Genomic DNA, 63,173 nt, shown 5'->3' with positions numbered 1-63,173 from the left:
CTGCGGGGTCAGTGGCGGCCGCCGAGAGGCCGGTCCGCGCGGCCCTGCTTCGGGGAGGGCATTTCTCGCCAGGTGCTGCCGGGGGCGGCACTGCCCCTGCTCCTTCTCAAGCTTCTTTCTCTTCCATCGGTGTCACCTCGGCTTTCCTGCCAGTCCGCGCGGGGCGGCGGCAGCCAGGCGGCGGCGTTGTGCCAGCTGCTAGCGGATGGCCAGGCTCCTGCCCCTTTGACGTGGCCCTGGCGCTTTGCGACCCAGTTTTTGCCCACATCGTATCAGGTTTTGGCCAGGCCTAGAAGCAACAGGGCGTGGGGAGGGGTCATTGGGACAAGTGACGATCTTGCCTCCATTCAGTTTTCAGGCCTTTCAAAGTTAAAAAAAAAAAAAAAAACCCACACAAGGATAAACCTGCTCTTCTATTTGTTGATAAGGACACTGTATCAATATTAACATTAAATGTCGAAGCCAGAGGGAAAGCATTTTCACTCATGTTTAAGTTAGCCCAACGTAAAATGTGAAAATTAATTGTTAATTTATTCGCCCATGATACGCAATTATTCCAAACAGGATTTGATTTGGCTTATTGAACCCAGTAGTTGGGGTGGGGGGGTTAATGGAAATTGAACCCAGGGGTGCCCCACTTCGGAGCCATATACTCAGTCTTTTTTATTTGTATTTATTTTATTTAAAAAAAAAGATTTATTTTTTAGTTGTAGTTGGACACAATACCTTTATTTTATTTATTTATTTATATGTGGTGCTGAGGATCGAACCCAGGGCCTTGCCCGGGCTAAGCAAGCGCTCTACTGCTGAGCCACAACCCCAACCCCTTATTTTTTTTATTTTTTAGAGCTGCTCGCTTAGTTGCCCAGACTGGCCTTAAATTTGACATTCTCCTTTCTCGGCCTTCTGAGTAGTTGGGATTACAGACAGGCCTGTACCCACTGGACTGGGCTTCTCCCTTCCTTTATCATTCTCCTTTTATGCAACTACAGTTTTATAAAGCTATAATTAGCCTTAAGCTTACTAAATATGATAAATTTATATAGTAATAAATTGTTAGGCCTACTTTTAATGTTTTAACCCATTAAAATGACATCAGGTGTCACATATTGTATAATTTTCAGTTTTCTCCTGTGAGAATATTAGGAATTCCAAATCTCTAGTCATGTGAGAAATTTAGGTCACCAAAATTACATCTAATTAGAGTCCTGGGGAAATCTACTTAGGGTGATTGCTGTTTTTCTTTTCCTAATTCTCACCTAACACAATTTTGGAGCCAAGATCTGTAGAGAAGTTCTAGGTTTTTGTTTATAAAATGCATGTCTTTGTAAATTATGTACAGATTTCAGTAATGTTGGGGCAAAGAACTGGGAGAAGAGACTGAAATGATGAAATAAAGGCAAAAGTAGGATTAAATAACATGAAGATTCTTTTTTTTTTCCTGTAAATGTTAAAAGTGCTCAAAGAAAACATGCAGAGCTATGACCAGAATGGGACAAGAGATTGTCTGGGATTTGCTGAAAGCAGTGTGTGGTTGCTTTTTCCAGTATTATTGTTTTGCAAGCAGTTTTAGCTTGTGTATATGGCATATTTAAGACCATCACTTCCTTTTTTGAAGCAGTTTGTATTTTAAGAGCGAGAATATAACTGAACTCTAAAGTGGGTAATGCTTAGAAAGATTCTCCCTTTAGAGCTTAATTAGCTTCTCTATCTGAATTTTCCTGGGGAGATTTAAAGTTATGACAACCTTCTTTTTGAAAATGAAAAAAATATATATATTTTACGATTAGTTGTATGCTTTTTCGCAAACTGACAAGAATTACAAAATTTTTAAATTTTGTAATTTCTTGGGCTTGGTAAAGTTTAACTTTTATTCATTTTTATAGTGGTGTATACTTTTGTAATAATAGCAATAAAAGTGCTTTTTATAAATTCAGACTTAAAAATCCCTTCTCATATGGAAGGAAAATTGAAGTAATCCTTTTAAACTTGAGAAAGTTTACTAAAGAAATGATGAAGTGAGAAAACTTAATTGGGAATAGCTTGATCTATTCACTTTGGACTTGCCTTGGTGTAGAATTATTTAAATATATGCAGAGTTAAGATCAGAACTGATCATTTCCAGTTGCCCAAAAGTTGCCACCATTGTCAGCTCCCTCTTCAGTTAACCAGAATTTTGATTATGGCTGCCAATACATGTGGGCTGTTCATTTTTCTCAGATCCTTGAGGGTATTCAAATGGTATGGGAATAGGCAAGGTACCTAACTGCCATATCACTTAATGAAGCAACTGAGATGCTGGTTTAGAACCCTGACTGGCAGATTTTTCACTAGTCTTCTAGGAGGTAAACAGCACTGTGAGTACTATGTGCCAGATGCATTACATTATTATCACTAATCTTCCTGTATTCATACCTACAAGGTAAGTCATATAAGCCTCATTTTGTTGAAGAAAACAGATTATGGCTTTGCTCAAGGTCACTTACTAGTAACTAAAAGCTTGAATTTGAACTCAAGTGTGTCTCCAAAACTTGGACATTGGACATTTCTCAGCAGTTGCTATACTTGGTGGGTCTGATATCAATGAGCCATGCTTTAAAGTCTACCCAGTTCTGTGAAAGGAATCTTAAGAGCAATATGATTTATGATAAGTTTAGTTGTATGGATTTTAAAATTACTTTTTATTTTCAGAGATGGGTGTTATGCCTGAGATTGCACAAGCTGTGGAAGAGATGGATTGGCTGTAAGTACATAGAATCTAAATGCATGGTAACAAGGGTGTTTTATCATTTAAACATTTAGTGACTTTATCAAATATTTTTTTATTCTAGTTGTAAAGTGATACATGATTTTTCTGATGATTCTTTCAATTATGTCTCCTTTTTAACTTGGGCATATTTCTAGCTGAAAAAATTGGTAGCATTTACCAATAAAATGATTTAGTTAGCTTAGGTATGTGATGTTCTTTTTTTTTTTAACTAAATTTCTTCACTTGTGATTCTTTTAGCCTCCCAACTGATATCCAAGCTGAATCCATCCCATTGATCCTAGGAGGAGGTGATGTACTTATGGTATGTTTAAATATGATTGTAAAGGGGTGTATTTGTATTGTTTGTGTAGCCCGATTTAAGAATTCCATAGGCTTAAGAATGATTAATTAATTTTATTTATTTACCAACACTTATGATACATATGCCATCAAAGTATTGAGTAGAAGCTGTAGGGGTACAAGGGAAGAAAGATACAATCTTTGTTCTTGAAAAGTTTAAACCAAGTAGGGTTAGGAAGACGTGCAGAAGTAAATGTCATATGAGAGAGTGGGACACCTACTTAGGAGATGCATAGTACTACAGGGTTCAAGTGGAAGTCAATTTATCCTTTGGCTTGAGGGATCACAAGGGACTGTTTGGAGGAAGGGAAGATTGAAGAGAAAAGCTCCAAGAAAAACAGTAGGTGGGAGAAGGGAGGATGTGATCCTGGAGTAGTTCAGGTAGATGGGAGCATAAAATATATATTCCTGAGTGGGAGATGTAGCTTGGTAAAACAGGAAATAATATTGTGGGTTGGATTTTTTTGGACTTTTGCTCCAGTGTCTTGTTAAAGAATTTGGACATTTTTTGAAAGTGGAAAGTGTGTTAAATAGGTGTGGTACATTGTCAGAATTAGGTTTTTGAGAAGCCTGCTTTGGACGCAGATTATAGTATTGCTCTGTGGGGTTAGATACTATTAGGACATTGTCATAATAAGCAGATTAGAACAATGAGGGCTTCAGTTGGATTGGTGGCAATGGAAAGGAAAGGAAGAACAGATTCTTAAGGAATTGAATTAGCAATAGTTAAAGTTGTCTGGGGAAGTCTGGGTAATCTTGAAGTACTATGAAAATAAAGGCAGCTAGTTAAGTGTTAAAGAGTTCTACATGGTTTCATTTTAATTTCATCTATGTAATTGACAGTTTTACTGTAAATCAATTTTTTTCCCCCAATTCAGGCTGCAGAAACAGGAAGTGGAAAAACTGGTGTAAGTAATACATTTAAATTAACATTTCAGTTTAATTAAGAGCTGAATTTTAAAGTGTCTTTGAACCATAGTGTTATTTTGAAATATTTACTAAAACAACCACCTCCAAGGCTGGGATTGTGGCTCAGTGGTAGACTGCTTGCCTACCATGTATGATGCACTGGGTTTGATTCTCAGATAAATAAGTAAAATAAAGGTCCATCAGCAACTGAAAAAATATTAAACAAACCCCCAAACAACCATTTTCAAACTGTAAGCAATTGATGGCTTTCCATTGAGTAATGTCTTTGTTGTCAACAAACTGAACATCTACAAGAGTATGGCTTTAAGAATATAGATTTAAGCTTGTCTTGAGAAGAATTGTGGTATGTTTAGTGTTTACACTCATTTCAGAATTTTAATGCAGTGGCTTAGTGATAAAGAAATGATCTACAGTTGGCCTCCTCTACAGAAACTATTTGTCAGACTAGATGATACTTCTTAGTTTAGGTTTGTTCTGAAGGGCCTTACTGTTTATGTTTTGGGTTATCAGTTGCCTTCTGTTTTGTTCATTCAATAATTCCCTGTTATCTTACTGGTGTTTTGGGTTTGGGCAAATGAAATTAGAGCAGCAACCTGGAATGCATGTAATTATTCAATGTGTATGTATAACCTTTGTCATTCATATTGATTATTAACTTATTAATACCTGACACTAATAAAAAAAACTTTGTTTCTTTGATAGGCTTTCAGTATTCCAGTTATACAGATAGTTTATGAAACTCTGAAAGACCAACAAGAAGGGAAAAAAGGAAAAACAACAATTAAAACTGGTGCTTCGGGTAATTATTATAGATGGATGTTTTCTTTTGTGTAAATCATTAATTCTCAATCTGACATTTAGAAGTGCGAGGTTTGGTATGCCTTTTTATTACCAATACCTGCAGTGTGATATTGGAATTTGGTGCCCTGGAAAACAGGGATGCTAAGTGCCATTTAGAACCCACATAGTGAAATATTGTCCCTTCTAAAATAAGAACAGTGTTTTCTTTGAGAAAACACTGGAAGTTTGGAAATTACATTTAGTTATCGTCATGTCTTTTTTCTTTAACCTTTTAATTTTTTATGTCTAATATTAAAGATAAATTTTGCAAAGGAAATATTGAAGAAGGATTTTACAGATAATATATAAAGTAGAAACCCATGATGGTGGGAAAAGAAGTGTGCTTTTTTTTTTTTGAGGTTGGAAGGAAGGAACCCAGAGAGTTAAAATGTAAAGTATAAATTTTATAGTCAATTTTTTTCAGTTCTATTTCAGTTGGTTCTTTTAGAAAGTTTATGATTCTTTCTGTGCCATGAACAATCTTACTTTTATTTTACATTATGTTGCTTTTGTTAAATACTTTTTAAATTCTGTTTTATTTTAGTTAATCTGTGGTTTTGTTATAATTTAACAAAACTTATATTTCAAAGTCATTTGTGTCATATTACAAAATAGGATTGTGACAAAATAGCAAGCTTAAGTAGAGTGAATGGGCATATCACATTTTCTTTTTGCTTGTTTGAAAATAACAATGTTATATAGTTCATAGAATTCATTTATAATTGAATTGTGAAATAGAAAATGGGTATAACTATTTAGACTATTGGTTTATTATAAAATAGTTTCAGAATTTGTCATAACTGTATGTCATCTCTTATGTGAGATGATTATAAAAGAGAATTCTTCTAAAGCAGGACAATTAGAATGGTGATGGTTTGAAAAAAATCATGTCCTCTGAGAAATAAAAAAGATATCGAAACATGGAAAAGTACAAAAGGAGATGGGATAATTGTCAACTTGTGGAGGAGATCTGCAGAGAAAATAATTCTAGAAAGCAGGACCAGGACCAGTTAAAAATAATCTGTTTAACTTAAATACTTCCCAATACCTAGATTGAGCCAATGATGGGGGAGAGAACCTCCAGAAAGATAGTTCTCCATTATTCCAAGTATTTAAGCCAATGATGGAAATCTTTTTTTTAAGCTCTTGATGGACACAATATCTTTATTTTTATTTATTTTTATGTGGTGCTGAGTATAAACCGAGTGCCTCATGCATGCAAAGCAAGCGCCTCTACCACCGAACTACAACCCCAGCCCCATGATGGATATCTTTTAATCAGAAATGATCTAGAAAGGATTTCTACCTTGGGCAGGAAGTTGGACTAGAAAATAGGGTTCTCCTTAGCTATTATAATTCTTTATTCATAGACTATTAAAATATTTTAGAAAAGGAAAATTTCAATCACAAAAAACAAAAAATGTGTAACTTTTTAATATGATTGAATTAAGATAAAGGTCTTGCTTTTCCTTTAATAATAATAGAAGAATAATTATTAGACTCTAAAATACAGGCCAGTTATTGGTAATTATGATTGAAATCAGCATGCTTATTTACCTAAACTTCATTTTACCAACCATCTAAGTAGGAGTGAGGACAAAGGTCAAAGTCACCTAATAAAAAGTGCACTGAATCAAGTAAGAAAATAAGAATTTAATTCTAGATAAGCCAGAGATTACTATCTTTGACATGTTTTGATTTTCAACAAAAAAGCTCTAGCTTTAAATATATATTCTAAATAATGTGTGTGACCTTGAATCTAGAGGAATTAAGATATCATGTAAAATATAAAATATGTGCTTTGTTGTTTTTTTTTTTAATAGAGTATTTTTAATGTCATACATTTCTGGGTAACTTTTCTTATTGTTATTGGTTTAGTGCTCAACAAATGGCAAATGAATCCATATGACAGAGGATCTGCTTTTGGTAAGTAGACAGATTTTACCTGCTCCTCTGTAATTCAGAAACTTTCTTTTGAAATATATGTGGACTATTAAGAAAATTATGAAAAAGTCTAATAAATGATCTAATTTACCAGATATTGGAAAACAGTTACAATAATTAAGCAGTATAATACTGAAATAGGACTAGACAGCAGAATGTAATGGAAATAAATCTCAGTTAATATGCAAGGAAAAAATAGTGTTTCATTTCAGTGAGAAAAAAGGATTGATTCAGTGAAGCCTGCTGGCACAATTGATGATCCATCTGGAACAAGATAAAATTGACTTCAATTTATATCAGAATTAGAAATAAATTTCATATGTATTTAAGATTTAAATTGTGTGTGTGTGTGTGTGTGTAATCATATATAAGTGTAGAAAAATCACATACATAATTTACTGGTGAAACATTATTAACCCAAATAGGAATCTCAGAAATTATAAAAGAAAACATAGGTGTAGTTGTATAGTTTTTTTTTTAATGTGAAGAAGATATCATAAAAAGATAGTAGACAAGTAATAGATACAGAATACATGGAATATTGATGAAAAATGAGGAGTCATTATAAATTAATAAAGGTTCATTGTGTAGCTAGCAGATAAAGCTTTATCAATTTTGGTAAGAAAGACACAAGCAATAAGAAAAATCTGCCGAGGGATATAAAATTAACATCCATAAATCAATTACGTTCCTATACATTAGTAATGAATCAACTGAAAGAGAAATTAGGAAAACTATCCCATTCATAATAGTCTGAAATTGAATAAAATATTTGGGAATCTGTCTAACAAAAGAGGTGAAAGACCTCTACAATGAAAACTATAGAATACTCAAGAAGGAAATTGAAGAAGACTTGAGAAGATGGAAGGATCTCCCATGTTCTTGAGTAGGCAGATTTAATATTGTTAAAATGTCTATACTACCAAAAGCACTCTACAGATTTAATGCAGTTTCTATTAAAATTCCAATGACATTCTTCATAGACATAGAAAAAGCAGTTATGAAATTAATTGGAAAAATGAGGCCCAGAATAACCAAAGCAATCCTCAGCAAGAAAAGTGAAACAGGAGGCATCACAATACCAGAGCTACAGTAAGAAAAACGGCATGGTATTGGCACCAAAACAGACATGAAGACCAGTGCTTCAGAATAGAAAATACAGAGACAAACCCACATAAATACAGTATCTCATACTAGGCAAAGGTGCCGTAAACATACATTGGAGAAAAGATAGCTTCTTCAACAAATGGTGCTAGGAAAACTGGAAATCCATGTGTAGCAAAATGAAATTAAACCCCTATCTCTCACGCTACATAAAACTCAACTCAAAATGGATCAAGGACCTCCACATTAGACCTGCGCTATAAGAAAAAGTGAGTCCAAATCTCCATCATGTCGCATGAGGAACTGAATTCTTCAAAAAGACTCCTAAAGTGCAAGAAGTAAAATCAAGAATCAATAAATGGGATGGTATCAAACTACAAAGCTTTTTCACTGTAAAGGAAACAATTAAGAACATGAAGAGAGAGCCTATAGAATGGGAGAAAACCTTTGACACCTGTACGTAGAGCATTAATTTGCAGGATATATAAAGAACTCAAAAAACTTAACACCAAAACAATAAATAACCCAATCAGTAAGTGGACAAAGGAATTAAAAAGACACAGAAGAAGAAATACAGGCAATCAACAAATATATGAAAAAATGTTCAACATCTCTAGCAATTAGAGGAATGTAAATTAAAACTAAGCACTGAGATTTCATCTCCAGTCAGAATGGCAATCATCAAGAATTTAAGTAACAATGTTGGCAAGGATGTGGGGGAAAAGGCACACTCATACATTGCTGGTGGGACTGCAAATTGGTATCACCACTCTGGAAAGCAATATGGCGATTCCTCGGAAAACTTGGAATGGAACCACCATTTGACCCAGTTATCCCACTTCTTGGTTTATACCCAAAGGGCTTATAATCAGCATCTCACAGTGACATGGCCACATCAATATTTGTACTAGCTCAATTTACAATAGCTAAGTTATGGAACCAATCTAGGTGCCCTTCAACAGATGAATGGATAAAGAAAATGTGAATAAAGGGAGGGAATGGGGATGGATGGAATGGGAATAGGAAAGAGTAGAATGAATCTGACGTTACTTTCCTATGTTTATAACATGAATACACTACCAATGTAAATCCACATCCCATACAACCGAAAGAATGGAAAGTTATAGTTCACATATGTATAATATGTCAAAATACATTCTACTGTCATAACTAAAACCATAAAAAGTTAAAAAAGAAGTCTGCAGAAGATATTAATAGACAGCAAAGCAAAACATTCAAATGGTCAATGAATATTCAAATATCAGACGTTCAGGTAGTAGAGAAATGGAAATAAAATTCAAAAGGATGACTAACCTATGAATTATTGTGTCTGGAAAGCAGTATGGCCTTACCTACAAAAATTAAAGATATATATTTTTTTATTCTCATTAGAATAAAAGTACTGTTATGCAAACATAACTGTATAAAGCGTATAAAGCTGTTTGTTGAATCACTATTTGTAATGGGAAGAAAACTGAAAACCTGTCAACAAAGTAAATGCTATTGCTAGGAGAACAGTTATCAAATATTAGGACTATTGTGCAACCATTACAAAGAATGAGTCAGAATCTCGAGTAGGGGAGTGTTCATCTGCTGTTGATGACCATGAAAAGCAGGATGCAAGAAATATAAGATGGACATGATGAGGAATCATGCCCAAACAGCCCACCCCCAAAACCAAAAACTGCTAATTTTTATCACACACCATTTATATAAAATTTTGTATCTGTATGTTACATAAAAAATTTTAAGGGCTGGGGTTGTGGCTCAGTGGTAGAGCACTTGCCTAGCACGTGTGAGGCACTGGGTACAAGTCTCAGCATCACATAAAAATAAATAAATAAAGGTCCATTGACAACTTAAAAAAAAATTTTTAAATATAAAAATTTTAAGGATATATATATATATATATCATTGCTAGAGAACTTTTTTAAAAGTTTAGAGTTTTGTATAACTCATTATCGTATCATGAGTAAGAATTTGTACTTTGAATAAGTAAGAAATGTGATGAAGTGGTTTCTTAAAAATTTGTTCTCCAGCAGCTGGGCATGGTGGCACATGCCTGTAATCCCATCAGCTTGTGAGGCTGAGGCAGGAGGATTGCAAGTTCAAAGCCAGCCTCAGCAACTTAGCAAGGCCCTGTCTCAAAATTTAAAAAAGAAAAATAAAAAGGTTTGGGGTTGTGGCTCAGTGTTAAGTGCCCTGGGTTCAATCTCTAATACAAAAAGAAAAAAATATATATTTGTTCTACATTCAGGTACTGAATATGAGTTGCTGACAAGAACCAGAGTAGAAGCTAATTTTCTTTCTAGTATAGACAAAAACTAAATTTTTGCTTGACTTCAGTAAGCACTTACTATGTGGACGTCACAGTGACCAACTGTGGTATATAACATAGAGCCTTATCTTTTATTAGATAGATATTTTAGCGTAATATACATGTTTATATGCTATTTCCTACTTTCCCACTATGACTTCTGGGTCCATTATCTTTTAATATAGTGACCACTTAAGTTTAATGTCAGCATAAAATCAGGGCTAGAAATGATGGATGGGTACTGCATGATGCTTGAGTGCCAGTTTCTTTAAAGGACTGTAGAGAATGGTTGCCTAAACACATCTGCTGGTGATGCAAGTCAGGTTAGGGCCTGTCGATTCCTTTCTAGATGTGTTGCTCTGAAATCTTTTCCTCTTTGTAACAGATGACAGTGTAGAATCTAGCCCTCAACATAGCCAAGGATATCTGGGTGATGAGTAAGGGCAGTTAGTTTTAGGGAAAGTCCTGCTATCACCCAGGAATCAGCAAGTCTCAATTTTCTGGAAAATTGTAATAAGTGAAGGAATTATTCGTCAAACTTAAGATATTTATTTCACAATGCATGATTTATAAAGCTTGTACTAATATGTTTTTGTGTTTTTTTCTCAAATCCAGCAATTGGGTCAGATGGTCTTTGTTGTCAAAGTAGAGAAGTGAAGGAATGGCACGGATGCAGAGCTACTAAAGGATTAATGAAAGGTATGCGAATGGCATTTTTACTTGTATAACCCTTTGAAACTCTGTCACTGCATGAATTTCCCTAAAGTTACTTTAAATCAAGGATCTGAGATTTTTAATTGTAAAAAATGACTTTGAATTCTTCATTTGGTACATACACATTATTGTTATGTAGTACATGAGTCATATATGTGATTTACATAAATCTAAAAAGTTTTTTGCCTTTATAGGGAAACATTACTATGAAGTCTCCTGTCATGACCAGGGATTGTGCAGAGTTGGGTGGTCTACCATGCAGGCCTCCCTAGATCTAGGTAAGTGTCCCTAAAGTAAATGAATTGGTTGAGTTATTCATGGATTGTTAACATTTTGTTATTTTGGGGGAACAAAATAATAGACTTAACTATAAAAGGTTTATATTTTAAAGTCCTAGAAATAGAATTTATGTGTACTTCACTCTGTTGCAAGAAAGATTTGAACTAAATAATTCACATAGCAGTACAAAATTAGGGGAAGTAAGATTAAGAATATGATTGGAGTCGGGGTGAAGTTAATATGCATGAATACATCCACACAGTACTGCTTAGATGCTCCACATTCTTGTAAAATTGTGCCTGAATTTCTTAGTGGCCAGAGCGAAGTGGGATGGAATGGTGCATATGTCTGTCATGTCCAGTGGTCTCCACAGGCTAAGAGTGCTTCAGTTGTTCCCCAAATTCGGAAATTTGAGGGAAGAATTTCCTATGGTTTGTTGAAATGAAGATATAAGATTAATTCTTTAACAGGGCTTTTGATTTCCTACTTACTCTTTCTACATACTTAAGCTACTTTTTAAATCTAGGTACAGACAAGTTTGGATTTGGCTTTGGTGGAACAGGAAAGAAATCCCATAACAAACAGTTTGATAATTATGGAGAGGTAAGTAAGCTATGCTGTTATTGATTTAAACATAGTATTAATGAGTTTTGTTGCATGCTTGATCAGTTGTAACTGAGGGTATAAAAATGATTCTCAAACTCAAGTGGATTTTCTATGTATTTTCCACAGAAATTTCAGATGTGGATTTCAATGAAGATATATTATAAAACTAGATAAATATGTAGTAATTATAATTTTTCTTTCATGCCATTTATTAACCCCTCCAAAATATATTACATAATTTCCTCTTTTTACCCATTCTGGTTTTGGCTTTGGCTCTTATATTGTTCCCATTTCTTAGTTTTAGTTACATTGATTCTAAATATAGTTGTTCTGGTGATCTTAATGTTAATGAGCCTAAATATGTTGATTCTAAAAAGGCTGTCAGGTGAGTCTGCCATTATATGTGTGTAATTCTTTAATAGACATTTTTTAATACCTATGTTACCATGTAGAGGTTATTTTGAAACACTAACAGGCTTTTGATACAGCTATATTTGAACTTTTAATGTCATTTAAGATATTGCTTTCTATTAATAACACTTCACTTTCTGGGTTTCTAGGAATTCACTATGCATGACACCATTGGATGTTACCTAGATATAGATAAAGGACATGTCAAATTCTCCAAAAATGGTAAGCTCTCTGTGGATTTTATTAGCAAAAAGTTATAATTCAATATTGTGAGGGTTTTTTTTTTTTTTTTTTTTTTTTTGCCTTAATCTTCTTACCCTGTATTTCAATTCTCTGTCTCTTCCACCCTGTCTTTAATTTGAACAAATATTTATTGAATATGTGCTATGTGTCAGGTCCCCTGGTAAGGGCTGGAGATAACTGGAGAAAATGGAGTAGACAGACAAGGTTATGTCAGTGGAACTTGCATGTTAGTGAGTAGAGGCAGAGATGTAAGTACTAAGTTAGGTGGTAACAATTCTACGAGGGGGACTATAAAATAGGGAAAAGAAGTAGACAGTGGTAGCAGTCTGAAGATGTGTGCTTTTCTACAGGGTTGTCAGAGAAGGTTTTGCTGATGATGTGACATAAGTAGAAGCCAGAGTAGGGTGATGGGCTCTGCAGATAAATTTTTTTTTTCATTTTCTTGAAAATGCATAATTTCATTCTTCTTTTTTTCCCATATTTTTTAGGTTTTAATTTGTTATATATGACAGCAGAATGCATTACAATTCATAGAGCATAATTTTTCATATCTCTGGTTGTACACAAAGAAAAGTCACAGCATTTGTGTCTTTATACATGTACTTAGGGTAATGATGTCCATCTCATTCCACCATCTTTCCTACCCCCATACCCCCCTTCCTTCCTCTCCCTTCCCTTTTCCCTTTTCCCCTTTGCCCTATCTAGAGTTCAGCTAATCCTCCATGTCCTCCTTCCACCACCATGACAATATGTATCAGCAACCTTAAATCAGAGAAAACGTTTGGTATTTGGTTTTTTGGGATCGGCTAACTTCACTTAGAATTATGCTCTCTAGTTCCATCCATTACCTGCAGATGCCATGATTTTATTCTCTCTTAATGCTGAATAATATTCCATTGGGGGGTGTGTGTGTGTGTGTGTGTGTATCAATCACATTTTCTTTATCCATTCATCTACTACAGGGCCTCTAGGTTGGTTTCACAGTTTAGCTATTGTGAATTGTGCTACCATAAACATTTATGTGGCTGTGTCACTGTAGTATGCTGTTTTTAAGTCCTTTGGGTATAAACTGAGGGGATAGCTGGGTCAAATGGTGGTTCTATTCCCAGTTTTCTAAGAATTCTCCATGCTGCTTTTTATATTGGCTGCACCAATTTGCAGTTCCACCCGCAATGTACGAGTGTGCCTTTTTCCCCACATCCTTGCCAACACTTGGTTTTTGTATTCATAATAGCTGCCATTCTTCAGATAATCTTATAAGAGCATTTTAGGTAGAGGAAGCAGACCTGAAGACCTTGAGGTGGAGTGTGCATGAGGGACCTTAGAGTGAGGAGACCAATGTGTCTGAGCTTGCAGGAGGTGGTAGAATAGTGAGGGAGGCTATAATACAAACTTTGCTTTTTATTTTGAGTGAGAACTTTACTATGGTTTTAGGCATAGGAATGGCATCATCTTTCTTTAGTTTAACAGTGTTCTTGCTTCTGTGTTGAAAACAGACTGGGGGATGAGGAGTGGGTTGAGATCACCTAGGGAATAAGGGGAGATAAAGAACAGAAGAGATCTGAGGCCTGGGTTCCTGTGGCTAGAGGTATGTATACTAAGGAGAATCCAGCAGAGAGTGAGGAGAGGAAAACCTGGAGGAGCAGAACCAGGGAACCGAGGGTCTTAGGGTCCAGGTGAAGAAAGTGTTTTAAGGAGGAGGGAGCAGTCAGGGTTGGGTCCAGTGCTGCTCAGGGGTCTTGTCTAGAAAGATATGAGGAGTGAGAATTAACTGCTGGATTTGGCAAGTGGGGCACATCAATGCTCTTGACAGTTGTTTTAGATGAGCAAGAAAATAGGTGATGGAGTAGTTGAGCTGATTGGGAGTCAGATCGATAGAAAATGGAAGAAAAGGAAGTGAATATACTAAAAAAAAAAAAAAAAAAAAAAAAATGGAAACCCGAAAGTTTTACTTCTAAAAAGAGAAGGAAAAAGGAAGATAAATAAAGTGGAAATGGGCTCGAGGGAGATTTGCTTGTGTTCTAATGTGGAGTATGTTTGTATGCTAAGGAATGTCTAGTGGCAGTGGTCTTATGTAGGGGTAGGGAAGAGACAGTTTAGGAGTAAAGGAGAAAAGCGAAGAGGTTGGCCTGAGGCAGCACAATTTATCCAGGGGTTCCAGGGGGGAAGCATTAATGCAGACACATTTGTAGATTTGATGGTGTGAATATGTGGAAGTTCTTTTCTCATTATTTCATTTTCTGTTTTTTTGTTTTTTAATTTTTTTTCTTAAGGGAAAGATCTTGGTCTGGCATTTGAAGTACCACCACATATGAAAAACCAAGCCCTCTTTCCTGCTTGTGTTTTGAAGGTAATTATTTAGGAAAATTTTGGTATAATTATAATCTGCTTGATATTCATTATTTTGTATTAGGTTAATTTTTAAAATTTTGTCCTTTATTCAATGCTAGAATGCTGAACTAAAATTTAACTTTGGTGAAGAAGAATTTAAGTTTCCACCAAAAGATGGTTTTGTTGCTCTTTCCAAGGCACCGGATAGTTACGTTGTCAAATCACAGCACACAGGTATTGCATCTGCGTGGGTAAGATTTTCTAGATTGGGGCATTAGTGAAAACTCCAGTAAGTAGGGTTTCTCATAGTGAGTCCCATATCCCTTTCTTTCTGTTTACTCTTTCTTTTCTATTTACTCTGTAAAATTCAATTTTAAAACCTAATTCATAAACTCTAGTTTCAGTTTAGGCATTTAGGGCATCTCAGTTATGGTGGTAAATGACAGCTAACATGTGTGGGTTGTGCCATGGTAGAATGTTAAGTGCTTTACATGGGCTATTTGATCTTCACAACAATTCTATAATGTAAAAGTTGTTCCATTTTATGGACAAAGAGCCTGAGGAATAGGGACTTCAAGTAACTTGCCCAAGGTGCCAGGGCAAATAAGTAGTAGAACTAAATTCAAATCCAAGCAATCTGGCTTCAAAGCTTATGCTTTTACCCATTGTATTGTAATATGTTTTATTTATTTAAATTAAGAACATTCCCTAGCTAGTTTATCACAAAACAAATAAGTCATTTCACAGACAAATCAATTACCATCATTGCAAGTAGGTTTAATTTAAAGAAGCCTTATTTCATTTTAGGAATTTTAGCCTTATCGTATCTTGTTTTACTTTCACCTATACTTTTTGATAATTATTATTAAAAATTTTGATGCTGGAATGCTCATCCTCATATTTTACAAATAATGGTATTTTTAGGCATGATTTAAAAGTGTTCTAATACTTTTTATTCTCCTAAGGTAATGCGCAGGTGACACAAACAAAGTTTCTCCCCAATGCTCCAAAAGCTCTCATCGTTGAACCCTCTCGTGAATTAGCTGAACAAACTTTGAATAATGTCAAGCAGTTTAAGAAATATGTTGATAATCCTAAATTAAGGTAAGTTTTCCTTTTATACTCAACTGCCTGTTATCTTTAGATTTGAAGTGTTTTGGAAGAAGAGTAAAGTAGAATAAAAAGAGGTATATATACATAGTATACGTGTGAGTATATAAGTATACTTTGACATACAATAACAATGTTTGCATATAAAACTTCATACATTTGGTAAGTAATGGGTTTGATTTTTCGTGGTTAATCAAACAATGTTAGAGTGAAAATTAACTTTTTTAAAGGGAGCATTTCATTTACTGTTAGATTAATTTTATCCCTTCATCTGCATGGAAAGTTACTGCTATGTTTCTAGCATGTTTTTGAACTTCTTTCCCATGGTGGTGACTCATTTCTGTTGGGCATTCAGACACAGAGCTCTTTCTGCCATTGGAAGAAGGCCATAAGCTAAGTGATCTCGTGGAATTTCTCGCTCAGTAGCAATCCCTTTACTCCTAAGAAAGGCATAGCATATAAGTAGATTACTCTCTTATGTTAATTTAACACTTGCTTTTTGTTAATCTTAAGAAAGGCATAGCATATAAGTAGACTACTCTGTATGTTAATTTGACACTTGCTTTTTGTTAATTTTTCTTTTAATTAATTTTTCTTGAAACAATCCATACCATAAAATTCACCATTTAAAAGTGTACAATTTAAGAGTTTTTAGTACTTTCACAGGATTGTACAACCATCACCACTATCTGAAGTCCAGAAACTGAATTTTTTGACATCACAGGGTTCTGACTTTTTAATAGTGGATTTTTTTTTTTTTTTTTTTTTTTAATGGGTGGAGGGCGTTACCAGGGATTGAACTCAGGGGCACTTGGTCATTGAACCACATCCCCAGCCCTATTTTTTATTTTATTTAGAGACAGGGTCTCAATGAGTAGCTTAGTGCTTCGCCATTGCTGGGGCTGGCTTTGAACTTGAGATCCTCCTGTTCAGCCTCCTGAGCCGCTGGGATTTAATAGTGTACTTATTGATGAGTTAAGCAAACTTATTGGGATAAATTACATCTGTAACAATAATTCCTAATTTTGGTTTGAGGATTATTACTCATTTGGGAAATATTCAGATATCTACTTTGTGTGAAGTCTTAGGCTAGGGACTAAGGATACAACAAGGAGAATTAATCTGTGCTTTCAGAGAACTAAGTGTGGAGCTGTGGGGTAGTGTGGAGGGAAAACAAAAAGTGAGTTTGGTAAATGCTTGAGCGTGTGTGAGGGAAAGCCACCCGAGGAGCACACGCGGCCAGGGCGACTGCTCAGTATGAGACTCAGAGACCTCTTCCTGCGAGTATTTTTGTAAGACTATAAAATACCAGTTGACTTGATTTTATGCTGTTGTTATGTATAAGATATTATGCCTGTGAACAAAGGCTGGGAGGGAAGAAGAATAAAAACAATTCACTGGTGAAGTTGTTAAACTTGTGGGTTACCCATTTGGTACTCAACACAAATGAACCTTTTCCTTCTTTTAAAACCCAGCAGAGATCCTGATGTTTCCAGGAAGCCCTCCTGTTATCCCAGCCCAGTCCTCTCTCCCTGCTCCTGTGTGACAGGCAGCGTCTGCCTCGCTTTCCTCCTATGTGCTGTCATGTGTCGGTGTTCCTTGTTTTAAATGTAAAAAACTTTCCTGTTCCTCAGTTTTGCTCTCCTCAAGGCAGTGGTCCTTTTATATTCTTCAACTCTGCAGTGCTGTTCATAAAAGCATACATTGTTGTGTTTGTGTGTATTTAACTTCCGTGAAGTTTATAAGATAAATACATCAGATTATGAAGGAGGACTTACGTATCGTGGGGCAAGAAATGATAGCTTTAGGATAATAGTTGAAAACAGGAACTTGGGGGCTCACATACGAATTTATTGGTTCCATCCCCTGGCAGTAATGAATCAGAATTTCTAGGGACTAGGAATTAGAGCTGTTTTTTTTTTTTTTTTTTTTAAAGAAAAAAGTGCTTCCAGGTGATTTTTAGGTAGCCAGTCTGCTTTTGGGCATTGCTGGGTTTAGGAAGCATAATGGCTCTGGTGTGATAGTGTTTAAGGAATGTGGCAAGATGGGTTAGGAATTATTTATTTTGTAATGCTTTTTTTTTTTACTTTTATTTATTTATTTATTTTTATGTGCTGCTGAGGATTGAACCCAGGGCCTCACATATGCTAGTCAAGTGCTCTACCACTGAGCTACAACCCCAGACCTTGTTCTGCTTTATGGTAGATTTTGTGATCTATGTTGCTTAAAATAAAGGTAGGCATCCATAAAGCTGATTTTAAAAAAAATTTCTTTTTAGTTGTAGATGGACACAATACTTTTATTTTGTTTGTTTTTTGTGGTGCAGAGGATTGAACCCAGTGCCTCATGTGTGCTAAGCAAGCACTGTCCCACTGAGCTATACCCCTAGCCCACATAAAGCTGATTAATTTTTAATTAGTCATATGATTATAAAACTCATTGCCGAAGCATTCGTTTTCTTAGTGTTTTCCAGTGTTTTAAAAATGAGTATTCAAAACAATAAAATTAATAAAAGAAGATACTTCTGATTGAAAGTTATATAGTTAGCTGGGCGTGGTAGTACACCCCTGTAATAATACCAGCAACTTAGGAGGCTGAGGCAGGAGGATTACAAGTTCGAGGCCAGCCTAAGAATCTTAGTGGGGCCCTCAGCAAGGCACTGTCTCAAAATCACAAATGAAGCTGGGCGTGGTGGCATATGCCTGTAATCCAGTGGCTCCAGAGGCTGAGGCAGGAAGATCACAAGTTCATAGCCAGCCTCAGCTACTTAGGCCCTAAGCAGCTTAGTGAGACCCTGTCTGAAAATTAAAAAAAAAAAAAAAAAACGGTTGGAGGTGAGGCTCAGTGGTTAAGTCCTCTGGGTTTAATCCCTGGTACCAAATAAATAAATAAATTAGGTGCAGAATGTGCTTATTGGCCATTTGTATATTTTGAAGAAATATATGTTCAAATCTTGTCCATTTTTAAATTGGGTTGTCTTTATATTGTTGATTTGTAGGACTTCTTTATATATTTTGATATTTTATTCAGTGGTAAAGAAAAAGAAACTTACGTGGCTGCCTCAGGAAGTAATTTTGTCTGCTCTTTATTAAATGATAATTTTTTTTAACTAGCTATTTTGAGATATAGTTCACATTTATAATTCACTCTTTAAAATGTAAGTTTGTTTTTAGTTTTGACTATATTCACAGACTTGACTGTAATCACTCCCCTGTAACTAATTTTAGGCCATTTTCATCATTCCCAAGAGACACTCTTTGCCCATTGGCAGTCAGTCCCATTTTCCCCTAACTCTCCCATCCCTAGACAATGACAAAGACAGTTTTCTCTCTTTGTAGACTTGCCTGTTTTAGACATTTTGTATACATGGAATTGTCTGTTCTTTTGTGGTTGGCTTTTTTCACTTAGTATAATATTTCAGGGGTCTTCCCTGTGGCAGCATGTATCAGTACGTCATTTTATTGCGGAAAATACTATCAAAGTATCTATTCCAAAGGTGTGGAAGATCCATACTTTGGTTTATCCATTCGTTAGTTGGTAGGCATTTGGACCGTTCGTGACTGTTGGGTTTGGGCTACTATGCTATAAGCATTCATGCACAAGTTTTTGTGTGGACATGTTCTCATTTCCCCTGGATATATAGTCAGGAGTGGAATTGCTAGGTCATGTGGTTAGGAATCAGCATTCTAAAGTGGCTGTCCCACTTTTGTTCTAATAGCAATAAATGAGGGTTCTAGTTTCTCTACATCTTCAGCAACATATGGGGTCTATGTTTTTTTTTTGTTTTTTTTTTAAATTTTTAATTGTTGGTTGTTCAAAACATTACAAATTTCTTGACATATCATATTCCACACTTTGATTCAAGTGGGTGGGGTCTATGTTTTTGAGTGTATTTATCCTAGTGAGCAAAAATGTTGTCTTCCTTTGGTTTTTACTTGCTCTATCATTATAATTAATAATATTGCACATTATTCATGTGTTTATTGCCCATTTGAATTTTTTGAGAGAAATATATATTCAAATCTCGTCCATTTTTAAATTGGGTTGTCTTTATATTGTTGTGTTGTAGGAGTTCTTTATATAGTTTGGTATTTTATTCAGTATGTTAGATACATGATTTGCAACTATTGTCTCCCTTTCTGTGAGTTGTCATTTTCCTCTCTTGATAGTATCCTTTGAAGTTATTAATTTTTCTGAAGTCTAATTTTTGATTTTCTTTTTGTCACTGTTTTGGTGTTTATATGTAAGATAGTGTTTGTCTAAACCAAGGTCATGAAAATTTGCTCTTGTGTTTTCTATGAATCTTATAATTTTAGGTTCTACTTTTGATCTCTGATCCATTCTGAGATAATTTTTGTGTATGGTATGAAGGAGGGATTTATGTTTATTTAGTCTTTTGCATGTGCCCTTTTGTTGAAATGAGAAAAATTTAAACAGCACAAAAGAATATATATGTATTTTTTTATTTTTATGTGGTGCTGAGGATTGAACCCAGTGCCTCACACCTGCTAGGCAAGAGCTTTACCACTGAGCTACAACCGCAGCCCACAAAATACTATTTTATAAAAGTTAGTCGTCTTTCACTTCATGCTTGATCTGTAGTTATCCTTACTAGCGGCAAGCTTTTAAAATGGGTTTTTATCTCTTCTTTCAGAAACATTTTCCACATGTAAGAAGTGCACATGTGTGTATATATAGAAAAAGGTCGTAGAAACCACGTTAGAGAAGCTTGAGTCACTCCAATGTAGAAGGATATGGAGATGGGGACCAGTTTTTCTGTGTTCTTTCACACATACTCATCAGTTGCTTTATTGTGCCTTAGCATTGTGTATGGCTACCAGAAAGGAAGTGCTTTGCTTCTGACCTTATCAGTACTTACTTTATGGTAGATTCTTTTTTTTAATGACTTATTCCCACCAAAAAGAAACAGGTACAAATCAGTGTAAAGTAGACTTTAATGTTCTTTCTACATTATCATTTTGATATTTATTTCAGGGAGCTTCTGATAATTGGAGGTGTTGCAGCACGGGATCAGCTCTCTGTTTTGGATAATGGGGTGAGTTGTGCATATGTATGTATAGAGAGAAAAAGGTCAATAGAAATCAGGTTACAGAAGCTCGAACCATCCTAATTTTTAAAAAGTAGCATTATGTGTTGTCATTTGGCAATATAGGGCAATTTTTTGTTTTCAGGAAAAATCAAATGAGGTTGGAATTAGTACAAGGTCAAAAGAATGTATTTGTTCAAAGACATCTTGCAGGTAGAAGTATACAGAGCAGTCAGTAGTCTCTTCTAAATCCTTTGTTCACAATCCAACATACTTTTTTTTTTTTTATTTGCCCTTTGAACACCTGACAATTTCCATCTAACTTTTATTAATTAAGAGTCACTCTTTTTTGGGATAATGGGGAAAAAGAACTGTAGTTGAAGATAAAAATGCTAATAAGGTAGATTGCAGAGAAGAGTAGAAGGTTTTGCAGTGACCCTTGGGAAGGATAAATAATGTTAAGACAGTCTATAGTGGTTCCATTGAGGAGAGAAGTGAGTTCATCTATGTAGAAGGCTGTGCTTAGGCATGTCATTTTGAAGTACAAAACTAAGATTGTGTGATGATCCCTAGTAGTATGGAAGAAGTTTGGAAAATTCTTAACTGCTGGTCAATTTTATGAAGGTTAGTATTTTATATATACACCCACATATAATATTGAAACAACTTTTTTTCTTACTAATTTTCCTTTCCAAATATTTAATAATGTAACTTAAACCATCTGATACTATTTCATGACAGGTATGTTACCCTCCAATTCCACTGGTGCCCCTGTCAAACTAAATTTGATACTGAATAGACTTAGATTTGACCTGGTATGGTATATTAAGAGCAAGGAAACATATTCTTATACTTATTAGTACTATTCTGAATAGTATTGCTTTGATATATTTTTATTTAGTGTTATATTTTACTTTAGAGGTTTGTAATACAAATTTAATAGGCTTATTAGTTTTAATTTCTTTTAACCCAAACCTAATTTTTTCACAAGATAACTAAATTTCTCATCTCCTGTTTTCTAGCTGCAGAACTTTGAGGGAATTAGATCTGCTTTCATTAGACTTATTTCAAAATTAGATACTAACTGAAGCCAATAGCAAAGTAAAAGCAGAGTTATTCCCTGGCTTTCTTGGCAGAATTTGATTTTATTCTACTTCTTAGGGAATCTGATATGTTCTCCTTCTGCTCTTCTTCCATTGTACATTTTCTATGTTATTTTTCCCCATCCCTCTTTTGGGTCCTATGTTGGGGTACAAGTCAGTTTTGGAGTTACAGAGTAGAATTATTTTAGTTTGTAACTTTTAAAGTTGATATATTGTGTACCATGTGCAGTTGAGGCCACATGGAGTGATTAGTGCTATTGTACAAGTCAAATATTTCTTTCAGACTTTTTTTTTTAAACCTGTGGTTGTTTGTATCTGTTTCTGGTCCACTTTACCTGCTGAAATCAAGGAGGGTGGAAACTGAATGGTTCAGTCCTGTACTAAGGAGATGTTACGCACAGTGCCCGAATGCTGTTTTGTTCGCTGCTACGTACAGACCTCTCATTATGCTTGGCACATAGTAGGTTCTTAATACATTGAACAGATTTTATTTTCACATTTTCAGATAACATTCTCAAAGTTGCTTCTCATTATCATTATAAATGAAATAATGGTTCATAAATATCCATTTCATTTTTCATGAGAACATAAGTTCCTCATACTAGATTGCTGAAGTCCCTTCAGGATGGTGCTCTGTTTGTCAAGGGGTGAGATATTGAAGCAGTGGGACTGGAGGAATAACTTGGTTAGGAGAAAGCTATGTTTTTATTCTAGGTTGGAGAAAATCAATAAAAAGAATAGAAGTATTTATGATTTTTCATGTCTATCGATAAATAAATTTTGAGTTGTCTAATAAATTAAATGATTTTATGTGATAACCTTATTTGTTGGTTCACACAAGTAGATCCACATACACACTTAAAAATACCTAACTGTGGGGCTGGGTTTTGTAGCTTAGTGGTAGCGTGCTTGCTTAGCATGTGTGAGGTACAGGCACTGGGTTTGATCCTCAGCACCACAAAAATAAAATTATCGTGTCCGTTNCCTAAAAATAAATAAAGATACTGTGTGTTCATCTACAACTAAAAAAAAAAAAAAAAAAAAATTAAAAAAAATAAGAAAGTTGATACTAAAAGATACTGGAGAAGTTAAGGTCATACAACAGTATGTTAGAACTGGGACTTGACTCCTGATTTTTTGTTTTGTTTTGTTTTAGTAGTGGTTTTGGTAGTACTAGGGATTGAATCCTGGGCCTTGTGTATGCTAGGTAAGGACTATCTCCCAGACCCTTGAATACTGGTTTCATTTCAGAATATATGTTAATTTATCTGATTTTTTTAATGCTTAGAAAATACAAATTTTATATATCAGGCTTTTATAGTTAAGGTTGTCCACAATCAGTTGACAAAATCTTCACGTTAATTTCCAAATATAATTTTATTATACAGCGTTATCTATAGCTCCTTTTTTATAAATTGACTGTGACTACTTCAATATACATGTTTTTGTTGTAAGTAGACAATTATTGGTTGCCATTTTAAAGTTATTCTAATAGTTCTTCAGTTCTCATTAGGTGCTTCTTTTGCTATTTTGCAGGTTGATATTGTTGTAGGCACCCCAGGAAGACTAGATGATTTGGTGTCAACTGGAAAGCTGAACTTATCTCAAGTTAGATTCCTGGTCCTGGATGAAGCTGTATGTTGAAATATAGTCATGCTTTCAAAAGAACTTTGCTTATGCTTTTTTAGATAAAATATATAAAGTGAAAAAATACAATTCAGTCATGAGCTCCCTAACTAGAGATAATAATAATTGTTAACAGTTTGGCCTATTTTCATCCACTCTTTATATTGATATAAATACAATTGATACCTTCAACACTCCAGCATATAGGCACAGGCAACTTTCTTGTTAGGATGCCTAAAGCTTAGGAAATAATGCCAAGAGTTAATAAGTAGGATGACATATTAAAAAGCTTCCACACAGCAAAGAAAACAAATAGTTATATGAGGAGAAAGTTACAGAATGGGAGATAATCTTTGCTAGCTACTTTGCTGACAGATTATTAATGTCTAGAATATGTAAAGAACTCAAAAACCTTTACACCAAGAAATCAAATAACTCAATTAGTAAATAGAATAGACACATCTCAAAAGAAGAAATACAAATGGCTTGCAAATATATGAAAAAATGTTCAACATCATTAGCAGTTAGGGAAATGCAAATCAAAACTACACTGAGATTTTATCTCACACCATTCAGCATGGTAGTCATCTAGAATACAAGCAATAATAAATGCTGGAGAGATTGTGGAGAAAAAGGAACACTTTTATACTGTTGGTGGGAGTGTAAATTTGTATAACCACTTATGCAAGTCAGTATGGAAGCTCCTCAAAAGACTAGTCATGAAACCACCTTGCAACCCAGCTATACCACTCCGTGGTATTTATCCTAAAGAGTTAAAGTGAACATACTACAGTGAAATATGCATACCCATGTTTATAGCAGCACAATTCATAATAGCCAAACCATGGAACCCACCTAGGTGTCCATTAACAGATGAATGCATAAATGAAATAATATATAAACACAATGGAGTTTTATTCAGCCATAAAGAAGAATGAAAGTATGTCATTTGCAGGAAAATGGATAGAACTAGAGACCATTATGATAAGGGAAATAAACTAAATTCAGGAGGTCAAGGGTTGTATGTTTTCTCTCATATATGGAAGCTAGAGAGGTAAAAGAAAAAGAAAGGTAGGGGTGGATCTCATGAAAATCAAAGGGAGATCAGTAGGGGAAAGAGACCAAGGGGTGGGAAGTGGGGAGGAAAGGGGGAAGTGTTGGGGAACGATATTGGCCCAATTATATTTTTATATCGGGTGCATGTACGATAAGTAACAATTCCATCATTATGTACAACTGTAATGTACCAATAAAATAATGTAGAAAAAAAAATTCAGAATATTCTATTAGAAAAAAATACAGTTGACGCTTCATATCTGTACGTCCTGTGTCCATTAATTCAACTAATTTTGTGTGGAAAATATTTGAAAATACTGAATAGGTATAGACTTTTTTCTTATCAATGTCCCTAAGTAGTATGGTATAATAACTATGTACATGGCGTTTACATTATGTTTGTTGTAAGTAATCTAGAAATGTTTAAAGTACAGGGAGAATTGCATAGGTTCTATGCAAATGCCATGCCATTTTATATAAGGGACTAGCATATCCATGAATTTTGTTATCTGATGAGGGTCCTAGCCAAACACCTGTGGATACTGAGTGATGACTGTATTATTTTCAATAGTTGAAATCAAAATTTAAGGAATTTGGGAAAATTTTTTTTAATTGTATGAATATTTCATGTAATATTTCATGTCATTATTTGTAAAAAAATATTTGAAGGCTGTGTAATGATCTATTATGAAAATACTTCATGGGGCTGGGATTGTGGTAAAGCGCTCACCTAGCACACATGAGGCTCTGGTTTTGATCCTCAGCACCACATAAAAATAAGATAAAGGTCATTGTGTACACCTACAACTAAAATAAATATTTAAAAAAAATACTTCATGGTTTATTAAACCACTTTCATTACTAATTATGTAGGTAGATTTATTATTTACTTCAACTATTTCTTTGTCATAGTTACAAAATGTGGACCATCTGGAAGAACATAAATGTATTTGAGGCTTTTGAGGCATTCTTCCAAATTATTTTTAGGATAGATTGAACTAGTTTTCTAACACTGGGGCTTTGCTTTTTATTTTTATTTTTGCAGTGCTGGAAATTGAACTCAGTGCCCTGAGCGTGCCAGGCAAGTGCTCCTACCACTAAGCGATACCCCTAGCCCTGGCTTTTTTATTTTTTATATAAAAGTCATAGTCTTAAGGACATGTGTTAGAAGGTTAACTCTTGTAGTCATTCTAAAATACTAGACTATGGTTTTGGATTGTTTATTGTAGATTTTCATGTGTAAGTAACGAAGAACTTGAAGTTGAATGTATGAATTGTCTGTAAATATCCAATAAAGATAAGCCAGGTGCAACGATGCATGCCTGTCATTCTTGGCTAAGGCAGAAGGACTTCACATTTGAAGCCAGCCTCAGCAACTTAGACCTTGTGACAGAATATATAGTGCTGGGGGTGTAGCTCAGTGGTAGAGCACCCCTGGATTCAATTACCAGTACTGCAGACAATAAAAACAATCACTTGAAAAATAAAGGGATATGTATGTATATGGTTTTATTACCTTTAAATTTGATTTAGAAAAGAAAGGTTTCAGTGTGGATTAAAACTTGTTTTTCTTTGCTTGTCCTGCAGGATGGACTTCTTTCTCAAGGTTATTCTGATTTTATAAATAGAATGCACAGTCAGATTCCTCAGATTACCTCAGATGGAAAAAGACTTCAGGTATGAAATGACTAATACAGTTTTTAAATACATGTAGTCAACTGTTAATGAAAAATCAAAATTTTTTTGTTTTAATATTTTCTGATTAACTATTTATAAAACATTTTCTTTGTTATTGGACTAAATAGTATACACAAAGGTAACAGTCTTAAAAGCTGCTTTTAGAAATTTGAGGAAATTTCTTAGATGTTACAGAAGACTACAAGTTCAAGAAACCTTACAGAGCATTTTGGGTTTATTTTCCAGATTATTAGTACTGCTTCTTGTTTTAAGGAGAAATAACTTCAGCTATTGAAAAACAATTACCTCCTTAGAAATTATTTCAGAAAATATTGCTCTTATTTTTCTCATCCTGTTTCCTTTAGAAGCATTTGAGAGGGAGAGGCTCTTGGGGGAGTAGGATAAATAGTAACCCGTGATTCTTGATTTTAAAAAACTTTTTATCTTACTTAGTTTTTCTAAGTCCTTGAGGAATTTGTATTTTCTTATTCTTAGGTGATTGTTTGCTCTGCTACTTTGCATTCTTTTGATGTAAAGAAACTCTCTGAGAAAATAATGCATTTTCCCACATGGGTTGATTTAAAAGGAGAAGATTCTGTTCCAGATACTGTACACCATGTTGTTGTCCCAGTGAATCCCAAAACTGACAGACTCTGGGAAAGGCTAGGAAAAAACCACATTAGAGTAAGTACTTTATAATATTAGTATTTGAATAGAATAAAGCAACTTATAAATTAGTTAGCCTTGGACTCTTTAGTGCTGCTTAAGCCAATCAGATTTTGTACCAAAGAAAAGAGAAGTTCAAGACATTAAGTGTAAAGCTTAGGCCTTTGAAAAGGCACTAAATAAATGATAAAGTAATAAATGTCATCCTTTATATTTCTCTGTATATAAAATTACTTTTGTGGGCTGGGATTGTGGCTCAGCGGTAGAGTGCTCGCCTAGCACGGGCGGGACCCGGGTTCGATCCTCAGCACCACATAAAAAATAAAGGCCTTGTGTTGTGTCCATCTACACCTAAAAAATAAATATTAAAAAAAAAAAAAAGAGGTAAGACCTTGGTCTTTCCTTTTAAAAAAATTACTTTTGTGATCCACTTCTTTAATAAAATTTTTATAAAAAGATCACATATACCTAATTTTATCAGTTATATGTAATGACTTCCATTTTGGAAAATTTTAATAGGACCTTCATTATGTCCTCTTGATGTGTCTTATTTTCCTAAAAATCAATTTCATGTGCCCATCTTTTAATTTTCTCTACTGTTATTGTGTTTATCTTGATATAATAAGGACATACTTATTACAAGTGCACAAGAATCTGAAAAACATTTGCATTTTTATTATTACATTTAAAATTGATTGGCTTAGACCTATAGTTGATGAAGTGTTTTCTGAATCTGAAGAATAATTTTGCCTACACAGTATAGAGATGTATGTATGTCTGAGATACAATCTAAAGACAAATACAGTTCAGTTCTCCCTTTAAAAAAAACAAACCTATTCTAAATATTTCCCATCTCTGTTTTTATTCCTTGCTTTTGATAGACTGATGATGTACATGCAAAAGATAATACAAGACCTGGTGCTAACAGTCCAGGTAAGTTGAAAGAATTAATAAAATGTGATAAAAGATTTTAAAAATGAATTGGTTTTCTATCAAATTGATATCCTGTCTATTCTTATGAAGGATGTGAGGTTACCTACAAAATTAGAACAGGAAATTTAAAAATAAAAGCAACAATATTAATAAAGAAATGGGAAAAAAGCTAATACTAGTCAACTTAGAGAAATATTAATCACTGAATGTGGCTATTAGTCTCCTGGCATCTAAGTCACACATATTTGGATTATAGGATTCCCATCCATCTTAGAAAACCAGCAGAGTTCTCTGGAGATAGATTTTATATTGGCCCAGAAGTTACAGAAGAAATATCATATCTGGGATACTGGGTAATAAAGATATCTTTAGCTACAACTGTGATAGAAGAATGATCTAATTTTGATTATTTATTAATTGATTTATTTTTTTATGGTAAAGTATACATTATATGAAATTTACGATTTTAACTATTTTGGGTGCATGGTTCAGTGACATTAAGCACATTTATATTGTACAGCCATCACCACCATCCATCTTGAGAACTTTTCCATATTCCCAAAGTGAAACTCTGTACCCTTTAAATATTATCAGTTTCTAAAATGCCTAACATTAAATCTCAACTTGATGCAGAGCTGAAACACTTAGTTTTTCATATAATATTTCAAAAATTTATGAAAGCACATCAGGGTATATGGATGGTACTGAAACCTTAAAGAACATCTCAAACCCATGCATACCTGACATCAGGTGTCTGTAGTGGATCATGGCCAGGCATCAGACTGCATTGACTTCTAACTTGAGTTCACTTCCAGGTTTGTAACATGTAAAGGTGAATTATCTGAAATTGTGATTAAAGAGATTTACTCTGAGCTCAGTTTTATGTACAACTCCAAATTTGCATGATATATGCCCAGTTATTCCTGCCTGTTTGAGAGGACCAGTGACACCACTAATATAGCATGATATCATTCTATTATTTGGGAATACATTTTATAAAATTCCAATTTTTACTCTTTCCTGTATTTTCCTTGTAAAAATTTTGCAAAGTTTATACTACAATTAGAGATGACCAGTGAGGCCATAAAAATAGATTGGGCCATTTAATTAAAATCTTGTATTAGACAGTTGAGGAGTAAAAACTACGTAGCACAACTTCACACTGAAAAAGAAATTTGGAGAATGGTATCTAAGAAATCAGTAACTATGTTTGATGTTATGGTTTTTATTACATAGAGTGAATATGAACTTCCTGTTATTAAGGTTGGTTTAGAAAGCATATTCATCATCTTTAAGAAGGGTTAAAATAATTGAATAAACATTTATGAAGCATTTAGAGAAGTTAATGCAGGGCAGATTATGACTAGTTCTCCGTGGAAGGTAGGAACAAAGTTGTGGTGTGAGCATATATTTCTGTTAATGTGTGTGGTGTACGTTTGTTTCCTCATAAAAGGTATGATTAGGGCTGTTTGTGTACCCTATAAAGTAGCATTAAGAGGTATGATTAGGGCTTTTTGTGTACCCTTTAAAGTAGCATTAAAAGTATTAAACAAAAATAAATGAATGAATGGATTTACTATTTCACTTCTAATATTTTTGTTGTGATGATATTCAAGAGATGTGGTCTGAAGCTATTAAAATCCTGAAGGGGGAGTATGCTGTCCGAGCAATCAAGGAACACAAGATGGATCAAGCAATTATCTTCTGTAGAACCAAAATTGACTGTGATAATTTGGAGCAGTATTTTATGCAGCAGGGAGGAGGTAATATTTCCTCACTTGAAATAAGTTGTGTTTATTTCCTCATTTAATAGCTTAGTAGTTTCGATCATGCAATCTAGAACACATGCACAGAATTTAGAACAGTGATGGTACATTTTATCTGTGTTTTTCCAGGACTTTTCCCTATGATAAGTCCTAGGAAGAACAATCAGAGAATTTTCCAAATGGGTACCTCTTCTTTATAAGGAACTTGAATCACCTAAGGCCCTTGTATCAAGAGGAGTGTACAGTGACTGATTATTATTAAAATTTGAAGTGTAATCACTAAAATAATAAAGTGTATATCTTCTAAACTTGGAAAAGGTGAATGTGCATAAAACCTTCCAAGCAAAACTAAGAAAGGAAAAGGAGAAATATGAAAAAAAGGATGGCTAGAAATTACAGAGTAAGATCAATCGTGGAAAAAAATGTAAATACACGAGTAAAAACTCTATTGGTGGACTAAAATATTTTGCTAAAAAGAATAGAATATTAAATTGGATGAAACTTGGTTGTATGCTGTTTAACACTTAGTTTTGGCAAGGACTGGGAGCAACTGAAGTACTCTTACATTGTTTGTGAGACTATTAATGGTATAACCACATTTGAAAAAGTCCTTCAGTCTTTTGTAAAATTAAACATTGCTATCTTATGGATTAGCAATTTACTTCTAAGCATTTACCCAAGACAGGTGGAAATACATATTAATAAACTATGTATAAGAATGATTATAGCAGTTTTAATCGTCTGAAACTGAAAACACACTAAAAGCAATTAAAATGGAATGCAGTACTAGTAGACACAGTATGATTGGATTTCAGAATCATGATTAATGAAGGAATTCTTACATAAAAGAGTATTTATAAATCAACTTATGTGAAATTTGGGAATAGTCAAAATGAATCCATTGTGAAAGAAAAATTAGAGCAATGGTTGCCCACAAGAGGGTGGGAGCAGAGGTTGAGAAAGAACATGAGAAGCATGGTGTTGATATTTTCTATCTTGCTGAGAATCTGTTAAAGGTAAGACTTGGATATTTCTTTGTGTGAGTTTTACCTCAAAAAGAAAAAACTAAAGTGAATACTAAAGTAGTTAATGTACCCATACTGAACTGTATACTTAGTCTAATTTACATTGAAATGTGTCAGAAATGTAAAGATGAGTTGATGAAAGGTTAGAAGTTGGACAGATATGTCTATTTCTCCTGCAGATTGGGAAGGGTAGCTTAAAATGTTCTTAAAAGCAAATCAATTTTAATGCTTCATGGAGTTTAAATTTAATGGCATTTTGCCTGTGACAGAAATTGTGTTAATCGTGGTTTATGGCAAGTTGGGGTGTAGATTTTCATAGAATTACATGGTAATATCGAAGTCTGAATTTTATTGATTTGTCAACATAGTCTTAGGCTATATTTTCCAAGGTCAAATGGTATGTGTTTTTCACCAGGACCTGATAAAAAAGGACACCAGTTCTCATGTGTTTGTCTTCATGGTGATAGAAAGCCTCATGAGAGAAAGCAAAACCTTGAACGATTTAAGGTAATTAATGTTTAGTGGTTATCTATATTTTCTTAATATTTAAGAGGGGACTGATTCTAGATTTAATCAGTGCCAGTTAATATTATTAAAGCAGTTCTTGTCTGATGTATCTTTATCATGGTGATTAGTCATCTTTGACACACAACTGATAAATTTCATGTTCTCTGCCAGCATAATACTACTATAATAAGAATTTTCAATTTAAGAAAGTTTTAATTAAATTCTTCCAGGAAGATATGTTTAGAAGTATCATTGGGTAAGTGATGAAGCCTGTTTTTAAAATGTTAGTAATGATACTTGTAGAGAACATAATTTGTAGATTAGTTGAAGTATTACAGTATAGTTTTATAGAATTAAATATATTTGTTTTGGTATTGTTTAGGGTTTTCAGTTGTGCTTATAGCATGCAAATGGGCTACAGAGCTTTTGTGGCAGGGCTCTAGCTATTAGAATTGAAAGATCAGTAATTACTGCTTACAAACATTCTTCATTTACCAGTGTGTTATCCCTGTGTACAGTAATTACTTTCCTGTAGTGAGAAAAGGTGAAAGCACTGGGCCTAGGAGTGTTGGGTTTTATTTCCATGCCCAGCATGATTAGACGTGGGTGTTAAAACCTGTTGCCTGGCCTTATTTCAGCATGTGTGCCACCCTTGTCCCTCCTAGGGATTGTGCTAGATCAAGTGTCGGTACACTGCACTCTTCTTCCCTTCTCTAAATCTCTTCTTTTTGTTTTCCTTTGGTACCAGGGATTGCTTACCCACTGAGGCACATCCTCAGTCCTTTTTATTTTTTATTTTGAGATGGGTTCTTACTAAATTGCTTAGGGCCTCGTTAAGTTACTGAAGCTGGCTTTGAACCTGTGATCCTTCTGCCCCAGTCTCCTGAGCTGCTGGGATTAAAGGTGTGCACCACCATGCCTGGCTTCCTTCTCTAAATCTCTTAATTTTGCCAGGCATAAGTGACATTCAGCAGATAATTTGTATTTTGTTGGTGAGTTCTGGGGGCCCACTCCCTATTTTCTTCTCTGTAGGATTTCATCTCCTATCACAAAAAGTGAAACTTTAAGATAATATATCTAGTAGTCTGGATTTATTTTATTTTTTATTTGTGCATTATAATTATATATAGTAGTGTGATTCATTGTTACATATTTTAACATGCACATGCTATTACCATAATTTGTTTAGTTAGTATCATTCCTCAGTATTTTCCTTTTCCCTCCCCTTCTTTCTGGATGGATCAATTGAGTTTTTTGTACTGGGGACTGAACCCAGGAGCACTGTTACATCCCCATACTTTTTTATTTTTGAGATGGGGTCTCACTGAGTTGCTTAGGGCCTCACTACATTGCTGAGTCTGACCTCAAATTTGCCATTGTCCTCCCTCAGCCTCCTCAGTTGCTGGGATTATAGGCATGTACCACCATGCCCAGCTAGATTTATAATACAGAAGTAAAGACAAATCTTATGTATATACATTTTACAAAAAACTGCAAGACTTGCTCTAATACATTACGAGTATCTGAACCTCTATTCCCTAACGTGTAGTTAGTAGAGGTCTTATTTAGTGGATAGTATTTGCTTTTATCTTTTAGTGTATTTATTTACAGATTATTTTTTTCTCTATATTCTCTTTAGAAAGGAGACGTGAGATTCTTGATTTGCACAGATGTAGCTGCTAGAGGAATTGATATCCATGGTGTTCCTTATGGTAAAAAGAAACTTTATGCCTACAGTTTAAATTTTATGAAATCTAAAGTTATTTAATATTTTGGAAAAATTTTAAAATTAATGGCAATTGGTAATAATTATTCTTATTTGTAGTTATAAATGTCACCCTGCCTGATGAAAAGCAAAACTATGTACACCGAATTGGCAGAGTAGGCAGAGCTGAAAGGTACTGCTATAATCCCCAAACCCCCCCTTTTAAGTGCCTATGCTTTAGGAATAAAGTCTAAAAAACTCTTTAAAAATCTTTCAGGATGGGTCTGGCCATTTCCCTGGTGGCAACAGAAAAAGAAAAGGTAATCTCTTCAGTGCTCTGTTATCCTCATGTGTGAGTTGTGATTTCAGATGTTGGAAATAAAAGCAGTTTGGGTTTCTATTTAGAATGGATTTAGTTGCAAATGGAATATAAGTGAACATTTTATGGCATTTTATATTCACTGAATAGACAAATAATAAGATGAGAGTTAGATAGGAAAAATGCAAAATATGATTTTCCCTAATAGCCTTAATGTAATTATTTTAACCAAAAAGTATGTAAACACTCTGGCATGGTGCCATAGAACACTTTGGGAAATTATGTAACTTTGTTTTGATATAATTTCAAATTTATAGAAAAGTTGTAATTATAAGGTACTCCCATGTACATCTCCTGCTCAAATTCACTAGTTGTACATTAGCTTTATTGTTTTCTTTGAGAAAATGTACCTTTTTTGATAATAATCTTGATACAGCATTCTCTAGTATTTTTTCACCCTTGTTTTATCTGAGAATTTAACTACATTCATTTAGGAAAATTTTTTTCTCAAAAGACTCAGGTATATTTAATTAATGGATTGCACTAGTAATTGGATGGCAGACAATCTATTTTTCTAGTGCCTTAAGAAAATTTTCAAAAAGAGGTTTAGAGTAAAATATTTAGCATGTTTCTATGTCTGTATATATTTATGTTTTTTTCTTTATTGTAGGTTTGGTACCATGTATGTAGCAATCGTGGAAAAGGGTGTTACAATACGAGACTCAAAGAAGATGGTGGATGTACCATTTGGTACAATGAGATGCAGGTGAGGCTTTGGACGATACTCACAGAAAGCTTACTAAAGTTGGTAAAATAGACTACATTTATCCAGAAAAGCTGTAGCTCAGCTTTTATTTGTCAGTTATGAGGAAGAGTAGTGAGAGGTTGGTTGTATTGGTAGTAGTTGGTAAATCATAATTATGAGCCCATCTCTTCAGAAGTCTAATTTCCGTTGATAGCAAGCATTTTAGCTTTCCCAGTTTTATTTAATGCTGTTAAAATTTAAGTTTGTAAGAGTAAAGATTCTATTTGGAAATATTTTAATTTTCTCTTCCTTCTTAGCTTCTCTCTGAGATAGAAGAACACCTGAACTGCACCATTTCTCAGGTTGAGCCGGATATCAAGGTTCCAGTGGATGAATTTGATGGAAAAGTTACTTATGGTCAAAAGAGGGCTGCTGGTGGTAAGCTTTGAATTACTCTAAAGTCTTTTCTAATGTGGGTGAGCCCTTTTTGAACTTCAGTTTATGAAGAGAATAATTTCAGCTCATTATGTTAAGAGTAGGTTATCAGCATTCCCTCCTTAGCACTTTGTCTACACTTGTCTTGCAGCATTTTTCTATTGTGTGGGCTATATGTGAATGGGGAACAGCAGCTCTAGCTATTTCTTTTGCAGTGTTAATGTCATAAGAATGCTTGAACTTTTTATGGAATTAATAGGAAACAACAGTATAATATGTGATTTTGCACAAAGAAACAGTTGCCTTTAACTTAAGTAGTTTCACTATTCTCTTTGCATGGAATGCCCTTCACTAGCTTGTAGCTGAAAACTTGAGTCAGGCTAACCAAGTGGTTTGTAAACCAAGGGAGTGGAGGCCAAGGGTGTCCGGTGGCTATTAGTGAGGCCTAATCCTTTATTTATATCGAAATAATTGATTTGACATTTTAAAACCTGAATGTTCTGGAGTTAACATGCCAAGTAATACATTTTTAGTGATAGAAGTGATGTTTAAAGCAATAGAATTGAGCCAAAGTATTGCCAACAAGTCTTTCAAGCATGCGTTTACATTGCTTTCTGATTTCTGTGTGTGATGCAGGTGGAAACTATAAAGGCCATGTGGATATTTTGGCACCTACCGTTCAAGAGTTGGCTGCCCTTGAAAAGGAGGCACAGACATCTTTCCTGCATCTTGGCTATCTTCCTAACCAGCTGTTCAGAACCTTCTGATTTTCATGTGTACTGAATAAGATTTGAATACTAAGTCAGTAGTCTTAAAACTCTAAAACAGTTGTACTGCTTCCAAGTAGCAGTATATATAGTAACTTAAGCTATTAATGCTAACTCTTGCATGTCAAGAAACATTAGTCTTAGGAATTCTTCATAAAATGGCAACCTAATGACAATAAAAATTTGACCACTATATTTTCATGAAGGTTTGCATCTTATTTTAAAGTTATATTGATTTCCCCCCCCTTTTAAAGTATGCTGCAGGCTTATGCATTAAGTTTATGGATATGTGAATTTGGCCAAAGATCATATGAAACTACTAGCAGATGTCCTAAGAATAAGGTCTTTCACTGGGAGTGGTCCTGATGGAGATGATCTTCAGATGGTTAAGGCTGTCTGGGTGCAAGTTCAGCGGGAGGAGAGTTGTGATGTGAAAGAAAATGGGGTGATACCAAGGTGGAAGGAGGACAGCCCAGTTAGTTTGGAAACCTGGAGGATCCTGGGGGTTAGAAGAAGTTCGGTGTCTGTGAAGATGTATCTGAAGGATTACCTTCCTTTTAAGAACCTTTTTTTCCAGATGATATGTACCCCGGAAAATAAAACTAATATGCTAACCCTCTACTATGTCTTAAAATTAATGTCAGTTCTTTGGAATTACTTCCTTAAACTTTGTTTCTTGCCTAAAATGCCATAGGGAAAGAAATTTAAATACATACATTTGAATTGTTCTTTTGTGTTGAGTGTGTTCTTTTGTGCTGGGGATTGAGCTCCCAGCCTGCTAGCTATATTCCTAGTCTTAGTTTATAAAGGGGTTTTTGGGTTTTGAGGAGGCTACTACTCTTGCCTTACTGTTTCCTCAAGAACACAGGCTGTTGTAATTTCTCATATGATGTTTTTTGAATCTTTTAGTACTGAAATATTTTTTCACTCAAGCAAAATCTTGAGAGAAACTCAATATATAAATAGATGAAGGCTCTATTGGGAAAATCATTACCTGGTAAATCGAGCTCAGAGCCTGTGAGAAGTGATTTGAGAATACCATTCTGTCGCTTAATCTGTGGACCACTTTCTTTGGAGATATCTTAGAACTACTATAACACATCTCACAGCTATATATCAACAGCTCTTTGCAGTGCTTACCTCATTAATCATTGCTTTAGAAATGGATTTTTAACAGACATACAACAACAAAGAAAAGGTTGAAGTTCACATTGCTTAAATATCAGAACTGAAAGAATCTTTCTGATCATCCTTTTCATTTCCTTGTTTTATTGGCGCAAGAATTGGGTTTAGAGAAATGCATGTTCATATGGTCTGGTTTTTGGAACTGGAAACAGAATTTGGGTTTCCTAGTTTCAACGTTTATCTTCATATGCCACCATTGGAAGATGATTCTCAAGTCTGAATGGGCAATCCAGAGAGGAGTGTTCTGAGAGAACTGGTGGCATGAAGAAGGTTGTTGAGTTTGCCTTTGTCAGATTGCCGTCCAGCTGGAAACACCCAGGGAACAACTTTCACACAAGGAATCCACACGTAATCAGATCAGAAGAGGGGTTGTATGGAGCCCTGTCTTCTTTCTTTCCACCCATGTCACCATGAATTCTTCTCTTTACTCTTAGTCCTGCTTCATATGTTAATTCTTTCTGGTCTCTGCATTGATGCTAAGGATGCAAATAATTGTTCAAGTCTGGTTAAGATGTGGTCACTGAGCCTGAGAGATGTCGATTGTCTCCCTTTTTCCTTTAAGTATAGGAACTTCCTGGGTTTTAGTTGGGAATACCTTTCTGAGGATCTGGTCAGTGGTATATGAGTTGAAGTGACGTGTACAACTTCTAGGCCTCATCCCTCAACCTGCCCTTTCCTTCCTCCTACACACTGGAACTTAAGTGATGTCAGCCAATTACCACTAGTAGAAGTGTGTCCTACTTGGGGAATGAGAGAGCAGTAAGACAGAAGGGACCTGACTGACCTTGGGGAAGAGAGCTGCACACCCTCTTAGACTGCCTTTTACAATAATTTGGTCTCATCCGAGTTGCTGCATGTTAGGTCTCTGTTAGAGAACTTTAGCTTCAGCCCCAACTAATACAGAGCATTAGAGGCCCTCAAAATCTGGAAAATGTTTAATGTTAACTTTGAGGTGGTGTTATTTCTAACTCATAGCTTCAGCTTTGTTCCTTCTACAGTGCAAAAACTAATAAATGTACCCACAGTCGGAGCTGGGGTTGTGGCTCAGTGGTAGTGCGCTCCCCTAGCACGTGCGAGGTACTGAGTTCAATCCTCAGCACCACATAAAAATAAATAAATTAAATAAAGGTATTGTTTCCAACTACAACTTAAGAAAAAAAGAAAAATGACCTCACAAGTTTGGTGTCTGTCTCCTCTCTAGGCAGAAACACAGAGGCTCACTCCATCTTCAACATATGCTAACCTGGCCTATGGCCTTGGGAGCCTTGGCACAATCCTTCTGCTCACCTACCTAGTCTTTCATTTGCTCTTTATTCAGGCTTTGACTGCTAGAGTTATACTCTCACAGTGACTAAAGTGGCTTTAAGTTTAGGGATTTTTTTTGTGGTGATGGGAAGGCTATTTCTAATGTGTTCTGCTCTAACTCAGATTTACTTCTTCCCTGTATTGCTAATCTGGAAGATACTTTGAGCTCCTTATGAAACAGCCTTCCTTGAGAGAGCATAGAAAAACTAATTCAAAGACAACTGCTTTTATAGCTTAGGGATTTTGCTTTAAGAAAACAGATTCTAGGGGCTGAGGTTGTAACTCAGTGGTAGAGTGCTTGCCTAGCACATGTGAGGCTCTGGATTCAATCCTCAGCACCACATATAAATAAATAAAGTCATTGTGTCCATCTACAACTAAAACTATAAAAAAAACATATTTTAAAGGATTCAAATTAATGGCCTTAAATTTAACATTGCCAAAACCTTTCTATACCTTATCCTTAACATTCCTTTTCCTGTTATAAACAGAAATGTGGAAACTTCAAATTAGAGTAATTCCCATCCCTCCCTACTTTTTATTAATTATTATTATTTTTTGTGTGTGGGGGGGTGGATTCTGGGGATTGAACCAGAGTTGCTGTACCACTGAACTACATCCCCAACCCTGTGTATTTTTTATTTTGAGACAGGGGTCTTGCCAAGTTCACCAGGCTAGCCTCAAACTTGTGATCCTCCTGCTTCATTTTCTTAAGTAGCTGGGATTATAGGCATGCGCCACTGTGCCTGGCCCTTCCTACTTTTTAATTTTCACTATCAGTAACTACTTTCTCAGTAGTTACTGCTAACATTTTGGATTGTTTCTGTTTGGGGTAAATGTTTTGGTATATGGTTTATATCATATTACATATGTAATTTTGTATCTTCATTTAACATAAGTGTTTCTTGCAATGGCTGCATGATCCATTGATGGTGCTGTGCTTTATGCCCATTGCACTCCTAGTGGTCATGAGCATTGAAGTGAATTGAAAAGGATTTTCAGGATATTCAGCCTGCATTTGAATCTGGCTCTAACCCACACTAGCAGTATGACAGAAGGTGAGGTTGTTGGCCAGCTAAGCTTTGGTTTCTTTATGAAGATGGTGAAAATAATTTGCATTATTCAGCATTATGTTAAGTATTCAACAAAATGAAGAGAGCTACTCATCCATATTTTATAGTATTTACACTCCTTACTTTTTTCCTGTGTTACACATAGTATTGCAGTGACTATCTTCTGTCTTACGGATTGTTTTTTAAATTTGAATCCTGGAAATTGTATTGTTAAACAGTCAGAGTGGTAGCAACATTTTTCAGAGTCCATACTGATTCCTTTCTGAAAGGGTTGTGTTGATTGACATTCACACTAACAATATATGAAGAATTCTGTACAATTTACAAATTGAATTGTAACTTGTTGCATTCATATGGCGTGTGAATTAGTGCTGGCAGATGGAGGTCGTCTCACATCTTACATAGACTGCTTACCATGTGACTCCCCCTAGCCCTCCATTATGGGTATCCCCTCCATCATATTACATTACAAACCAGAACCCAGACTTGTTTTAAATAAGGTTGCAGCCATCTTTCTTTCTTTATTTTTTTCCATTTCTTTCTTTCTTTTTTTTTTTTTGGTAGAAATGCATGTGATAATGACTCAGAACTGCCCAGATTAAAAGAGTTGGTTCCCAGCCAGTTCTAAATGGGCAAAACCATTTAATCATATTCCTTGCCTTATTCTAACTTAAAAAGGAACCATGCACTTCGTTGAAGTTTGAGATATGTGAAATATGGGAAATGTACAGGTAAATGTAAACAAAATTTGGGGCAGGCTGCCTTCCACTAGTCTTTTGCCTGTTGATTGTTTCTAAAGTAGTACCAGGGATTTTTTCCAAGTGACTGTATTTAGGGGGAAAAAGGAATATTTGTTAGAAGGGAAAAAATGTAGTGGAACAGGAAGGAAAGGGAGGGATACTATTTTGCTGCTCCAAAGTAATTGATAGAGGATTCCTTTAAAGGGAGGAGTGGAGGGAAATTTTTGCTGTTGTTTTCCATTCTATTGCTTTAAATAATTACCTTTCATTAAAGTCATCTATAACTCTGGTTTTTCTGGCAGATATTCTACTCTTTCTGGTCAAAAGTATTGAGGGGAATTTGAAAGAACTTGTAGTGAGGGAGGCCTGGATTTGATCCCAACAATAGTTACTGACTTCTCTTTAGCTCAACCACATGCAGATGTTGTTAGGTCTAAGATGGGACCTAGAAATCTGCATTTTAACAAACTCCTCAGATGATTGTACATAGAAGAGAGACAGTGAACCACAGTTTGAGAAACACTGGGAGAAATGGCTCTTACAGCTCTTGTTCTCACTGCAGTCTTTTAAGACTGGGCCAAGAGGATTCCAAAGGATACCTGAGAGGACTTGCTATACTAGAGTCCTATCTCTTCTTGGTCCACTGACTTTGCACCAGGGATATTTACCTCAGTTTTCGCTCCTTGGGTTGGTGATTCTTAACCCCAGCTGCACATTAGGATCACTGAGGAACCTGAAAGAAAAATTCCATTGTCTGCACTTCTCCTCCAGCTTTACCTTGTTTAGCTCTCGAGTAGACCTTGAGTTCCCCAGGTGATGCCAATGTGCTACCAGGGTTGAGAGCAACTGCCTTAAATGGAACCTGACTGTAGACATTTCTTGGTCCTTTTCCAGGTCATTGTGTGTCCTCTGCATACCCAGGCTGATGTGTATTTTTTTAAAATTTTCTCTAATTTGTGATACATGATAGCAGGATGCATTTCAATTCATAGTACACATATAGAGCACAGTTTTTCATGTCTCTGGTTGTTAACAAAGTAGAATCTTCATACATGTACTTAGGGTAATGATGTCCATCTCATTCCACCATCTTTCCTACCCCCATGTTTCCTCCCTTCCCCTTCCTCCCCTTTGCTTTATCTAAAGTTTCTCCATTCCTCCCATGCTCCTTGCCTCCCCCACCCCCATTATGGATCAGTATCCACATATCAGAGAAAACATTTGGCCTTTGGTCTTTGGGGATCAGCTTACTTCACTTAGCATAATATTCTCCAACTGCATCCATTTACCCGCAGATGCCATGATTTTATTCTGTTTTAATGCTGAGTAATATTCCATTATGTGTATATACCAGTTTCTTTATCCGTCCATCTCCTGAAGGGCATCTAGGTTGGTTCCACAGTTTAGCTATTGTGAATTGTGCTGCTATAAACATTGATGTGGCTGTGTCACTGTTTTTAAGTCCTTTGGGTATAAACTGAGGAGTGGGATAGCTGGGTCAAATGGTGGTTCCATTCCCAGTTTTCCAAGGAATCTCCATACTGCTTTCCATACTGGTTGCATCAATTTTCAGTCCCACCCTCAATGTATGAGTGTGCCTTTTCTCCCACATCCTTGTGAACACTTGTTGTTGTTTATATTCTTAATAGCTGCCATTTCTGACTGGAGTCAACAAATATATGAAAAAATGTTCAACATCCTTAGCAATTAGAGAAGTGCAAATCAGGCTGATGCATCTTAAGGTTAAATATATTTTAGACTCAAGCTGGAACCCTTGCATTATGCAGTGGAGTTTATTTTAGAGGGAAACTTAGATAAAAATGTCACTTGATATATATCATTTTGAGAAATTATTATTTTAAAATAACTTGTTGCTAGATGAGTTTAATTCTCTACTTCTAAAGAGTTACTTTGGAGATTTAGACAAGTCTTTTAAAGATGCTGCAACTTTCTAAAACCCATTTGGCCTTAAATCCCTCTTTTTTTCCTTCTGTTTTAGACCTTGCCACTTTAAAATTTAGAGCGTTGCCTTTGCTTTGGACAGTCAGTGATAGGCTGTGGAAATCAGTTTCCACCCAATATTTTAATTCATACCTCGTCCCCAGCTCAGTAGTTCATTCTATTCATATGAAAAGGCTCTGGTTGTTTAGCTATGTATTTCCTTAAATTGAATCCGAATTAAAGGATCAGTGGTTGCCTGCCAGGGTAGGACTTTGAGGCAGCCAGGAGATGCATCTCTAGAGACAGGGTCAGTTGAATATCAGAGCAATGATGTTGTTAATGAGTTGAGTTTTTCCCTTTCCACACTAATGCCAGGGATACCTGCAAATGTTGGCTGAACAATGTTAATCACCAGGTATCTAGGATGACTTGGGTATAAAGGGCTGAATTCTTTCTGCATTTAGACAGAGATAGCTTAGAGGATGTGGAAACTGGATAGGACCTGGTACCACTGGAAATTATTACTGGCAAGACAAGAAGGCTTTCTTGAGCTGTCATCTAAAGCTCAGAAAAATGACAGGATTGGGGGCAGTCAGATTTAGTGAGCACTCACTCCCGAGAATTCTTAAGACATATTTGGGTGAGAATTCCTAACCTACAGTCTCATAGGCTGGAAGTTTGAGATATTTTAGAGGCTAAGCAATTTAGAGACTTTGAATTGTAACCATATCGTTAGATACTGTTCGCTTAAAATATTGATATTAGTTCTGTTGGTTGTAATAATAGACTGTCATGTGCTTCTATGCATAAATCATTTATGTTTTCCCACTATTATTGGCTCACAACCCAGGATCAAGAGAATACATTACTGCAAGATAACACGAATGTGGAGGGCCTACCCACACCAACTCTCAGATCTGAGGCTTGTCATTTGCCAGTGGAGTGCACCAGGTGGCGCCATTGTCACACCAGGAATACCCACAAAGAACTATCCACATGTCCTAGTGTATTTTTACCACTTGGGGTCACTTAAGGATTACCTGATTTCTTTTTTTCTCTCCATCTAAGCAAATCACAGATTCAAAGAAATTATTCCCCTTGACATTTGTCAGAGGCTCTGGTCTTTTTTTCCTGGATGCTGAAGGCCAAGAAATGTACATTAGGGTTTTTTTCACAAGTTGGCCCCACATGGTTCGTGCTCCTGTGGTTTCTCCTGTCACGAAGCACTTACTGGACCAGCACCCCAGCTTTCTCCTGGGCCCAGCATTGGGACTTCTCTATAAAGAACTCCCATACATGTGAAAATTGCACTTATGCTAATTGCCATGCTCATTAACATCTGGAATGCTTTTTCTCAAGTCATTTCCTTTGATTCTGCCTGTCTCTGAAAGACCAGATTTGAATGAAATGAGGTAGAGTATTATGTTAACAAATCGCTGACACCCACCAGTCTTCCTGTCACTTGCACAGCTGATCCTAGGAATTATAGCTTGCCCTTTGAGAGCATGCTGGAGATCTGCAGAATGCCCCCACTCCACCGACTTGCCTGCCCATGGGTGGGGGTGAGGACAGGATGTGTGGGCCTAGACAGGTCGCCCAAACAATGGACCCAGTCACTTCAGATAGTAGCTCATGGCTACTTAATTGAAAATCCAAAATGATTGGACACTCCAAGTGACAGTCTTCCAGAATCTCCTTTCTGAGCAAGTGACTTCATGGAGTTGTAGATTAAGAGATGCCTGACTGGAAAAATGACCAGACATGATCTCTTTGTCCTTTGCCTTCTGCTTTTCTTCAAAGAATATTATCTGGAGGGTGAAAGCAGGATACTTGAGTCACTACTCAACATCAGCTTCTTCTGGAATAGCTTAAACCTACAACAGGAGCTCATTTAGCTTCTACCAGTTTGGAGTTATCACTAATTTGTGTCATCCCCCGTTCAAGGACCTGTGACGGGCCTTCATTGCCTTAATTAAATCCAAACTAACTTGCGCACTTAAGAACCTCTGAAATGTGTTCCCAGCCTTCCTATTCTTGTTTCCCATATTCCTCAATTCTTACCAAACCTGGTCTCCTCACTCCCTTCCATGTGTAATAATAATTGATAACATCTGTCACCCCCTACTGAGGATTAGGTCTTGTTTTGTTGCCTGTCCTAGCTGACCCCTCACTACAATCCCAGAAGCAAGTTCTGTCATTTTCATGTTTGTTTTACAGATGAGGAAGTGGAAGTACCGGGAGGGTAGTGATTTGCTAAAGAGCGCATGGAAGGGAGCAGTAGGGCCAGAATTTGAATCCAGGCCTTCTCCACAACTCCTGATTACTCTTGTGCTGCTGCTTCCCTTGTTTGTTAGGGTTCTGCCTGGCCTAAGGGACCTGAGTCACTTCTGTGCTAGCTTTGTGGGACATGAGAACTTTAAGCTTTGGAACACTAGCACAAACCAGACATTTTATATTCTGTCTCATTGTAAGAGACAGTGCTGTCTTATCTGCAGGTAAGGTATTGTAGCCCAGAGAGGTTAAGTCCACATCCCATAGGTTGAGTCTGTCAGGCCCCACATTATGGGCTTTCTTGCTCAGCTACTGTGACTCCAGGAAAACCTTACAGCACATTTGTCTTGGTCTTCTCTTATAATGCAACTCTTCAATTAAAAACACAGTCTCATGATTCTTTAATTCCTCCCCTTTTCCAGGTGAATCCAAAGGACTCAAGTGAAGGGCTTCCTGGCTAGCTGTGCACAGTGGGCATACCACAAATGTTACTAATTGTTTTATTTTTTATATGATGAGGAGAATCTTTCAACTTAGCTAACTAGAAGGAAAATTCAGAGGAGACTGAGACCCCAAACAGAAAGGCACTAGTGACTTTTAACCATGAGAAGGAAGTGTTATTCCATAGTCTCTTTCAGGGCAGAATGGGAGACCAGAACCACTTTCAGTGGGAAAATATAGCTTGCAGCTTATTCAGGAAAAACTTGACCAAAATCTGAGCATGATTTTGAGCATATGGGCCCAAAGCTTCAATTTGCTACGGCTGAGATTTCAGTGGTATGGGGACCGACACTTGCCCAGAAATATGTGAATTCATCACGGTTATTTTTTGCAGCATTAAAGTTGGCAAACTTCCAAGTCAAGAACTTTCTGCCTTTGCAGTTCTCAGTTATTTGAAGCTGGATGACTCACTTTGTGTAACATCCTCTTGTTTTCCTCCTTTTCCTCCCCTGGGCCCCTCCCACCTGAGAGAATGGGCAGGGAGGGTTATGAAACTCAAGCTGGCTTCTTTTCAGTTTTTGTTAACTTGACCTCCTCTTCTCTGCCCCCCACCAGGCAGGTCACTCCTTCTTCCACATACCCCCAAACCTTTGTACTTTTTTTTATTTGGTGTTTATATTCTTATGTTTTATTTACCTGCTTGGATGTCAGTCTGGAGTGAGTAGAGTGTTGAGGGCAAGCCTTGTTTCAGTATTGCTAAATGGGGCAGGGTCTGGCCTAGAGAGGGTGAGTTGGAAGAAAGGAAGCGAAGAAGGAAGGAAGGAAAGAGAGATGGATGATATAAGTGTTATAGAAAACCTCTATGAAGGGATTTGTTAGCTATTTTTGATTTTGGGGTAGGAAAAAGATAAAAAGTTAACTGCATATTCCTGAAAATTAGGCAGCAGAAGCAGATAGACTCAAGGTGTAAACTTTCTTTTTAAAAAGGGTTTGTGTTTTTCAGACTGAAGCAACTTTGGCATAACCCAGAACCACTTGGCTACTCTGGGAGGGAATCTGCCTCACCAGCACTGTCTTACACTGTGACTTCATTCAGAAACACAGTAACAACACCTGCCCTATGGCAGACTGTTTCTTGGTGCTTTGCATTTTTTTATCTTTTCTGGAAGACAAAAAGAATTATTTTCCTCTAAGAAAACTGAAGCTCAAAGGGGTGAGGTAACAATTAATAATAAGAATTGTAGACTTCAAGACCCCACTTTCAGTAATGTATTGAAACAACTAGTCAAAATCGACAAGAGAATAGGAGACTTGAACAACACTATAAACTGACTATACCCAACATTGATCTGTAGAATACCCAACTGTGGCACAATGAACATCCTTCCCAAGTTTACATGGAACATTCCCAGGATAGACCATATATTTATCCATAAAACAAGACTCAATACATTTAAAAGGATTGAAATCTGACTAAGTACAACATATTTTCCAGCTAATTTCCAGTGAAATTAGAAATAAATAACAGAAAAGGCTTGGGAAAATTCACAAATATGTGGAAATTAGTCTACTACTGAGCAACCAATGAGTCAAAGAAGAAATGACAAGGGAAATTAGAAAATACTTCAAGGTGAGTCAAAATGGAAACAGGATATTTTATGAGATGTGGGTAAAGTAGTGCTTAGAGGGAAATTTATAGCTGTGAGTTACTATATTAAAGAGGAAAAAAAGATGTCAGTAAGGTAACTCCACCTTAAAGGAACTGGGAGGAAAAAGAGACAACCCAAAGCAACCAGAAGGAAGGAAATAGGAAGATCAGAGTAGATGTTAACAGAGAATAGATACAAGTAGAAGAAAATCAGCAGAACCAAAGGTGGGTGTTTTGAGATTAATAAAGCTGGCAAACCTTTAGTTAGAAAGAAATGAGTTAACCTTCCCAGGTGACTTCAATAGTAAACGGCAGAGCCAAGATTGCGAAGTAGGATAGGCAGTTTCATGTCCAGACTCTGGTTGTGACTTTGTCTGCCCACCCAGACTCAGTGCTCAAAGGCTAGGAGCTTGTCACTCATCTGCACATCCCAGTGCTTTACTCTGAGCCTGGCACACGTGGGGGCTCCGGAAGTGTTTGCTGAACTAAAAGGAAAAGTAAACCTCCCCCCACCCTTAGCAACCATCTGTGTGAGATGATAAATTATGCTTCCAGTGCAGATCGAGCTGAATCGCACTATTTCTGATGAGAAAAGCTGAAAACAGCAAACTGCTTGTCCTTAAAAATAAACCCTTCAGCTTCAGAGATTTGGCCCAGAAATGAACCGTGTTATAGCTCAAGCCCTGAGACTGAGTTTATTACCCCAGAGCCAGGGGTGATGGAGTTTCTGGCTGCAGAGAAACTCGATCACTTTGACCTGGCCCCTGGGTGCAAACTGTGTGTCTGTCCACCCTGTCCCCCATCCTGGACCTGGAGACTGGATACCATTCTTGGCGAGGGCTGGACGCCCCCTCAGTGGGAACAGCTGATCCTAAAGAGGCCTCTTGTCTCTAAACTGATAGATAGATTAGGAAAAGGGTTCAGGGTCTGAACTCCACGTGGAGTCTGGCTTTCTGACATTTCATAAGGAGTTAAAATGTAAAGCATGTTGGCTTTAATTAAACCAAGTGCATCTTGATATGTCCTGAGAGGCTGGGAGGAGAAGGTGATCCCAGGTAGATTGGAGTGACATGGCCCCCTGTCCCAGGGGCAGGGGAGGAGACAGGCCTTCACAAATGCCACCTGCTTGGTCTCACAAGGTTCTGTGAGAGAGGCAAGTGTAAGTTTTTGCCCATTTTTCAGAAGATCTAGAAGAGGCCCCTAGAGGTTGCCCCAGGACTCCCGGCTGGTAAGGAGAGGAATCAGTATTTTGGACTCACGGCCTTCTGATCTCCTGCCTCCCAGGAGGCCACTTTTGAGTTTCCCATGAGGAGTGTGTGTGCGGTGCTGCCGTCTCGGGCTCTGCACATTCGTGTGTGGTTCTCCCTGGCTTGAATGCAACAGCTTCTTTCTTTCCTCTTCTTAATCTAAAGGTGACTCTTCTGGAAGCCTCAAATGTGGAATTGACCCTAAGTTGAAAAGAAGATCTTTTTAGGGCAAGAGCTTTGTTCTTGTGAATTTTCTGCCTCACCAACCATGGGGAATGTGAGCTGGGCAGGGGGGCAGTCTGTTAAAGAAGCCGGCCATTCATTTCAGGGCCAGGGGCTGTTGTGCAGGAGCAAAGCCTCCTCATTCTCTCGGCCTTTTGACCCACTCAGGCTCCATGGCACGAAGATGAGGAGGAACCACTCATCCCTCAGAGCCCTCCCACCTGCCACTGAGGAGCTTGATTATCAGGAAGGTGCTGGAATTAAAAATAATGTGAGTTTTGATTCTACTTTAACAATCTCTATTTTCCTTCTTCCTTTTTATTTTTTTATTGGTTGTTCAAAACATTACAAAGCTCTTGACATATCATATTTCATACATTTGATTCAAGTGGGTTATGAACTCCCATTTTTACCCCGTATACAGATTGCAGAATCACATCCACTGTTTTACATATTGCCATACTAGTGACTGTTGTATTCTGCTATCTTTCCTATCCTCTACTATCCCCTCTCCCCTCCCCTCCCATCTTCTCTCTCTACCCCATCTACTGTAATTCATTTCTCTCCCTTGACTTTTTTTCCCCTTTCCCCTCACATCCTCTTATATGTAATTTTGTATAGCAATGAGGGTCTCCTTCCATCTCCATGCAATTTCCCTTCTTTCTCCCTTTCCCTCCCATCTCTTGTCCCTGTTTAATGTTAATCTTTTCCTCCTGCTCTTCCTCCCTGCTCTGTTTTTAGTTGCTCTCCTTATATCAAAGAAGACATTTGGCATTTGTTTTTTAGGGATTGGCTAGCTTCACTTAGCATAATCTGCTCTAATGACATCCATTTCCCTGCAAATTCCATGATCTTCTCATTTTTTTAGTGCTGAGTAATACTCCATTGTGTATAAATGCCACATTTTTTTCAATCCATTCATCTACTGAAGGGCGTCTAAGTTGGTTCCACAGTCTAGCTATTGTGAATTGTGCTGCTATGAACATCGATGTAGCAGTATCCCTATAGTACGCTCTTTTAAGGTCTTCAGGGAATAGTCCGAGAAGGGCAATAGCTGGGTCAAATGGTGGTTCCATTTCCAGCTTTCCCAGGAATCTCCATACTGCTTTCCAAATTGGCCGCACCAATTTGCAGTCCCACCAGCAATGTACAAGTGTACCCTTTTCCCCACATCCTCGCCAGCACTTGTTGTTGTTTGACTTCCTAATGGCTGCCAATCTTACTGGAGTGAGATGGTATCTTAGGGTGGTTTTGATTTGCATTTCTCTGACTGCTAGAGATGGTGAGCATTTTTTCATGTACTTGTTGATTGATTCTACTTCAACAATCTCTAATTCCCATACCATAAAATTAGATAATATTTAGAGAAAGTGGATGATCAGGTACTTGCTTTTTGACCTGTTGTAAAGGGGCTCTTTATCCTAATGAATGCTACCACAGTCTCTGGCCCACGTGTGCTGTTTAAGATGTTGGACACAGAATTAAAATTTTTATTTTAATTAGCATAAAAGAAACAACTATTATCAATGAATATTGGTTAACTAATTTGTTTATATATGTCAGGATTAGGTTCAATTACATATAGCAGTGCACTCAATGGTAGCTCAAACAAATAATTTATTGTGTGTTTTATATTAAAAAACTGTGGAGACAGCATGGAGTCAATCAAGTTGGTCCTGTATCATCGGCAATCCAGGTTCTTTCTAGCTTTCTGCTCTGCCATACATAGCTCAAGCTCATGTGTTCTTTCCTAAAAATGCTGCATGATCTTAGCTTGCTTCTGAAATTCTAGCTCTCAAATTTGCATCAAGGACAGTATAAAGGAGGGGAAAAGGGGCCAAGATGGAACTCCCTACCTGGTTGTCTCCCTGTCGGGGAGTCTTCCCAGGAGTCTGGTGCAACAACTCACGTTGGCATCTCATTTACCAGAATATGGGGCCACATCTCTGCAAGGGAGGCTAGATTCTGTGGGGTTTAGAAGAGTCTGGAATACTGAGGTTCTGTGTCTCAGCCAGAGTAGAATGTTGGACATTAAGGAGACAATTAGGAGTCTCTGTGGCATGGACTCTGCATATTTGATGGGGGGGGGGGGTCATGTGGATCTTTTGCTATGTAGGAGCACTTTCCTTGCCAACTTTACTTAATTATTAGTCACCTACTTTATTCTTCATCAACCTGATTGGCCAAGCTGTGGACTGGGTGTCATGTGTACTTTATAATACTTAGTCTTTCTCCTAACATGAAGGTGACAGGCCAGCAGAAAAGGGTATAAGTGCAAGCCACAAATGTGATAGTGGAAAAGTACAGAGGACCCAGAGCAGCTGGTGGCCCAGTGAGGCCAGCCAGGGGTTCAGGGAGGACTTCCAGATAAGGTGACATTGGTGAGCCTTGCAGAGTAAGCAGCAGTCAATATTTTGAGATGAGAATGCTGATTTATTTAAACAAGTGAGTGTGAACTAGTTGATATGACCACGAACCATGACTAAAATTTCCTTGCAAATACCCTTAGTGATTCCCCATACATGAAGATGGCATGGAGAGAATATGAAAGACTTAGATCCATATGTACCAGTTAGGGACCTTTAGATTACAATGACAGAATTTTCAACTCAAAGTGGCTTAAGGAAAAAGGAAATAGACGAGCTCATGTAACCCTACCTAGAGTGCCTCAGAAGGGATGGAATCAGCAGTATACCTGGTGGCTGGGAACTGGGTTTCCTGCATTCCTTGTCTCGCTCTTCCTCGTGTTGATTTGGGGTTTGGTAGCACGTGATCCAAGACAGTTCCGGTCCCAAGCTTAGTCTCAGTCCAGCAAAAACAGCTGCTCGTACACAGACCCAGGATATAGTATGGCAACTGGAATCATTGGATCGTATGCTCTGTGGTGACCAGTTATTCTGGCTGGGGGATTTGATGCATGATTGGTCAGACCTTCATCATTCTCCTGCCATCCTTAGAGCTGGAACCTCACTGGAGACTGAAGGATGATGAAGGAAAAAGGTATCCCAAGGGGATTTAAAGAAGAAAAGAGTCATCTCCAGATGACTGTCCACTCGGGGTAAGTCTTTGTAGATCTGGAAGGTATTGGTATGGAAAGTCCCTAATGAAGATGATAAGGTTCAAAAAACGCTAGATTACTTATCCAGCAACCACAGCTGGTGAGTGGCAAGTTTGTGATCTGAGCCCTGGTTTTTCTGATGGCAGAGGTTATGCTCTTTTGCTAACTACTGCTACCTGCCAACATCCCACTGGGTCCCCCTCAGTCCCTTGGCTTGTGGTTGGGGCTCACCTGCTTGGATTCAGCTGAGTTACTTGCTAGGGTACCCTTTTCAGCCAACACCTGGCATACTGTAAGCTCTTGACACATCATTTTTGGTTGAATAAATGATTATTCTCTCCTGGAAACTGGTGCATGATGTGAGGTTGAAAATCATGAGTTGTTTGAACTCCACAAAGTCACAAGAGCCAGGAAAACTAAAGTTTGTCTGCCTTGTCAAGAACAATGGTGGTCCCTTAAAACTCTGAACTGTCAGCAAGGACACTTCACCTCCTTTTTGAACTTTATTTTGAATGTGGAATGTGGACCTCAGCAAGGTCATGGTGGGAGGGTGGGGGCTGGTGAGGAGTTTTCAAACCAGAGGTCTGGCACAACTGAAAATTTCTTTGCATTATTTCCACATCCTGGGCTTTGGCCTTCATGCATTTGGCCCTAGACTCTTTTTATAAGATAGAGTCTATCTACTCATTTAGTTGCTCAGTAGCTACTTTTTTAAAGGTTACATGTGTCCAGCGATTCCACTTCTGGGTATATAACTAAACACACTGAAAGCAGGACTCAAACAGATGCTGGCACACCAGTGTGCATAACAGCATTATTCAGAACAGCCAAAAGGTGGAAGCCACCCAGATATCCACTAGCAGATGAACAGATAAACAAACTGTGCTCTATAAGGAGAATGGAATACTATTCAACTATGGAAGGAAGGGTATTCTAACATATGTTAAAACATGGATGAAACTTGAGGACACTGTGCTAAGTGAAATAAGCCAGATTTACAAAAGGACAAATACAGTCTGACTCTACTTATCTGAGATCCCTACAGTAGTCAAATCACAGAAAGTAGAATAGAGCCAGGTGTGGAGGTGCACACCTGTAATCCCAGCAGCTTGGGATGCTGAGGCAGGAGGATCGTGAATTCAAAGCCAGCCTCAACAAAAGCAACTCAGTGAGACACCCTGTCTCTAAATAAAATACAAAAAAGGGCTGGGGAATGTGGCTCAGTGGTTGAGTGCCCCAGAGTTCAATCCCTGGTACCAGCCCCCTCCCCAAAAGAAAGCAGAATAGAGATTACCAGTTTCTGGGGAGAGGAACAGGAAGGAGAATGGGGATTATACCTAATGGTTAAAGAGTTTTTGCTTGGAAAGATTTAAAAAAAAAAAAAAAAGAGTTTTTGCTTGGAAAGATCCATCTTGAGGTGGATAGTGCTCTTGAGATGCCTGTACAACATGTTAATATACTCAATGCCCTAAATTGTACACACAAAAATGGCTAAAATAAGTTTTAAGAATGAAATGAAAGTCTAACAAACTAAAAAAAAAAAAACTCCAAGGAACCATTGTGATGAAATTGTCTAAAATTGATAGTAGTGATGATCACACATATCTGTGAATTCAGGAAAATCCTCTCAACTGTACACTTGACACAGATGAATTTTATTGTATATGAGGTATATCTCAATAAAACTAATATTAAAAATAAGCTTATTGTGTGCTGACGGCGTGCCAGGTGATAGTTGGCTAGGCCAGCAACTGACCAAGGGCTGTTCTTTCTGTGGCCAGCACCAGCACTCTGCCAAGGCAGCCCCCATGTGGCTGCAGGGGCCCCAGGGACCACCACAGGATGCCCTGGAAGAACAGAGACAGGATACCCCGTGGGGGACCCCTGAGCGGAGACCAGAGCCAGGAAACACTTTTTCCTGCTGCAGCACAGCTCAGTGACCTGGAAAGGTGTGGGCCCCCATGCTCCTGTTTCCACAGTGACATCACCTCTGGTGGGAATCAGAGGCTCCACACCTTGGTCTAATGAATGTGCACAGTCTGTATTGTCACAAGGGAGCCTCTGGCAGCTGATATATTTCTGCATTTGGACAGGCACATCACTTGTAGGAACCTATGGTTTCACCAATGGGAGTTCCCATAACCATGAAATCTCAAAGATGCAGGCGGAAGAGAGGGACACCACTCTGTCCCACACAGCACAACCTCTGCAGCAATCCAACTTGTGTGGACTCATGCTGCTTGCAGGTTTCCAAAGGTAGCAGTTCAACTTGTGCAAGGCTGTGATCCCACAGCTGCGACAGTTCTCATGCTATGGATTCCTGTCATTTCCCACTGCTCCTCCAGGCCAAAGAGTCTTTCAATATCCCATGAATTCATTCTGAAATATTTCCTGCTGAACTTCTCCAGGAAACTACACAGCCGGCATCCCTTCAACTCTTCTTCAAGGCCTTCATCCTCCTGGTCTCTTTGTTCTGAATATGTTCAAAATGATAAAAGATGGAACCCAAGACTAGCCCCAGGCTTGAACTAGGGTCTGCTGTTGTGGAACAAAGCAGAGTTTCTACCTTCCCAGACCTGGATGTTTGACTTCTACTAATGCAGCCTTGGGAGGTTTCAAGTTTGGGCAGCTGTCAAATCTTAGGAGAAGCTTGGCCACGTCTCCATGCCATTAGGCTCTCCTGCTCTTGGACAGTAACTGGCTTTAGCCCTAGTCTGTGACTCAACTGGTTGAGATTCTCTTGCTGGTTCTAGCACACCGGGGTCTCCATGGCTCTGATTCTATTCCCCAATGTTTTATTTTCAACTTTTGAAGAACGCTGGCTACTGCTGCCCTCCAATTTCTGACCATCTTAATTTTAGGCTAACTCCTCATCTTCCCTGGGAGATGCTGGCTGTTTGTGGCCCTTGAGTAGCAGGACACATTCTACTGCAGAGTTCCACCTGGCAGCTTCCTGCAAGGAGAAAGGTCAGGGCTGCCAGTCCTGGCTCCCCGTGGCCTTCCTCTTCCCATCCAGTCCTTGGAGTCTGAGGTCATCTTCTTCCCACATAGGATGTGAATTCCCTTCTCTCATGCTTTCTCTCTCCTCGTGCTTTCTCACCCTGTTTGAGCTCTGTCTCTGCCAGCTCAGTTGTACATTCATTCTGTCATCTGTTCGCTTACCAAGCACCATCTTTGTGTCTCACTACCAGTACTGGAGGGCAGGGCTGGGTCTTTTTCACTTTCTCAACTCCAAGGACTTACCACATGGAGGTGGGTGCAGAGACATGAGCCACTCATGGTAGAGCACAGAAAGCTGGAACATTCGACCTGCAAGGGCTGGAGGGCTTGTCCGGGCCCAGAACCCTGTTCACCAGGGAACAAAGGGCAGACTCGGGTCTGGACACACGTGGGCTGTGAAGGAATGAGCAGGGCCTTGCCTTCAGGACCGACCTACGCTCTCATGCATGTCGCATCCTGAATGAGTGCACATAGCCAAGGGGCGGCAGGTAGGAGCAAATGCCTCCCCTGTGAGGGGGGCTTCTGTTCACCCGCTGGGCAGGCTGTTCCCATGGTCACCCTGTGCTGTAGCCTGGTGATAGTTGGTATGGTTTGTAGTTTCTGCTTTGCCAGTTCTGAATGTCTTTGCATTTTTTTTTTCCCTTTTAAAAAATACTCAATTTCCATGGGTGTCCCTGCCAACTCTCTGGCTTTTCTCAGTGAAGTCTCTGCTTCTGTAGTTTTCTTTTTTTAGATGTTGCCTAGGATGGCCTTGAAGTACTGGATTCAAGCAATCCTTCTGCCTCAGTCTCCCAGTGCTGGGACAACAGACACATGCCACCATGCCAGCTCTGTTCCTTTAATCACTTACTTAGGTGTTAAATAAATAGGGATAATGAAGAACTCTCACCAGGGGGGCTGCTTCAGATGGGGAGCCTCTCTGCAGCCTGAGGTCTGTGGAGCTTTATCTCAGTCCTCTTCTGCCCTTCCTGTCCACCTTCCTGCTGCCACTTGGTCAGGCTCAGATGGTCAATTTGCACAGCAGATGAGAGGCAGAGTTTGAAGGAGAGTCAGCTATTGGCTCCCAGTTTGGGGGTCCCGATAGTCCCCTGGCCTTCTGTCCTCACCACTGCAAATGGTTCTCGGTGGGATTCCTGGGTTGCAACCCCATTTCCTGGAAACACTGCAAACTTGAAGCAGAGGCTGGTATTTAAGGATGGGGTGATGTGGCTGGACCTGTTTTCCTGGTGAATTAACAAACTTTGTTTGGAACGCCTTTTCTAAATCAAGGGCTCCAAACTCATTATCCATCTTTATTGACCCCAAAATCTTTTCAAGGGAGGCTGTACTGCAAATAAGAAAATGGAGGCTCAGAGTAGTTACACAAAATGTCCCAGAGTCTTGCAATTGATAAACTATGGTCCTGGGATTGGAACTGTGGTATCTCTGACTAGAAGCTCTTATTCTTTCTGCCCCACCACCCTGCCTCCCTGGAAATAACACTGATGGACGTCCCTCCTCCTCCCAGTTCTGCCTCTTGTGCTTGCTTGGTGCAGTTGCAGGTCAGAACCAGCCCAACGTCCAGGCTGTCAGGCTGAGCTAGCCATGGACTGGTCATGGGAGCCCAGTGGGGTGGGCTCACTCAGTGCTCAGTGCTCAGGCCAGAGATCAAACAGCCAGTAGGGAGAAATGTAAATCACCCCTTAAAGGAAAACAGTTCCAAATGAGCAGCGAGCTCAGAGTTTCCCCCAGACATCCTGTACCACCCTCTGCCCCTCCCTGGGGCCCTGTGGGAGTGCTGTCATCAACCCTGGGAACCCAGGTGCCCTGTGGCTCCGGTTCTGTAGGCCTCATCTCCCCCACTTAGGATTCCTCTGTGGACAGGGGTCCCTGCAGGATCCAACACTGCACACTGTTTGGGAAATGGTGTGAGAGTACGCTGAATCCTGATTCAAGACTTTGGGCTACTTCCTGGCTGTGTGAGGTGAGACAGGCATTTAACTACCTCTAGTAGCTTTTTCATTAGTAATACCGGGATGGAAATAATTGCCTCATGCTGTCATTGGAAGGTTAAAGAGATATTCATGAAACAACTCATGAGGTTGACAATAGAAAACGCTAGTTCCCTCCCCAGTCCGACCCCTCTGCAAAATGTTTTTTATGACCATTGTTTCATTTAAACTTCATAACCCTTAGCAAGATAGACCTTGGAGAAATTACAGAGCTCCATGTGAAGCTGAGATCTTGACCAGCAGCAGGACTTGAACCTGGCTCTGCATGACTTCCACAGCCCTCTCTCTGCCCACTCCACAGGTTATTTGGCTTTATGAGATTTATGCTTATAATTATTATAAACTGCGGAACAATTCTGTTTCTCCTGTAGCAATAGCTTTGGTAGTAGTGCTTCATACTTTGAGTCCCCCTAGCTATTTGGAGAGACTGGGGACCAAATGGTTTTGTACATAGGTTCTGCAGAGGTGAGGAGCATCCTCAAAGGGGACAGTGCCCTGACAGCTCAAGCCCCTCAGTGCTGGTCCTGGTTCCTCTGCAAGGCATGGTACTGGCAGAGGCCTTTTGCCCGATCCTTTGACGACAGGCCTGTGGCTACAGATTTGGCAGCCAGATGTGGCAACCTTTTCTGACTCCGATTGAGGCCACTGTACAGATCAATCCCGGGGACTTCTATGAAGCTAACCCCTCCTGAAATTGCACCCGAATCTCTGAAAACAAGAATTCCGTGGGAATGGAGCTGCTGGTTTTGCCCGCAGGGAACCCGGGGCATCCCCACAACCCCTCCTCACCCCTGAGGCCTGTTTCTCATCTCCCAGCACCATAGGCAGTAACCTTACAAGTCAGGGAGGGAGGAATGTCACATGAAAGGTGCCCGAGGAGGCCTGGCCAGCATCAGGCCACCAAATGGCAGGTGCCAGGTGGTTAGCATTAATGGAGTTGCCACGGGGGGTCAGGGGCTTGACTCGAGAGGTTTTATGGCAGTAGTGGTTGCTGATGCTGGCTGCCCCCTGGCTGCGGTCACCAAGGAAGGCCCGAGGGCTCATCTTCTCACTGCTGCCCCATCTGTGCCTCCCTCGCCTACCCTCTGTCTTGAGCTGGCTTAAGTGACATGGCTTCTCACGCGACCCCTCCCCCAGACACCCCTGCTGGTCACTTTGCTCTGCTGCCCAGAGGCTCTAAGCAGCTTTGCCAGGCCTCGAGGCTTTGACTCGTCCCTTCTCTCAGGACAGTCCATCCTCCAGCTCCACTGAATGTCCACAGTGTTTGTGTTTTCAGCACTGAACTCTTTTCACACTCCACATTAAGTGATCAGACAGGAGGAAAATGTGCCCCAGTCAGTCTTGCCAGCTTGGCCAGGAGCCTCAAACGGTGGCCCCAGGCCAGGCCCAGGCATGCCACTCCCTTCTCCATGGGCAGTGACACCTGGAAGAAGGTGGGAGTCAGGGTGAAGGGTAGCACCTGGGCATTGGAGGACATTTGACTCTCTGAGATTCCCTTTTGTCCCCCATGAATGAGTAGAAGGCTTCAGGTTCAACTTATCCCTGACAAAGCAACATTGCAACAATAATCAGACCACAACCAGGAGGACTCTCTGGGGCTGTCTATTCCCCCTTCCTCCCCGGGAAACTCTTTTTAATCAGATATTTTCTCCATTTCCACAAAAACAACCAAACTCTGCAGCCTGACGTTTACACTCTTGGAGATTCCCATTTCCTTTATTTCCTAGATTGTGTCCCACTGGGACAGTCCCCATACCCTACACTCACCTCCTGGACCATTTGCTGTCCGTAATCTCAAGTCATAGGTCCCCTTCTCTCTGCTCACTCTGGCAGAAGCAGGTGGACAGATCTGGCAAGATCTGGAAAGCCCTCCTGGGGCTGGTGTGTTGGTGGCATGAGCTGGGGGGAGGGCAGGGCCAGATCCATCACCAAAGCCCAGGGAGGCCTTGGTTCTCAGGAAGTGTGAGCTGCAAGTGGTTTTAAGCAAGAAAACTTCGTGTTTTAGAAAGTCACACAACAACTCTGCACACAGATTACAGAGGGAAGATGGAGACTGGGGAGAGGGGAAGGGGGTTCCAGTAATCTGGGTGCAAGGTAGGTAGTGCAAGAAGCCTCCCAAGAGTAGCTGAGAGCTGGATCAAGCCGGGCTTAGTGATGTGCATAAGGGTCAGGGCTTGCTGAAGCCCTTGGGGCAATCTGGGTGCAGAGATCATGCATTCATTACGTTAAAGTTAGAATCTTCTAAGAAAACTGTATAAAATTACAGATTCTCATACCCTACCACAAACCCATGAAATCAAAATATTTGGGGAAAAAGACCTAGAAATCTGCTTTTTGAAATGCACCTCCTCTGATCCTTACCCATCAAATGAGTTTGAAGAATATGGCTCTCCATGGATGGCACCTGCAGGTTCCCACTGGGCTCCCCTGGAACTGTGATTCCCCAAGGCCAGCAGCTGCCTCTTCATCTTTGTTTCCCTGGAAACAGCTCAGGGCCTTCATGGCCCATGATTTGTCCAGTGAATGAAGTGATGTCCAAACCAAGACCGATGACCTTCTCTTGTAAACTGCAGTAAATATCAGCTGTGCCTCTGATGGCTGCAGTTGGCTGGCCAGTTCTATTGCATGACTCAGTCCAAATTTTATTCAAACCTTCCCATCGCATCCCAACAACTGCCTATTAGGTTTGATGGTTTCATTCAGCCTAGCAGTCTCATGTACTCTAAGTTTTCAAATGTGAACCACTAGGGGCTTCTACCTTTCGGTTTTTAAGCTGAACAATAGTGAAAAATAATTACTTTTCTTCTTTTTAGTAAGAGAGGAAATGTTATCAATGGTAAGGCCTTCAAAAGTCCACTTCTCAAACTCAAAATTCACTGAAAGCCCACACTTTTGCTGGAGGCCAGGCTTGGTCTGTTTCTGATTACACTGCTGACCCTCACCTGAAAACCCTTTGTAGCTGGGCCTTTTTTCTAGACAACCTACTGATGAGCAAATGATCTAACAGATTTCACACCACATAAATTTAAGCCTAATAAATGGCTTCGAATTCAGAGCTCCTAGTTCTGGGTTCAGAAAGGTAGACCCTTTGCAAAAGCAATCAAGTAGACAATTAATAAACCCACCCACAGCACAGGGAAAGGGCTAATTCTGTACCCTGTCCCCTTCCCCGAAGCAAGCTTCACATCATTAGCTTGGGGAAGTGTAGATGAACTTTGGGCTTCTTGTTTGGGAAGAAGATGGGGTCACAGTAGAGAGGGCCACCTGTCACAAATGTCTTGTGTCCTGTCCAGTACAGTAGCCACTAGACAACTTGTGGCTATTTAAACTTATATTTGCATTAATTAACTCTGAACATTCTATTCTTTGGTTGTGCTGGCCACGTTTCAAGGGCTCAATAGCCACGTGTTGCTAGGAACTACTAAATTACAGCCTAGGAACATTTTCTACAAGACAGAAAGTGCTATTGGACAATGCTGATATACTATTCAAGCAAAACCTCTCAAGGGCCAAATTGCTTCTGTTTTGCCTCAATTATCAGTGACTGTGCCTCACCTGGGTCCATTTTATTACATTCATCTAGATAAGCAAAATGAAATAAAGTTCATACTGAAGCAAAATGTAGATTAAGATGAAATCCTATTGTTAATGGGGTAAAAAAGGGAATTTTGTTTTAAATCTGCTGATGAACTGGTTTTCTTTCAACTCTTTGCAATTTTTGGGTAATATATTTACAGCTTTGGGGATGAACAATCTTGATTATTCAGAGCCAGAAAATAAACTCTGCTTTCTCATCCTAGGTAGATAATTCCAAATTTACCACGTAATTGCTCTGCCTGCCGAGGGCAAGCACGGCAGGGGCTATGAGGGGCAGTGAGGTCCTGGACCTCTGCAAGGTTCCTGGTCTCCTGTGTGGGTGGCAAGAGTAGGAGTGAGGGCTCAATAGAGCCACCAGAGTGGCTTGTCACAGAAAAGCTTGTTCTCCTTAGCCAACAACATAACAGCTTCTCTTTTTGGTCCTTGAGCCTCAGTTTACTTAGCCACAAGATGGAAGAAGGACTTGTCCCTGCATGATAGGAGGAGTAACTCAGGGCCAAGCCAAAACAGAGGCTTATGGGATCACAGAGGTCCTGAGAAACGTGGCTCTAGATTGAAATTGCTGTAGGTCTTTTAGCTTCTACCATGGAAGGTGTGCCTTGCAAACAGGAGAGGAGGTTCAGGTGTGGGACAGCCCCAAAGGGTGATGAAAGTTCACTACAATTTATACGCAGATGATGGAGGCTTACGCAAACAATTCTATTCCAGACATTGCTTGTGAACTCTGAACCTCTATACCTTACTACCTATTTAATGTCTTTTTTTTTTTTTTTTTTTTTGAGGGGAGTATTTTTAAGACATCTCAAGCTTTCAGCATTTTCAGTGTCTTTACTGGTGAAGAGAGTTTCTGGTCGGCAGACTTTCCTTAGGTCTTGTTTTCCTATCCATTCAGCCCCTCTGTATCTTTTAATTGGGGAATTTAGTCTGCTGACTTCAAAGGTCATAATTGATGGGTAAAGACTTAATTCCTATCATTTTGTGAATGTACTTCTGTTTGTTTTGAATGTCCTTTTTCTTCCTCTCTTGTTCATCCTTGTGTTTTGGGGTTTTGCTATATGGCTAGGATGTGATTCTTTTCTGTTTATTTTTTGGGTATGTGTTCTTCTAGTGGGCTTTCTACTTTCACCTGTTTACATGATGGTGGTTATTTTTCTTTCACTTTTTTATATTTTATATATAATATTATACTTTCATTTTAAAAAGACATTAAGTAAGTAGGACTTCCTTAAGCATCTTTGGTAAGTCTGGTATGATGATGATGAGTTCCCCCAGTTTTTGTGTGCCTTGGAAGGTATATAATGGATATATGTAAAGGATATCTTTTCTGGGTGTAGTGGTCTTGGGTGGCAGTTTTTTCTTAATGAATATGAGTTAAATATGTCATGCCATTTGCTCCTACTATGTCAAGATTCTGGTTAATCACTTGGGGTATCCTTAACCAGGTCTTGGTCCTTTTCCCTTACAATTACTAGGCCATCGTGAGGATCTCTTCTGGTCATGTCTATTTGGGGTCCTATAGGCCTCCTGTACCTGGATGTCCATGCATTTCCCAAGGTCAGGGAAAATTTCAGCTATTACTTTATTGAACAGTTTTTCTATGTCTTTCCCCTTTTCTTTCCCTTCATTCACTCTAAAAATGTGATCGTTTGTTTCCGTGCTGTCCCTGATGTCTTGAAGGCTGTCTTCATTCTCATCCTTTTTCTTTTCCTTTCCTTTCCCTTTTCCTTCCTGCTTTTCATATGACTAGGTATTTAAAAAGACCTGCCTTCAAATTCAGAAATTCTTACTTCTGCTTGATCTAGTCTATCATAGGGCTTTCAACTGTATTTTTTTTTTTTTGACTTATTAGTTTCTGTTTGGTTCTTTTTAAAGATCTCTATCTATTTGTTGAATTTCTCGTTGATATCATGACTTGTTTTCCTAATTTTGTTGAATTGTCTGTGTTATCTTGAATCTCATTCAATTACCCAGTAGTCATCCATTTGAATTGTTTGTCAGGCATTTTGTCTTTGTCTTTGAGGTATGTGCCACAGTTATTGTGTTCTTGGAAGGCATCATGTCACCTTGTTTTTTCATATTTCTTGTGACCTTACCTTGATATTTGCACATCTGGTGAATCAATGGTCTCTACCTCTTCTAGAAGGAGGCTATTCTGGAAAATGGCTTTCTTGTGAAGACCTGTCCTGGGTGCAGTTGGTAAGCTACATTGGCTTTGGCTCTAACTGGGCACCAGAGTAAAACCTCCTAAGGCTTCTTCAGGTGTCAAAAATGGGTTTGAGCAGAGTGTGTGGTGGCAGGGTTGGAGACACCCTCTGTCACCAATGGTACTTTGGAGGGAGCAATATTCTAGTGACTCAGGTGTGGTACACACAGCAGTAGGGGTGGGGCATCCACTATATGGCCACTCTAGCAATGGACGTGGTAGTGCTGGGAATGTGGAGAATGGTGGATATATTCCTCAGCAGTGGTGACATGCCTTTGGGGCCAATGGCAGCTCAGGTGGCTAGGGATTGTCCACAGCAGCAGGGGGCATAAAGTATAAAACACATGCCTGGGCCTACTAGCAGCTGGGACCCAACTCAGCAGATCAGTTGGCTCAGGGAGGCACCTTTGGTTAATTAGGACAGGAATTTCAGGATGATCATGGAGGTGGCTGGGGCTGATTACTGAGGAAGAGTGGACTGACTCTGTGGCTCTGGCTGACTAGGCACCTCAGGCCCAGCTGCGTGGGGTCAATGGCACCCAATGTGTATCCCACACTGCAGCAGCCTCTGACCTGAGGTTGAGGGAAGACAATACAAGTTCCTTCTCTGGAACAAAGCTATGTGTAGACTCCAGGAAGTCCCCCGATGGGCTCCCAGCCTCTCTCTCTCTCTCTTGTTGGCAGGGTTACCAGGGTCTGTGATGGGGTTACTGGTATTCACAGTGGTGGGGCTGATGGGGACTCTCGTAGTCATCCTTTCCCCTGCTGGGGAAGTCCCCTCAGCTGGGGAACCAGAGTTAATGTCGCTCCTGCATTTTATTCCATTCTCTATGCTGCTGTCCCAGCCTCGCAGGGTTCTTATCTCTTGCTGGGTTCTAGTGCTACTCACCTTAAAATGCAGCTGTTAGTCATTGTGGTTCTTCTTGGTGGAAGAGGAGGCAAGTGCTGGGCATTGGCCATCTCGTCCTCTCCAGCACCCCAAACCTGACATGTCCAAAAACTCAAATGATGACCATTGTCAAATCTGGTGTTCCCCCAATATTCACCACATCAGTGACCAGGACGACCATTTCTGAGTTTAAAACAATCCAAAGTCCTGGATTTGTCCTTGTCCCCTCCCTCTCCTCTTTTCACAGCCAACTCATTAGTAAGCTCTGGTTTTTACCTCCCAAAGTGCTCTTGAGTCTGTTCATTTCTCTCCATATCCACCAATATGGTGGTCCAAGCCCTCGTCCTTATCTACCAGGCCACTGTGGCAGCCCCTTGTTGGTGAACAAGTACCTGCTTTGGCTCCCACCTCACTGCAGCCTCCCCACTGAAGACAGAGTAATCTCTGAAATGAAATCTAATCTTGTCATCTCCCATTGTCAATTTTTATTTCTATTTGTTTACTTGTTTATTTATTTAGGGATACTGAAGATCAAACCCAGGGCCTTGTGCATGCTAGACAAGGGCTCTGCCTCTGAGCTACACCCCCAAGCAACCTCCCAACCCTTTTTTTTTTTTTTTTTAGATTTTATTTTGTGACAGGATCTCACTAAGTTGCTTGTGTTGACCTAAAACTTGCACCCTCCTGCCTCAGCCTCCACACTCCCCAACCAAGGGTCTGGGATTATTGGGGTGAACCGATACATTCTGCTGTTTTCAATTTTTTTAACAGTTTCCTTTAACCTTAGGAGAAAATCAAGTCTCCGCCACTGTCTTCAAATCCTTCCGTCGCTTCCCTCTTCTGCCTCTGGCCTCCCCTCTCCCCAGCCCTCTCCTCTTCTCCTCCCCTTGCACATATATCCCTGGCAACTGTCTGCCTCCCACAGCCCTGTGCCTCTTTTTCCTATAGACCCTTTCTACTTCCTCTTCCTGAATCACCGCTCTCACCCTTATCTCAGCTCAAGCAGTACTTCCTCAAGGGTGTATCTGTGACCTCCATGTCAAGGTC

The 63,173-nt window shown here is 38.5% G+C and overlaps 1 protein-coding gene across 1 annotated transcript; it reads left to right on the top strand.

Annotated features, from left to right (window-relative positions):
• The first annotated feature begins 2,584 nt into the window (after positions 1-2,584).
• Positions 2,585-35,510, top strand: Ddx1 (DEAD-box helicase 1). Its single transcript, XM_015479958.2, has 25 exons — positions 2,585-2,743; positions 3,008-3,071; positions 3,988-4,017; positions 4,742-4,838; positions 6,758-6,805; positions 10,860-10,943; positions 11,153-11,236; positions 11,764-11,840; positions 12,404-12,476; positions 14,771-14,847; positions 14,948-15,062; positions 15,794-15,932; positions 20,934-20,994; positions 23,625-23,723; positions 26,358-26,447; positions 26,943-27,131; positions 27,995-28,046; positions 29,663-29,809; positions 31,253-31,344; positions 32,984-33,056; positions 33,170-33,242; positions 33,327-33,369; positions 34,039-34,134; positions 34,431-34,551; positions 35,185-35,510. Exons 1-25 carry the CDS (start codon positions 2,694-2,696, stop codon positions 35,313-35,315), a joined length of 2,205 nt encoding a protein of 734 aa, XP_015335444.1. The 5' UTR covers positions 2,585-2,693; the 3' UTR covers positions 35,316-35,510.
• The last annotated feature ends 27,663 nt before the right edge of the window (positions 35,511-63,173 follow it).

Source organism: Marmota marmota, unplaced genomic scaffold (assembly GCF_001458135.2).
Source record: "Marmota marmota marmota unplaced genomic scaffold, marMar, whole genome shotgun sequence".
Taxonomy (NCBI): Eukaryota; Metazoa; Chordata; class Mammalia; order Rodentia; family Sciuridae; genus Marmota; species Marmota marmota.
This window is presented reverse-complemented; position numbering and strand designations above follow the sequence as displayed.

Coding starts and splice junctions, on each gene's coding strand:
- Ddx1 (XM_015479958.2), top strand. CDS start 2,694: ATGGGTGTTATGCCTGAGATTGCACAAGCTGTGGAAGAGATGGATTGG. Junction 15,063..15,793: donor TGTCAAATCACAGCACACAG/GTATTGCATCTG, acceptor TATTCTCCTAAG/GTAATGCGCAGGTGACACAA. Junction 28,047..29,662: donor ACCTGGTGCTAACAGTCCAG/GTAAGTTGAAAG, acceptor ATGATATTCAAG/AGATGTGGTCTGAAGCTATT.